Source organism: Haliotis rubra, unplaced genomic scaffold, assembly GCF_003918875.1.
Source record: "Haliotis rubra isolate DU_JTF1 unplaced genomic scaffold, ASM391887v1 Scf1901, whole genome shotgun sequence".
Taxonomy (NCBI): Eukaryota; Metazoa; Mollusca; class Gastropoda; order Lepetellida; family Haliotidae; genus Haliotis; species Haliotis rubra.
This window is the reverse complement of record NW_025765894.1, coordinates 16884-88972: the sequence shown is the minus strand read 5'-3', so window position 1 is coordinate 88972 and position 72089 is coordinate 16884. Positions and strand designations below refer to the sequence as shown.

The following is a 72089-nucleotide window of genomic DNA, read 5'->3' as shown; positions in this document are numbered from 1 at the left end:
CATATCTGACACCTCTACTGATAATTGACGCAGAAGCACATATCTGACACCTCTACTGGTGTAGACACCGAGGCACATATCTGACACCTCTGCTGGTGTAGACACCGGAGGGCACATATCTGACACCTCTGCTGGTTGTGAACACAGAACGCACATATCTGACGCCTGTGATGGTATAGACACCGGGGCACATATCCTACACCTCTGCTGGTGCAGACACAGAACATATCGGACACCTCTGATGGTATAGACACCCGAGGCACATATCTGACACCTCTGATGCCATAGATAGACACCTCTGATGGGTATAGATGCCAGGGGCACCTCTGATTGTGATAGTGAACACCGAGGGGAGGCATATCTGACACCTCTGATGGTACAGACACACAGGCACATATCTGACACCTCTGATGGTATAGACACCAGAGGCACATACCTGACACGTCTACTGGTATGAACACCGAGGCATATCTGACACCTCTACTGGTGTTGACACCGAGGCACATATCCGTGACACCTCTACTGGTGTAGACACCGAGGCACATATCTGACACCTCTGACTGGTGTAGACACCGAGGCACATATCGATATGAGATTGGCCAGACACCGAGGCACCGACACCTCTACTGGTGTAGACAAAGAGGCACATATCTGCGCACCTCTGATGGTGTAGACACCGGCCGATGCACATATCTGACACCTCTGATGGTGTAGACACCGATGCAGCACATATCTGACACCTCTACTGGTGTAGACACCGAGGGCACATATCTGACACCGTACTCTGCTGGTTGCCCAGACAAAGGGATATCATTATCTGACACCTCACCAGATGTAGACAAAGAGGCACATATCGACACCTCTGCTGCTGTTGTAGACACAAACACAGATGTCCGACACCTCTGATGGTGTAAGAGATGCCGAGGCACATATCTGACATTGTACTGCGGGAACTGGGCACGGGATGTACAGAGCACTGACTGCACTTGTAGACGCTGAGGCACATATCTGACGATTGTACTGTGTGGACACAGACACAGATATCTGACACCTCTGGCTGGTGTAGACACAGAGGCACATATCTGACATTGTACTGTGTAGACACAGACCACAGATGTCTGACACCTCTACTGCTGTAGACACCGAAGCATTACATATCTGACGTTGTGCTGTGGGGCAGGGGCAGATATCTGTACCTGGTGTAGACACAGACACTGACGATATCTGACACCTCTACTGGTGGAGACACCGAGGCGCACATATCTGACATTGTACTGTGTAGACACGGGCACAGATGTCTGACACCTCTACCGGTGTAGACACCGAGGCACATATCTGACATTGTACTGTGTAGACACAGACACAGATATCTGACACCCACTGGGCGGACACCGAGGGCACATATCTGACATTGTACTGTGTGCGTAGACACAGACACAGATCTGACACCTCTACTGGTGTAGACACTTAGAAGCACATATCTGGACACCTCTGATGGTGTAGACACCGAGTACACATATCGACTGGTGTGAGGCCGTACTGGTGTAGACACCGAGCACTGGATGATCTGACATATCACTGGTGGTGTGACGCAGGGTACATATCTGACACTCTGATACTGGTGCCGGGCACATATCTGACACCTCTGATGGTATGAACACGCAGGCGCGATCTGACACCTGGCGTGGTGATATGGTGTAGACATGTCGACACATCTGACTGCTGTGTGGACACCGAGGCACATATCTGACACCTCTGATGGTATAGACACCGAGGGCACATATCTGACACCTCTACTGGTGTGACACCGAGCACATATCTGACACCTTCTGATGGTGTAGACACCGAGGCACATATCGACACTGACACTGGTGTAGACACATGAGCACATATCCGACACCTCTACTGGTGTAGACGAATGCACATATCTGACACCTCTACTGGTATAGACACCGAGGCACATATCGGCGACACCTCTACTGGTGTAAACGCACAGGGGCAGACACCGGTGAGACGCACATATCTGACACCCTGCACTGGTATAGACACCGAGGCACATATCTGACACCTCTACTGGTGTAGACACCGAGGCACATATCCTGACACTACTGCTATTGTAGACACAGAGGCACATATCTGACACCTCTACTGGTGTAGACACCGAGGCACATATCTGCACCTCTAATGGTATAGACACAGAGGCACATATCCTTACACTCTCTATGGAATTGTAGACACCGGGCACATATCTGACACCTCGTACTGGTGTAGACACCGAGACGCGGCATCTGACACCTCTGACTGTGTAGACACCGAGTACATATCTGACACCTCTGTACACGGTGTAGATACAATGGTACACACCAGGCACACATCTGACACCTCTACTGGTGTAGACACCGAGGCACATATCTGACACCTCTACTGGTGTACGGGGCACACATCTGACTCCCTCTACTGGCACACATCCGACACACCTCACCTGTACTGGTGTAGACAACGAGAGTCACATCTCGACACCTCTGTACTGGTGTAGACACCGAGGCGCATATCCGACTCCTCTACTGTGAGACACCGACAAAGGGCACATATCTGACACCTCTACTGGCGGCCGAAGGACACAGAAACATCCGACACCTGCACTGGTGTAGACACCGAGGCACATATCTGACACCTCTACTGGTGTAGACACCGAGGCGCACATATCGGACCTCTACGTCTACTGTGACACCGAGGGCACATATTGACACCTCTGCTGGTGTAGACACAGAGGCACATATCTGACACCTCTACTGGTGGGCAGACAATCTCATATCTGAGGTTATTGCACACATCTGACACCTCTACTGGTGTGGTAGACACAGAAGCACATATCTGACAACTCTGACTGGTACAATCGGACGCTGATGTAGACACACATATCTGACATCTGTACTTTTGAGTAGACACACTCCCTGTGCTGGTGTAGACACAGATGTCTTCGGACTCACTGGTAGACTGGTGTAGACACCGAGGCACATATCTGACATGTGAACCGGATAAGTGTGACACACCAGATTGACACAGATATCTGACACCTCTACTGGTGTAGACACATGGGCACACCTATCTGACACCACACCTGTACTGTACTGTGTAGACACCGGGCACATGTCCGACTCCTCTACTGCTGTAGACACCGGGCACATATCCTGACATTGGGTACATGTGTAGACACAGACACCGGTCATCATATCGAACACCTCTACCGGTGTAGACACCGAGGCACATATCTGACACCTATACTGTGTAGACACAGACGCAGACATCTGACACCTCTACTGGTGGTAGACACAAGAGGTACATATCTGACATTGTACTGTGTGAACACCAGACACACATATCTGACACCTCTACTGGTGGAGACACAGGCACACATATCTGACATTGTGCTGTGTAGACACAGGGCACAGATCTGACACCTCTACTGCTGTAGACACCGAGGCACACATCTGACATTGTACTGTGTAGACTACAATCGTACATTGATGCACTGACACCTCTACTGCTGTAGACACCGAAGCACACATCTGACACCTCTGATGGTATAGACACCGAGTACACATATCTGACACCTGTGCTGTGTAAACACAGACACGGATATCTGACACCTCTACTGGTGTAGACACCATGTACATATCTGACACCTCCTGTATGGTATAGACACCGAGGTCACACACCTGACACCTGTAGTGGTATAGACACCGAGGGCACATATCTGACACCTCTACTGATATTGACACCGAGGCACACATCTGACACCTCTACTGGTGTAGACACCGAGGCACATATCTGACACCTCTGCTGACTGGTGTAGACACCGAGGCATATCTGACACCTGTACTGGTGTAGACACAGAGGCACATATCTGACACATCTACTGGGTATAGACACCGAGGGCACATATCCTACGGTGGGCCTCTACTGGTGTAGACAAAGGGCACACATCTGACACCAATCTGATGGTATAGACACCGGGCACACATCTGACACCTCTGATTGTATAGACACCGGGGCACATACCTGACACCTCTGATGGTACAGACACCGAGGCATGCACATATCTGACACCTCTGATGGTATAGACACGGAGGCACATATCTGACACCTCTACTGGTGTAGACACCGAGGCACACATCTGACACCTCTACTGATGTAGACACCCGGGCACATATCTGACACCCTCTGCTGGTGTTGACAAACGAAGTCACATATCTGACACCTGTACTGGTGTAGACACCGAGGCACATATCTGACACCTCTGATGGTGTAGACACAGAGGCACATATCTGACACCTCTGCTGGTGTAGACACCGAGGCACATATCCGACACCTCTACTGGTGTAGACAAAGAGGCACATATCTGACACCTCTGATGGTGTAGACACAGAAGCACATATCTGCCACCTCTGATGGTGTAGACACCGATGCACATATCTGACACCTCTACTCGTGTAGACACCGAGGCACATATCTGACACGTCTACTGGTGTAGACACCGAGGCACATATTTGACACCTCTACTGGTGTAGACAAAGAGGCACATATCCGACACCTCTACTGGTGTAGACAAAGAGGCACATATCTGACACCTCTACTGGTGTAGACACAGAAGCACATATCTGACAACTCTGATGGTGTAGACACCGAGGCACATATCTGACATTGTACTTTAGTACCTGACACAGACACAGATGTCCGACACCTCTACTGCTGTAGACAATTGAGGCACATACCTGACATTGTAAAGTGTAGACACAGACACAGATATCTGACACCTCTACTGGTGTAGACACTGAGGCACATATCTGACACCTCTGATGGTGTAGACACCGAATACTGTGTAGACACAGACACAGATATCTGACACCTCTACTGGTGGAGACACAGAGGTACATATCTGACATTGTACTGTGTACTGACACAGACACAGATATCTGACACCTCTACTGCTGTAGACACCGAGGCACATATCTGACATTGTAAAGTGTAGACACAGACAGGTAGATATCTGACACCTCTACTGGTGTAGACACTGAGGCACATATCTGACATTGTACTGTGTAGACACAGACACAATATCTGACACCTGAACTGGTGGTGGGCACACAGAGGTACATATCTGAGATTGTACTGTGACGCCGAATACACTGACAGACTGTGTACAGATGTCTGACACCTCTACTGCTGTGAGACACCGAAGCACATATCTGACACCTCTGATGGTATAGACACAAGAGGCACATATCTGACATTGTACTGTGACACCGAATAACATCTGACAGAGGTACAGATGTCTGACACCTCTACTGGTGTAGACACATGCACATGTGTGCATATCTGACACCTCTGATGGTATAGACACTGAGGCACATATCTGACACTGTCTGATGGTGGTAGACACCGAGGCACATATCTGCCACCTCTGATGGTATAGACACGGAGGCACACATCTGACACCTCTACCGGTGTAGACACCGAGGCACATATCCGACACCTCTGGCGGGGCGCAGGTGTACACACTGAGGGGCACATATCTGACACCTCCACTGGTGTTGACAAAAGAGGCACATATCTGACACCTCTACTGGTGTAGACACCGAGGCACATATCTGACACCTGTACTGGTGTAGGCACCACTGATTGGCCATGAGGGCACATATCTGGCACACTCTGATGGTTGTAGACACCGAGGCACATATCCGACACCTCTACTGGTGTAGACACAGAAGCACATATCTGACACCTCTACTGGTGTAGAAACCGATGCACATATCTGACACCTCTACTCGTGTAAACACAATGGGCACATATCTGACACCTGTACTAGGTGTAGACACCAAGGCACATATCTGACACCTGTGATGGTGATGGTATAGACACCGAGGCACATATCTGACATCTCTACTGGTGTAGACACCGAGGCGCATTTCTGCCACCTCCTCTACTGGTGTAGACACAGAGGCACATATCTGACACCTGTACTAGTGTAGACAAAGAGGCACATATCAGACACCTCTGATGGTATAGACACCGAGGCACATATCTGACACCTGTACTGGTGTAGACACCGGGTACACATCTGACTCCTGTACTGGTGTAGACACCGGGTACACATCTGACTCCTGTACTGGTGTAGACACCGGGTACACATCTGACTCCTGTACTGGTGTAGACACCGGGTACACATCTGACACCTGTACTGGTGTAGACACCGGGTACACATCTGACACCTGTACTGGTGTAGACACCGGGTACACATCTGACACCTGTACTGGTGTAGACACCGGGTACACATCTGACACCTGTACTGGTGTAGACACCGGGTACACATCTGACTCCTGTACGGATAGCGGAGCACCGAGTGTACTGGTGTAGACACCGAGTACACATCTGACTCCTGTACTGGTGTAGACACCGGGTACACATCTGACACCTGTACTGGTGTAGACACCGGGTACACATCTGACTCCTGTACTGGTGTAGACACCGGGTACACATCTGACACCTGTACTGGTGTAGACACCGGGTACACATCTGACACCTGTACTGGTGTAGACACCGGGTACACATCTGACACCTGTACTGGTGTAGACACCGGGTACACATCTGACACCTGTACTGGTGTAGACACCGGTACACATCTGACACCTGTACTGGTGTAGACACCGGGTACACATCTGACACCTGTACTGGTGTAGACACCGGGTACACATCTGACTCCTGTACTGGTGTAGACACCGGGTACACATCTGACACCTGTACTGGTGTAGACACCGGGTACACATCTGACTCCTGTACTGGTGTAGACACCCAGTACACATCTGACACCTGTACTGGTCTGACACCTGTACTGGTGTAGACCCGGGTACATCTGACTCCTGTTACTGGTGTAGACACCGAGCACACATCTGACACCTGTACTGGTGTAGACACCGGGTACACATCTGACTCCTGTACTGGTGTAGACACCGGGTACACATCTGACACCTGTACTGGTGTAGACACCGAGGTACACATCTGACTCCTGTACTGGTGTAGACACCGGGTACACATCTGACACCTGTACTGGTGTAGACACAGATTTTATCTGACACCTGGGGTACACATCTGACTCCTGTACTGGTGTAGACACCGGGTACACATCTGACTCCTGTACTGGTGTAGACACCACTGTACTGGTGTAGACACATCTGACACCTGTACTGGTGTAGACACCGGGTACACATCTGACTCCTGTACTGGTGTAGACACCGAGTACACATCTGACACCTGTACTGGTGTAGACACCGAGTACACATCTGACTCCTGTACTGGTGTAGACACCGGGTACACATCTGACTCCTGTACTGGTGTAGACACCGGGTACACATCTGACACCTGTACTGGTGTAGACACCGGGTACACATCTGACTCCTGTACTGGTGTAGACACCGGGTACACATCTGACACCTGTACTGGTGTAGACACCGGGTACACATCTGACACCTGTACTGGTGTAGACACCCAGTACATCTGACTCCTGTACTGGTTGTAGACACCGGGTACACATCTGACACCTGTACTGGTGTAGACACCGGGTACACATCTGACTCCTGTACTGGTGTAGACACCGAGGACACATCTGACACCTGTACTGGTGTAGACACCGGGTACACATCTGACTCCTGTACTGGTGTAGACACTGGTACACATCTGACACCTGTACTGGTGTAGACACCGGGTACACATCTGACACCTGTACTGGTGTAGACACCGGGTACACATCTGACACCTGTACTGGGTGTAGACACCATCTGACACCTGTACTGAATTGGTACACATCTGACACCTGTACTGGTGTAGACACCGGGTACACATCACATCTGTACTGCGTGAACACCAGGCCTGTACTCTGACACCTGTGTAGACACCGAGTACACATCTGACACCTGTACTGGTGTAGACACCGGGTACACATCTGACACCTGTACTGGTGTAGACACCGGGTACACATCTGACACCTGTACTGGTGACACCTGAGTACTGGTGTAGACCCGGGTACACATCTGACTCCTGTACTGGTGTAGACACCGGCACACATCTGACTCCTGTACTGGTGTAGACACCGGGTACACATCTGACACCTGTACTGGTGTAGACACCGGTGTACACATCTGACACCTGTACTGGTGTAGACACCGAGGTACATCTGGTGACACCTGTACCGGTGTAGACACCGGGTACACATCTGACACCTGTACTGGTGTAGACACCGGGCACACATCTGACACCTGTACTGGTGTAGACACCGGGTACACATCTGACACCTGTGCTGGTGTTGGCCAGACCCAGTACATCTGACACCTGTGCTGGTGTAGACACCGGTACACATCTGACACCTGTACTGGTGTAGACACCGGGTACACATCTGACACCTGTACTGGTGTAGACACCGGGTACACATCTGACACCTGTACTGGTGTAGACACCGAGTACACATCTGACTCCTGTACTGGTGTAGACACCGGGTACACATCTGACGCGCGCACCTGTACTGGTGTACTCGACACCGGGTACACATCTGACTCCTGTACTGGTGTAGACACCATCTGGTACTGTGTAGACACCGGATCACACTCCTGTACTGGTGTAGACACTGGCACACATCTTACCCTGTACTGGTGTACACCGGGTACACATCTGACTCCTGTACTGGTGTGTAGACACCGGGTACACATCACCTGTACTGACTCCTGTGTACTGGTGTAGACATCTGACACCTGTACCGGGTAGACACATCTGACTCCTGTACTGGTGTACCGACACATCGGGTACACATCTGACACCTGTACTGGTGTAGACACCAGGCACACATCTGACTAATACATCTGTACTGGTGTAGACACCTGGGTACACATCTGACACCTGTACTGGTGTAGACACCGGGTACACATCTGACACCTGTACTGGTGTAGACACCGGGTACACATCTGACACCTGTACTGGTGTAGACACCGGGTACACATCTGACTCCTGTACTGGTGTAGACACCGGGCACACTGACACCTCTGACTCCTGTACTGGTGTAGACACCGGGTACACATCTGACACCTGTACTGGTGTAGACACCGGGTACACATCTGACTCCTGTACTGGTGTAGACACCGGCAGTACTCTGACACCTGTGTAGACACCGGTACTGGTGTAGACACCCAGTACACATCTGACACTGTACACATCTGACACCTGTACTGGTGTACCGGAGCACACATCTGACACATCCTGTACTGGTGTAGACACCGGGTACACATCTGACACCTGTACTGGTGTAGACACCGGTACACATCTGACACATCTGTACTGGTGTAGACACCGGGTACACATCTGACTCCTGTACTGGTGTAGACACCGGTACACATCTGACACCTGTACTGGTGTAGACACCGGGTACACATCTGACTCCTGTACTGGTGTAGACACCGGGTACACATCTGACACCTGTACTGGTGTAGACACCGAGTACACATCTGACACCTGTACTGGTGTAGACACCGGGTACACATCTGACTCCTGTACTGGTGTAGACACCGGGTACACATCTGACACCTGTACTGGTGTAGACACCGGGTACACATCTGACTCCTGTACTGGTGTAGACACCGGGTACACATCTGACACCTGTACTGGTGTAGACACCGGGTACACATCTGACTCCTGTACTGGTGTAGACACCGGGTACACATCTGACACCTGTACTGGTGTAGACACCGGGTACACATCTGACTCCTGTACTGGTGTAGACACCGGCACACATCTGACTCCTGTACTGGTGTAGACACTGAAGGTACACATCTGACACCTGTACTGGTGTAGACACCCATCTACACATCTGGAGGAATGGAAAGGATGTATACAGGGAGAGTGTCAGGCCATGCAGACTCTTCATCTGCTGGGGAGGATGGAAGAGGTGTATACAGGGCGAGTGTCAGACCATGCAGGCTCTTCATCTGCTGAGGAGGATGGAAGGGATGTATACGGGTCGAATGTCAGACCATGCAGGCTCTTCATCTGCTGAGGAGGATGGAAGGGATGTATACGGGTCGAGTGTCAGACCATGCAGGCTCTTCATCTGCTGAGGAGGATGGAAGGGATGTATACGGGTCGAGTGTCAGACCATGCAGGCTCTTCATCTGCTGAGGAGGATGTATTCAGGGATGTATGCAGGGCGAGTGTCAGACCATGCAGGCTCTTCATCTGCTGAGGAGGATGGAAGGGATGTATTCAGGGCGAATGTCAGACCATGCAGGCTCTTCATCTGCTGGGGAGGATGGAAGGGATGTATACGGGTCGAATGTCAGACCATGCAGGCTCTTCATCTGCTGAGGAGGATGGAAGGATGTATGAGGGCGAATGTCCAGACCATGCAGGCTCTTCATCTGCTGGGAGGATGGGGAGGATGGGCGAATGTCAGATCATGCAAGGGGATGATGGAAAGGTGTATGCGGGGCAGTGTCAGACCACGCAGGCTCTTCATCTGCTGAGGAGGGATTGAAGAGGATGTATTCGGGGCGAATGTCCAGATCATGCAGGCTCTTCATCTGCTGAGGAGGATGGAAGGGATGTATACGGGGGCAGGTCCAGACCATGCAGGCTCTTCATCTGCTGAGGAGGATGGAAGAGGTGTATACAGGGGCGAGTGTCCGATCACGCAGGCTCTTCATCTGCTGAGGAGGATGGAAGGGATGTATACTGGGCGAATGTCAGACCACGCAGGCTCTTCATCTGCTGGGGAGGATGGAAGGGGTGTATACAGGGCGAATGTCAGACCATGCAGGCTCTTCATCTGCTGAGGAGGACAGAAGGATGTATACAGGGCGAGTGTCAGACCATGCAGGCTCTTCATCTGCTGGGAGGATGGAAGATGTATATACGGGGCGAGTACAGTCAGACCATGCAGGGCTCTTCATCTGCTGAGGAGGATGGAAGGGATGTATACGGGTCGAGTGTCAGACCATGCAGGCTCTTCATCCGCTGAGGAGGATGGAAGGATGTATTCAGGGGCGAGTGTCAGACCATGCAGGCTCTTCATCTGCTGAGGAGGATGGAATACAGGGATGTCATACGCAGGTCGAGGATGGAAGCGGGTGTATTTCAGGACAGATCATGCAGGCTCTTCATCCGCTTCTGGGGAGGATGGAAGGGATGTATACGGGGCGAGTGTCAGACAGACCATGCAGGCTCTTCATCTTCATCGCTGAGGAGGATGGAAGGGATGTATACGGGGCGAGTGTCAGACCATGCAGGCTCTTCATCTGCTGGGAGGAGGGAAGGGATGTATAGGGCGAATGTCAGACCATGCAGGCTCTTCATCTGCTGGGGAGGATGGAAGGGATGTATACAGACGAATGTCAGACCATGCAGGCTCTTCATCCGGCTGGGAGGGATGGAAGGGATGTATACGGGTCGAGTGTCAGACCACGCAGGCTCTTCATCTGCTGGGGAGGATGGAAGGGATGTATACGGGTCGAGTGTCAGACCATGCAGGCTCTTCATCTGCTGGGGAGGATGGAAGGGATGTATTCGGGGCGAATGTCAGACCATGCAGGCTCTTCATCTGCTGGGGAGGATGGAAGGGATGTATACGGGGCGAGTGTCAGACCATGCAGGCTCTTCATCTGCTGAGGAGGATTGAAGGGATGTATTCGGGGCGAATGTCAGATCATGCAGGCTCTTCATCTGCTGGGGAGGATGGAAGGGATGTATACGGGGCGAATGTCAGACCATGCAGGCTCTTCATCTGCTGGGGAGGATGGAAGAGGTGTATACGGGCGAGTGTCAGACCACGCAGGCTCTTCATCTGCTGAGGAGGATTGAAGGATGTATTCGGGGCGAATGTCAGATCATGCAGGCTCTTCATCTGCTGAGGAGGATGGAAGGATGTATACGGGCGAGGTCAGACCATGCAGGCTCTTCATCTGCTGAGGAGGATTGAAGGGTTGTATTCGGGGCGAATGTCAGATCATGCAGGCTCTTCATCTGCTGGGGAGGATGGAAGGGATGTATACGGGGCGAATGTCAGACCATGCAGGCTCTTCATCTGCTGGGGAGGATGGAAGAGGTGTATACGGGTCGAGTGTCAGACCACGCAGGCTCTTCATCTGCTGAGGAGGATTGAAGGGATGTATTCGGGGCGAATGTCAGATCATGCAGGCTCTTCATCTGCTGAGGAGGATGGAAGGGTTGTATACGGGGCGAGTGTCAGACCATGCAGGCTCTTCATCTGCTGAGGGAGGATGGAAGGGATGTATACAGGGCGAGTGTCAGACCATGCAGGCTCTTCATCTGCTGAGGAGGATGGAAGGGATGTATTCGGGGCGAATGTGAGACCACGCAGGCTCTTCATCTGCTGGGGAGGATGGAAGGGATGTATTCGGGCGAGTGTCAGACCACGCAGGCTCTTCATCTGCTGGGGAGGATGGAAGGGTTGTATACGGGGAGCGAATGTCAGACCATGCATGCTCTTCATCTGCTGGGGAGGATGGAAGGGATGTATACGGGGCGAATGTCAGACCACGGGCTCTTCATCTGCTGGGGAGGATGGAAGGGTTGTATACGGGGCGAGTGTCAGATCACGCAGGCTCTTCATCTGCTGGGGAGGATGGAAGGGATGTATACGGGCGAATGTCAGACCATGCAGGCTCTTCATCTGCTGGGGAGGAGGATGGAAGGGATGTATACAGGGCGAATGTCAGACCACGCAGGCTCTTCTGCTGGGGAGGATGGAAGGGATGTATACGGGCGAGTGTCAGACCATGCAGGCTCTTCATCTGCTGAGGAGGATGGAAGGGATGTATACGGGTCGAGAATGTCCAGACCACGCAGGCTCTTCATCTGCTGAGGAGGATGGAAGGGATTGTATACAGGGGCGAATGTCAGACCATGCAGGCTCTTCATCTGCTGGGGAGGATGGAAGGGATGTATACGGGTCGAGTGTCAGACCATGCAGGCTCTTCATCTGCTGAGGAGGATGGAAGGATGTATACAGGGCGAATGTCAGACCATGCAGGTTCTTCATCTGCTGAGGAGGAGGAAGGGTTGTATACGAAGGGTGACCATATGGTCTCAGGGCGAATGTCAGACCATGCAGGCTCTTCATCTGCTGAGGAGGATGGAAGGGTATGTATACGGGGCGAGTGTCCAGACCATGCAGGCTCTTCATCTGCTGGGGAGGATGGAAGGGATGTATACGGGGCGAATGTCAGACCATGCAGGCTCTTCATCTGCTGGGGAGGATGGAAGGGATGTATACAGGGGCGAATGTCAGACCATGCAGGCTCTTCATCTGCTGGGAGGATGGAAGGGATGTATACGGGGCGAGTGTCCAGACCATGCAGGCTCTTCATCTGCTGAGGGAGGATGGAAGGGATGTATACGGGTCGAGTGTCCAGACCATGCAGGCTCTTCATCTGCTGGGGAGGATGGAAGGGATGTATTCGGGGCGAATGTCAGACCATGCAGGCTCTTCATCTGCTGGGGAGGATGGAAGGGATGTATACGGGGCGAGTGTCAGACCATGCAGGCTCTTCATCTGCTGAGGAGGATGGAAGGGATGTATTCGGGGCGAATGTCAGATCATGCAGGCTCTTCATCTGCTGGGGAGGATGGAAGGGATGTATACGGGGCGAATGTCAGACCATGCAGGCTCTTCATCTGCTGGGGAGGATGGAAGAGGTGTATACGGGGCGAGTGTCAGACCACGCAGGCTCTTCATCTGCTGAGGAGGATGGAAGGGATGTATACGGGGCGAATGTCAGATCATGCAGGCTCTTCATCTGCTGGGGAGGATGGAAGGATGTATACAGGGCGAGTGTCAGACCATGCAGGCTCTTCATCTGCTGAGGAGGATTGAAGGGATGTATTCAGGGCGAATGTCAGATCATGCAGGCTCTTCATCTGCTGGGGAGGATGGAAGGGATGTATACGGGGCGAGTGTCAGACCATGCAGGCTCTTCATCTGCTGGGGAGGATGGAAGGGTGTATACGGGTCGAGTGTCAGACCACGCAGGCTCTTCATCTGCTGGAGGAGGATTGAAGGATGTATTCGGGGCGAATGTCAGATCATGCAGGCTCTTCATCTGCTGAGGAGGATGGAAGGGTTGTATACGGGGCGAGTGTCAGACCATGCAGGCTCTTCATCTGCTGAGGAGGATGGAAGGGTTGTATACGGAGCGAGTGTCAGACCATGCAGGCTCTTCATCTGCTGAGGAGGATGGAAGGGATGTATACGGGGCGAATGTGAGACCACGCAGGCTCTTCATCTGCTGGGGAGGATGGAAGGGATGTATTCGGGGCGAATGTCAGACCACGCAGGTTCTTCATCTGCTGGGGGGAGGATGGAAGGGTTGTATACAGGGCGAATGTCAGACCATGCATGCTCTTCATCTGCTGGGGAGGATGGAAGGGATGTATTCGGGGCGAATGTCAGACCACGCAGGTTCTTCATCTGCTGGGGAGGATGGAAGGGTTGTATACGGGGCGAGTGTCAGATCACGCAGGCTCTTCATCTGCTGGGGAGGATGGAAGTGATGTATACGGGGCGAATGTCAGACCATGCAGGCTCTTCATCTGCTGGGGAGGATGGAAGGGATGTATACGGGGCGAATGTCAGACCACGCAGGCTCTTCTGCTGGGGGAGGATGGAAGGGATGTATACGGGTGGAGTGTCAGACCACGCAGGCTCTTCATCTGCTGGGAGGATGGAAGGGATGTATACGGGTCGAGTGTCAGACCACGCAGGCTCTTCATCTGCTGGGGAGGATGGAAGGGTTGTATACGGGGCGAATGTCAGACCATGCATGCTCTTCATCTGCTGGGGAGGATGGAAGGGATGTATTCGGGGCGAATGTCAGACCATGCAGGTTCTTCATCTGCTGGGGAGGATGGAAGGGATGTATACGGGGCGAATGTCAGACCATGCAGGCTCTTCATCTGCTGGGAGGAGGATGGAAGGGTTGTATACAGGGCGAGATGTCAGACCATGCAGGCTCTTCATCTGCTGAGGAGGATGGAAGGGATGTATACGGGTCGAGTGTCAGACCATGCAGGCTCTTCATCTGCTGAGGAGGATGGAAGGGATGTATACTGGTCGAGTGTCAGACCATGCAGGCTCTTCATCTGCTGAGGAGGATGGAAGGGATGTATACGGGTCGAGTGTCAGACCATGCAGGCTCTTCATCTGCTGAGGAGGATGGAAGGGATGTATACGGGGCGAGTGTCAGACCATGCAGGCTCTTCATCTGCTGAGGAGGATGGAAGGGATGTATACGGGTCGAGTGTCAGACCATGCAGGCTCTTCATCTGCTGAGGAGGATGGAAGGGATGTATTCGGGGCGAGTGTCAGACCATGCAGGCTCTTCATCTGCTGAGGAGGATGGAAGGGAATACGGGGCGAGATGTCAGACCATGCAGGCTCTTCATCTGCTGGGGAGGATGGAAGGGATGTATACGGGGCGAGTGTCAGACCATGCAGGCTCTTCATCTGCTGAGGAGGATGGAAGGGATGTATTCGGGGCGAATGTCAGACCATGCAGGCTCTTCATCTGCTGGGGAGGATGGAAGGGATGTATACGGGGCGAATGTCAGACCATGCAGGCTCTTCATCTGCTGGGGAGGATGGAAGGGATGTATACGGGGCGAGTGTCAGACCACGCAGGCTCTTCATCTGCTGAGGAGGATGGAAGGGATGTATTCGGGGCGAATGTCAGACCATGCAGGCTCTTCATCTGCTGGGGAGGATGGAAGGGATGTATACGGGGCGAGTGTCAGACCATGCAGGCTCTTCATCTGCTGAGGAGGATTGAAGGGATGTATTCGGGGCGAATGTCAGATCATGCAGGCTCTTCATCTGCTGGGGAGGATGGAAGGGATGTATACGGGGCGAATGTCAGACCATGCAGGCTCTTCATCTGCTGGGGAGGATGGAAGAGGTGTATACGGGGCGAGTGTCAGACCACGCAGGCTCTTCATCTGCTGAGGAGGATTGAAGGGATGTATTCGGGGCGAATGTCAGACCATGCAGGCTCTTCATCTGCTGAGGAGGATGGAAGGGTTGTATACGGGGCGAGTGTCAGACCATGCAGGCTCTTCATCTGCTGAGGAGGATGGAAGGGTTGTATACGGGGCGAGTGTCAGACCATGCAGGCTCTTCATCTGCTGAGGAGGATGGAAGGGATGTATACGGGGCGAATGTCAGACCACGCAGGCTCTTCATCTGCTGGGGAGGATGGAAGGGATGTATTCGGGGCGAATGTCAGACCACGCAGGTTCTTCATCTGCTGGGGAGGATGGAAGGGTTGTATACGGGGCGAATGTCAGACCATGCATGCTCTTCATCTGCTGGGGAGGATGGAAGGGATGTATTCGGGGCGAATGTCAGACCACGCAGGTTCTTCATCTGCTGGGGAGGATGGAAGGGTTGTATACGGGGCGAGTGTCAGATCACGCAGGCTCTTCATCTGCTGGGGAGGATGGAAGTGATGTATACGGGGCGAATGTCAGACCATGCAGGCTCTTCATCTGCTGGGGAGGATGGAAGGGATGTATACGGGGCGAATGTCAGACCATGCAGGCTCTTCTGCTGCTGGGAGGATGGAAGGATGTATACGGGTGGAGTGTCAGACCATGCAGGCTCTTCATCTGCTGGGGAGGATGGAAGGGATGTATACGGGTCGAGTGTCAGACCACGCAGGCTCTTCATCTGCTGGGGAGGATGGAAGGGTTGTATACAGGGGCGAATGTCAGACCATGCAGGCTCTTCATCTGCTGGGAGGATGGAAGGGATGTATTCGGGGCGAATGTCAGACCATGCAGGTTCTTCATCTGCTGGGGAGGATGGAAGGGATGTATACGGGTCGAATGTCAGACCATGCAGGCTCTTCATCTGCTGAGGGAGGATGGAAGGGTTGTATACGGGGCGAATGTCAGACCATGCAGGCTCTTCATCTGCTGAGGAGGATGGAAGGGATGTATACGGGTCGAGTGTCAGACCATGCAGGCTCTTCATCTGCTGAGGAGGATGGAAGGGATGTATACTGGTCGAGTGTCAGACCATGCAGGCTCTTCATCTGCTGAGGAGGATGGAAGGGATGTATACGGGTCGAGTGTCAGACCATGCAGGCTCTTCATCTGCTGAGGAGGATGGAAGGGATGTATATACGGGTCGAGTGTCAGACCATGCAGGCTCTTCATCTGCTGGGGAGGATGGAAGGGATGTATACGGGTCGAGTGTCAGACCATGCAGGCTCTTCATCTGCATCTGCTGAGGAGGATGGAAGGAGGTGTATTCGGGGCGAGTGTCAGACCATGCAGGCTCTTCATCTGCTGAGGAGGATGGAAGGGATGTATACGGGCGAGTGTCAGACCATGCAGGCTCTTCATCTGCTGGGGAGGATGGAAGGGATGTATTCAGGGCGAATGTCAGACCATGCAGGCTCTTCATCTGCTGGGGAGGATGGAAGGGATGTATACAGGGCGAGTGTCAGAATCATGCAGGCTCTTCATCTGCTGAGGAGGATGGAAGGGATGTATACAGGGGCGAATGTCAGACCATGCAGGCTCTTCATCTGCTGGGGAGGATGGAAGGGATGTATACGGGCGAATGTCAGACCATGCAGGCTCTTCATCTGCTGGGGAGGATGGAAGAGGATGTATACGGGGCGAGTGTCAGACCATGCAGGCTCTTCATCTGCTGGGAAGGAGGATGGAAGGGATGTATTCGGGGCGAATGTCAGACCATGCAGGCTCTTCATCTGCTGAGGAGGATGGAAGGGTTGTATACGGGTCGAATGTCCAGACCATGCAGGCTCTTCATCTGCTGAGGAGGATGGAAGGGATGTATACGGGGCGAATGTCAGACCATGCAGGCTCTTCATCTGCTGAGGAGGATGGAAGGGATGTATACGGGGCGAGTGTCAGATCACGCAGGCTCTTCATCTGCTGGGGAGGATGGAAGGGGTGTATTCGGGGCGAGTGTCAGACCATGCAGGCTCTTCATCTGCTGAGGAGGATGGAAGGGTTGTATACGGGGCGAATGTCAGACCATGCAGGCTCTTCATCTGCTGAGGAGGATGGAAGGGATGTATACGGGGCGAATGTGAGACCATGCAGGCTCTTCATCTGCTGGGGAGGATGGAAAGGGGGATGTATTCAGGGCGAATGTCAGACCACGCAGGTTCTTCATCTGCTGGGGAGGATGGAAGGGTTGTATACGGGGCGAATGTCAGACCATGCATGCTCTTCATCTGCTGGGGAGGATGGAAGGGATGTATTCGGGGCGAATGTCAGACCACGCAGGTTCTTCATCTGCTGGGGAGGATGGAAGGGTTGTATACGGGGCGAGTGTCAGATCACGCAGGCTCTTCATCTGCTGGGGAGGATGGAAGTGATGTATACGGGGCGAATGTCAGACCATGCAGGCTCTTCATCTGCTGGGGAGGATGGAAGGGATGTATACGGGGCGAATGTCAGACCACGCAGGCTCTCATCTGCTGGGGAGGATGGAAGGGATGTATACGGGTGGAGTGTCAGACCACGCAGGCTCTTCATCTGCTGGGGAGGATGGAAGGGATGTATACGGGTCGAGTGTCAGACCACGCAGGCTCTTCATCTGCTGGGGAGGATGGAAGGGTTGTATACGGGGCGAATGTCAGACCATGCATGCTCTTCATCTGCTGGGGAGGATGGAAGGGATGTATTCGGGCGAATGTCAGACCATGCAGGTTCTTCATCTGCTGGGGAGGATGGAAGGGATGTATACGGGGCGAATGTCAGACCATGCAGGTTCTTCATCTGCTGGGGAGGATGGAAGGGTTGTATACGGGGCGAATGTCAGACCATGCAGGCTCTTCATCTGCTGAGGAGGATGGAAGGGATGTATACGGGTCGAGTGTCAGACCATGCAGGCTCTTCATCTGCTGAGGAGGATGGAAGGGATGTATACTGGTCGAGTGTCAGACCATGCAGGCTCTTCATCTGCTGAGGAGGATGGAAGGGATGTATACGGGTCGAGTGTCAGACCATGCAGGCTCTTCATCTGCTGAGGAGGATGGAAGGGATGTATACGGGTCGAGTGTCAGACCATGCAGGTTCTTCATCTGCTGAGGAGGATGGAAGGGATGTATACGGGTCGAGTGTCAGACCATGCAGGCTCTTCATCTGCTGAGGAGGATGGAAGAGGTGTATTCGGGGCGAGTGTCAGACCATGCAGGCTCTTCATCTGCTGAGGAGGATGGAAGGGATGTATACGGGTCGAGTGTCAGACCATGCAGGCTCTTCATCTGCTGGGGAGGATGGAAGGGATGTATTCGGGGCGAATGTCAGACCATGCAGGCTCTTCATCTGCTGGGGAGGATGGAAGGGATGTATACGGGGCGAGTGTCAGACCATGCAGGCTCTTCATCTGCTGAGGAGGATTGAAGGGATGTATTCGGGGCGAATGTCCAGATCATGCAGGCTCTTCATCTGCTGGGGAGGATGGAAGGGATGTATACGGGGCGAATGTCAGACCATGCAGGCTCTTCATCTGCTGGGGAGGATGGAAGAGGTGTATACGGGGCGAGTGTCAGACCACGCAGGCTCTTCATCTGCTGAGGAGGATTGAAGGGATGTATTCGGGGCGAATGTCAGACCATGCAGGCTCTTCATCTGCTGAGGAGGATGGAAGGGTTGTATACGGGTCGAGTGTCAGACCATGCAGGCTCTTCATCTGCTGGGGAGGATGGAAGGGTTGTATACGGGGCGAGTGTCAGACCATGCAGGCTCTTCATCTGCTGAGGAGGATGGAAGGGATGTATACGGGGCGAATGTCAGACCACGCAGGCTCTTCATCTGCTGAGGAGGATGGAAGAGGTGTATACGGGGCGAGTGTCAGAGACAGCAGGCTCTTCATCTGCTGGGAAGGATGGAAGGGGTGTATTCGGGGCGAGTGTCAGACCATGCAGGCTCTTCATCCGCTGAGGAGGATGGAAGGGTTGTATACGGGTCGAGTGTCAGACCATGCAGGCTCTCCATCTGCTGAGGAGGATGGAAGGGATGTATTCGGGGCGAATGTCAGACCATGCAGGCTCTTCATCTGCTGAGGAGGATGGAAGGGATGTATACTGGGCGAGTGTCAGATCACGCAGGCTCTTCATCTGCTGGGGAGGATGGAAGGGGTGTATTCGGGGCGAGTGTCAGACCATGCAGGCTCTTCATCCGCTGAGGAGGATGGAAGGGTTGTATACAGGGTCGAGTGTCAGACCATGCAGGCTCTCCATCTGCTGAGGAGGATGGAAGGGGTGTATTCGGGGCGAATGTCAGACCATGCAGGCTCTTCATCTGCTGGGGAGGATGGAAGGGATGTATACGGGGCGAATGTCAGACCACGCAGGCTCTTCATCTGCTGGGGAGGATGGAAGGGATGTATACGGCGCGAATGTCAGACCATGCAGGCTCTTCATCTGCTGGGGAGGATGGAAGGGATGTATACGGGGCGAATGTCAGACCATGCAGGCTCTTCATCTGCTGGGGAGGATGGAAGGGATGTATACGGGTCGAGTGTCAGACCATGCAGGCTCTTCATCTGCTGGGGAGGATGGAAGGGATGTATACGGGTCGAGTGTCAGACCATGCAGGCTCTTCATCTGCTGGGGAGGATGGAAGGGATGTATTCGGGGCGAATGTCAGACCATGCAGGCTCTTCATCTGCTGGGGAGGATGGAAGGGATGTATACGGGGCGAATGTCAGACCATGCAGGCTCTTCATCTGCTGGGAGGATGGAAGGGAATGTATATAGGGGCGAATGTCAGACCATGCAGGCTCTTCATCTGCTGGGAGGATGGAAGGGATGTATACGGGAGAGAGTGTCAGACCATGCAGGCTCTTCATCTGCTGGGGGAGGATGGAAGGGATGTATACAGGGCGAATGTCAGACCACGCAGGCTCTTCATCTGCTGGGGAGGATGGAAGGGATGTATTCGGGGCGAATGTCAGACCATGCAGGCTCTTCATCTGCTGGGGAGGATGGAAGGGTTGTATACGGGGCGAATGTCAGACCATGCATGCTCTTCATCTGCTGGGGAGGATGGAAGGGATGTATACGGGGCGAATGTGAGACCACGCAGGCTCTTCATCTGCTGGGGAGGATGGAAGGGATGTATTCGGGGCGAATGTCAGACCACGCAGGTTCTTCATCTGCTGGGGAGGATGGAAGGGTTGTATACGGGGCGAATGTCAGACCATGCATGCTCTTCATCTGCTGGGGAGGATGGAAGGGATGTATTCGGGGCGAATGTCAGACCATGCAGGTTCTTCATCTGCTGGGGAGGATGGAAGGGTTGTATACGGGGCGAGTGTCAGATCACGCAGGCTCTTCATCTGCTGGGGAGGATGGAAGTGATGTATACGGGGCGAATGTCAGACCATGCAGGCTCTTCATCTGCTGGGGAGGATGGAAGGGATGTATACGGGGCGAATGTCAGACCACGCAGGCTCTTCTGCTGGGGAGGATGGAAGGGATGTATACGGGTGGAGTGTCAGACCACGCAGGCTCTTCATCTGCTGGGGAGGATGGAAGGGATGTATACGGGTCGAGTGTCAGACCACGCAGGCTCTTCATCTGCTGGGGAGGATGGAAGGGTTGTATACGGGGCGAATGTCAGACCATGCATGCTCTTCATCTGCTGGGGAGGATGGAAGGGATGTATTCGGGGCGAATGTCAGACCATGCAGGTTCTTCATCTGCTGGGGAGGATGGAAGGGATGTATACGGGGCGAATGTCAGACCATGCAGGTTCTTCATCTGCTGGGGAGGATGGAAGGGTTGTATACGGGGCGAATGTCAGACCATGCAGGCTCTTCATCTGCTGAGGAGGATGGAAGGGATGTATACGGGTCGAGTGTCAGACCATGCAGGCTCTTCATCTGCTGAGGAGGATGGAAGGGATGTATACTGGTCGAGTGTCAGACCATGCAGGCTCTTCATCTGCTGAGGAGGATGGAAGGGATGTATACGGGTCGAGTGTCAGACCATGCAGGCTCTTCATCTGCTGAGGAGGATGGAAGGGATGTATACGGGTCGAGTGTCAGACCATGCAGGTTCTTCATCTGCTGAGGAGGATGGAAGGGATGTATGCGGGTCGAGTGTCAGACCATGCAGGCTCTTCATCTGCTGAGGAGGATGGAAGAGGTGTATTCGGGGCGAGTGTCAGACCATGCAGGCTCTTCATCTGCTGAGGAGGATGGAAGGGATGTATACGGGTCGAGTGTCAGACCATGCAGGCTCTTCATCTGCTGGGGAGGATGGAAGGGATGTATTCGGGGCGAATGTCAGACCATGCAGGCTCTTCATCTGCTGGGGAGGATGGAAGGGATGTATACGGGGCGAGTGTCAGACCATGCAGGCTCTTCATCTGCTGAGGAGGATTGAAGGGATGTATTCGGGGCGAATGTCAGATCATGCAGGCTCTTCATCTGCTGGGGAGGATGGAAGGGATGTATACGGGGCGAATGTCAGACCATGCAGGCTCTTCATCTGCTGGGGAGGATGGAAGAGGTGTATACGGGGCGAGTGTCAGACCACGCAGGCTCTTCATCTGCTGAGGAGGATGGAAGGGGTGTATTCGGGGCGAATGTCAGACCATGCAGGCTCTTCATCTGCTGGGGAGGATGGAAGGGATGTATACGGGGCGAGTGTCAGACCATGCAGGCTCTTCATCTGCTGAGGAGGATTGAAGGGATGTATTCGGGGCGAATGTCAGATCATGCAGGCTCTTCATCTGCTGGGGAGGATGGAAGGGATGTATACGGGGCGAATGTCAGACCATGCAGGCTCTTCATCTGCTGGGGAGGATGGAAGAGGTGTATACGGGGCGAGTGTCAGACCACGCAGGCTCTTCATCTGCTGAGGAGGATTGAAGGGATGTATTCGGGGCGAATGTCAGATCATGCAGGCTCTTCATCTGCTGAGGAGGATGGAAGGGTTGTATACGGGTCGAGTGTCAGACCATGCAGGCTCTTCATCTGCTGGGGAGGATGGAAGGGTTGTATACGGAGCGAGTGTCAGACCATGCAGGCTCTTCATCTGCTGAGGAGGATGGAAGGGATGTATACGGGGCGAATGTCAGACCACGCAGGCTCTTCATCTGCTGAGGAGGATGGAAGAGGTGTATACGGGGCGAGTGTCAGAGACAGCAGGCTCTTCATCTGCTGGGAAGGATGGAAGGGGTGTATTCGGGGCGAGTGTCAGACCATGCAGGCTCTTCATCCGCTGAGGAGGATGGAAGGGTTGTATACGGGTCGAGTGTCAGACCATGCAGGCTCTCCATCTGCTGAGGAGGATGGAAGGGGTGTATTCGGGGCGAATGTCAGACCATGCAGGCTCTTCATCTGCTGAGGAGGATGGAAGGGATGTATACTGGGCGAGTGTCAGATCACGCAGGCTCTTCATCTGCTGGGGAGGATGGAAGGGTGTATTCGGGGCGAGTGTCAGACCATGCAGGCTCTTCATCCGCTGAGGAGGATGGAAGGGTTGTATACGGGTCGAGTGTCAGACCATGCAGGCTCTCCATCTGCTGAGGAGGATGGAAGGGGTGTATTCGGGGCGAATGTCAGACCATGCAGGCTCTTCATCTGCTGAGGAGGATGAAAGGGATGTATACGGGGCGAGTGTCAGACCACGCAGGCTCTTCATCTGCTGGGGAGGATGGAAAGGAATGTATACGGGGCGAATGTCAGACCATGCAGGCTCTTCATCTGCTGGGGAGGATGGAAGGGATGTATACGGGGCGAGTGTCAGACCACGCAGGCTCTTCATCTGCTGGGGAGGATGGAAGGGATGTATACGGGTCGAGTGTCAGACCACGCAGGCTCTTCATCTGCTGGGGAGGATGGAAGGGATGTATACGGGGCGAATGTCCGACCATGCAGGCTCTTCATCTGCTGGGGAGGATGGAAGGGATGTATACGGGGCGAATGTCAGACCACGCAGGCTCTTCATCTGCTGGGGAGGATGGAAGGGATGTATACGGGGCGAATGTCAGACCATGCAGGCTCTTCATCTGCTGGGGAGGATGGAAGGGTTGTATACGGGGCGAATGTCAGACCATGCAGGCTCTTCATCTGCTGGGGAGGATGGAAGGGATGTATACGGGGCGAATGTCAGACCATGCAGGCTCTTCATCTGCTGGGGAGGATGGAAGGGTTGTATACGGGGCGAATGTCAGACCACGCAGGCTCTTCATCTGCTGGGGAGGATGGAAGGGATGTATACGGGGCGAATGTCAGACCATGCATGCTCTTCATCTGCTGGGGAGGATGGAAGGGTTGTATACGGGGCGAATGTCAGACCATGCAGGCTCTTCATCTGCTGGGGAGGATGGAAGGGATGTATACGGGGCGAATGTCAGACCACATGCAGGCTCTTCATCTGCTGGGGAGGATGGAAGGGATGTATACGGGGCGAATGTCAGACCATGCAGGCTCTTCATCTGCTGGGGAGGATGGAAGGGATGTATACGGGGCGAATGTCAGACCATGCAGGCTCTTCATCTGCTGGGGAGGATGGAAGGGATGTATACGGGGCGAATGTCGGATCATGCAGGCTCTTCATCTGCTGGGGAGGATGGAAGGGATGTATACGGGGCGAATGTCAGATCATGCAGGCTCTTCATCTGCTGGGGAGGATGGAAGGGATGTATACGGGGCGAGTGTCAGAGACAGCAGCACCCGTCAAACCCGGTAAACATTTCCTCCAGATTAAACTCAAAACAAAGCTATGTTTCTTTATACAGTACAACCAGAAATTATTGAAAATTTAAAGATTGTAATATTTTTTTTTTTCACTCATTACTCACGTATGAAATGTGAATATTAGCAGAACATAACTCCAGATTGAAAGACAGGTGAACAGTTAGTATTTTGTCAAGTCACCATGGGCAGCAATGCAGGCTTCAATGCGGCGAGGCATACTACTGATCAAAGAAGTTAGAAAAGCGTGGTCCATGCTGTCCCAATATCGGACCACCTCTTCTTTCATTTCAGCAATATTTGTCCGATTTTTCTTATTGACACTTTCCTTCATAAGTCCCCAAACATTTTCTATTGGATTTAGGTCAGGGCTATAGCTTGGCCAATCTAATAATGTCATATTTTGGGTCAGAAACCAGGCCTGTGAATACTTTGAACGATGTTTTGGGTCGTTGTCCTGCTGGAAGATCAAAACATTTCAATAGTACACGTGAACAGATGGAAGTAAATGTCCCTCAAGAATATCTGTGTACCGCTCACTGTTCATATTCCCTTCAATGCCCCTAACACAGATATGCCACCCCACACGTTAAATTTCGGACTGTACTTTGGGCGCTGATACAAAGGTTTTTCAGTTTGTTTGGTCCAGAATGTCAGTGTATTAGGGAACAGCCACACAGAGCTTTCATCTAAGAAAATCACATTGTCCCAGTTCAAATTTCTATGCTGTAAGCACCAGTTCAACCTTCGCTCCTTTTGTTCAGGCTTCATGATCGGTGATGGAATTCCACGACTTTTCTGCCAACCCATTGCATGCAGCTCAGTTCTAATTGTCTCCTTACAGATAGCCACAGTTCCTCTATCAATCATATCCAGCCTTAAGGTTTCTAAACTCCTTCGTTTGTTTATAGAAACAACAATACTAAGCCGCCTCCTGTCACCGACAGTCAAAATTGTCTGGGCCTACCTGCGCCTCCCTGGTGCTCAATGCCATATCCATTTGCAATATTTTTCAAAACACGATAAACAGTGGACAAAGGGATGCCTGTTCTTCTTGAAATCACTTAAGCTGATCTGATGTCCTTGTTATAATACTCTAAAATCAACTTCCTCTTCTCTAAATCATCCATACTGAGGATCACTGAAAATGTCGTCTGCTAGAAAGTAAACAAAGGGGGATAACTCTTCACAAACTAATGCAAAAGGATTAACGGAGTTGTCTCTCTTGAATGAAACCAAGCACTTGATAGCTGGTCAAGGTTGTTTATACTAGAAATCCAATTAAACATATTCCTAAAATTCTCAATAATTTCTGGTCATACTATAACATTACTAACATATTCCCCCGTCAATACATCGTAACAAGCATGGCAGGAATCGGCGGGGGTCATATGTAATGATTCTACGTATGCTTCACTAACCCTGTGTATTGCTAAACCCTATGCTGTGACCTTTCCTGTATATACCTAAGACCTATCCTGTGTATAGCCAAGACCTATCCTGTGTTTAGCTAAGACCTATCCTGTGTATAGCCAAGACCTATCCTGTGTATAGCTAAGACCTGTCCTGTGTATAGCAAAGACCTATCCTGTTTTTAGCAAAGACCTATCCTGTGTATAACTAAGACCTATTCTGTGTATAGCTATGACCTACCCTGTGTATAGCTAAGACCTACCCTGTGTTTAGCTAAGACCTATCCTGTATATAACAAAGACCTATCCTGTATACAGCTAAAACCTATCCTGTGTATAGCTAAGACGTATGCTGTGTATAGGTTAGCCCTTTACTGTGTATAGCTAAGACCTATCCTGTGTACAGCTAAGACCTATCCTGTGTATAGCTAAGACCTATCCTGTGTATAGCTAAGACCTATCCTGTGTATAGCTAAGACCTATCCTGTGTATAGCTAAGACCTATCCTGTGTACAGCTAAGACCTATCCTGTGTACAGCTAAGACCTATCCTGTGTATAGCTAAGACCTATCCTGTGCATAGCTAAGACCTATCCTGTGTACAACTAAGACCTATCCTGTGTATAGCTCAGACCTATCTTGTGCATAGCTAAGACCTATCCTGTGTACAACTAAGACCTATCCTGTGTATAGCTAAGACCTATCCTGTGCATAGCTAAGACCTATCCTGTGTACAACTAAGACCTATCCTGTGTATAGCTCAGACCCCAATCCAGGTGCGCACATGTTGAGTCTGGGTCGTCACTCAGTGTCTTTCAGTTCCGGGACTGTCAGATGTCTGGTTGACGGTTTCATTGGTCTTATGATAATCTGCCTTGAAATTGCTGTTGGAATCCCCATCCGCGCCATTCCACAGCTCGTTCTCGCTCCACTGCTGAACAATCTGATATGGCTGTGATCCACCCTACACACTTGTCATACATCTATCTGATAAAGCTGTGATCCACCCTACATAGTTGTCATACATCTATCTGATATGGCTGTGATCCACCCTACATAGTTGTCATACATCTATCTGATATGGCTGTGATCCACCCTACATAGTTCATACATCTATCTGATATGGCTGTGATCCACCCTACATAGTTGTCATACATCTATCTGATATGGCTGTGATCCACCCTACATAGTTGTCATACATCTATCTGACAAAGCTGTGATCCGGCCTACATAGTTGTCATACATCTATCTGATATGGCTGTGATCCACCCTACATAGTTCATACATCTATCTGAAAAAGCTGTGATCCGGCCTACATAGTTGTCATACATCTATCTGATATGGCTGTGATCCACCCTACATAGTTGTCATACATCTATCTGATAAAGCTGTGATCCACCCTACATAGTTCATACATCTATCTGATAAAGCTGTGATCCACCCTACATAGTTGTCATACATCTATCTGATATGGCTGTGATCCACCCTACATAGTTCATCCATCTATCTGAAAAAGCTGTGATCCACCCTACATAGTTGTCATACATCTATCTGATAAAGCTGTGATCCACCCTACATAGTTGTCATACATCTATCTGTGATCCAAGACCTCCTCTGTATTTGTTTTCCACATTCATGCATGTTTTTGTATACATAACGAAATGTACAGATTGACTCTTTATTGATTCACCAAAATACTGACATATCTATCTACATATATGTGAATTACACTTCATGAAACAAATGTCAATGAAAGCAAAAACAACTAGAGGTGTTGCAGGTACTTGCAGTAGCAAATACAGCATTGTTACTTATATGTCATCCAACCTTCTACATGAAGACCCATCCAGCATTGTTACTTATATGTCATCCAACCTTCTACATGAAGACCCCGACTCGTAACACATCCAGCAATCACTGAGTAACACTAGGTCAACAAGTGGAACAGTAACTGGCCGTGAACTACATGTGTCTCACACTCACCCTGACCTGTCAGCGTTGTGGCATCAACACTTCATGCTGTAGGCTTTGTAAGATACACGCACAGGTAACATTCATCTCAAACTTACCAAAAACTGAAAACTCACTTCAACCAAACAAGACCCGAATGTTTTCAACACTGGGCCTCACCTTACAGAAGGTGCAGACATAGTTTAATAATAAATCCATTCATAATTTAAGAGACAATTTGTAACCATAAACTTTCTTGTTAACCTCGTACGTCATTGATCTGTTGTCGACCTTAGAAACATCACTGGCTGCTGCGGTCATATTCCAGTTCCCTACAGCAGTTGTGTTCACAGAGCTGCTAATAATATTAAAGCTGGAGGTCAAGGTGACCCAGGTCAGTAGTCACATCATCCCTGAGCACTGTTTAGTTTTGACAAGTTGGTCAGTGAGGGATGACAGGTAGGGTCCACATCACCAACACAGTGCTTTAGCAATACATACCAACATGTATCAATGACATAGAGAAATAAAGTAGCAATAACATAGAGAAATAAAGTAGCAATAACTTAGAGAAATAAAAACAAGAGTTGGCTAAAATAGTTGTGGGGTACAATCCAGGGCTGTCAAGTTTTCAGATGCAACTGTTCAGGACTGACGCAATATCCCCATCGTCCATTCTACAGTAGACAACACACAACTTCTCCACTCATCAACCAACCAACCAACCAACCAACCAACCACAGGCATGTAACAAGAACTGTCACAACCAACTTGGTGGTTATATCACTCCTCCCTAAGAGACGACAGAAAACACTGAAATATATGACAATCACTATACACAACAAAGTTGGAAAAGTCCAACAGAATAACTCTAACTCTAGTTATAATTACTCTAACTGTAAACAATAGTCCAACAGAATAACTCTAACTCTAGTTATAATTACTCTAACTGTAAACAATAGTCCAACAGAATAACTCTAACTCTAGTTATTAAATTACTCTAACTGTAAACAATAGTCCAACAGAATAACTCTAACTCTAGTTATAATTACTCTAACTGTAAACAATAGTCCAAACATATTTGTAAGCAAAATCAATTCCTATATTCTTTTAAAAAATATATTTTGGGAAGGTTCTTCTGAAGAAAGCAATATTTTGTCATCTGCAGTCAGCTCAAAGGAAAAGTGAGAGCCATATTGTTAGATGAAAGTAGAGACAGTTGTAAATATTTCCCTCACAGGATATCAACAACACAATGAACAGTGGGCAGGGACAACACCTCATCATACCTACACAGTAACATTTAGTCGGGCTGTTCGTCTAGCCCACCACCACCAAAGTCATGAAGTCCAAAATCCTAAATGAAAATAACTGGGGTTATCACTGCAGTACCTTGTGTCAAGACTTGGACAGGAGGTACACTCCAAGTGACCAGATGTCATGCGGCAATAACAATTGCACAATTTGGCCCCCTTCAAAAACATTTCATTGCCAAATAAAGCTAAACATGTTTTAAGTTTCATTTGCAAACGGAAACAAAGAAATAACTAACCCACTCACAAATACATGAAGCTTGACCGAGTACGTCACAGGGACAACAAACATGTTACATGAACAGAAACAATGTCCATGTCTACAATACACCAATCTGTTCTCAGTCAGCAAAACCCTGTTTCTCTCTCACACATACACATGCATGGGACAGTTGATGGGATACACCCTGGATGAAGCGGACGTAGGCTTGGCATATGTTGAGTAAGGCACTTACATTCATCATCATAAAAATAAAAAATATGCTGAAATTATGTACATGACAACACCGTTTCACTTGTGACATTGCACAACAAGGCCTGAGGGAGACAGTCTTCCAAGGTTACATTTCCAAAAATACTCAAGAACGTCCTCTATGTTCCTGAATTAGTAATAGTGCGCTAATACAAAATGCATTTGCCCTGTATGACCTTGAGTATCAACACATTACACAAGACGCAGGGCTCCACACTTGAAGTCCCTGTTGCACGTAAAAAGACACATGATCAGATATTTATCATTACGATGAGGTCTGGGACTGGTGACCTGGATCGGGTAAATATTAAAAAAACTACCCGGACCCATTTCGTCACGTGACTGGTTACATGTAACTGAGAGTGTGATGCATTAATTAAATTCAGAGAATGATGATCAGTTAATATACATTCTTCAATCATAAAAATGAGCATGACAAAAGAGCTCCTTCTGTATCATAAGGCTTTGTGTTACATTGTCACTGATTGTTGTATACCAGGCAGTGTCTCTCTCAACCAAACTCTATCACAGTTTATCTAACCTCGCTGACAACAAGTATGCGAAACATCGGACTTGACATGGATATCATATATACACTTTTAACTTATCCATGAACACCACAGTAACCAAATTTGGCAGCAATGATTTTGTGACATCTTTTGTAGAGTAGAGTGAAGCAAAATTTGTACACATCCCAAACGTGATAAAAAAAAAAATGAACTTTTCCTGATTCCACTGTGTTCCGACCTACGGGTCCCGGCGTGGAGACTGACATGGATGCTTGGTCTGTCCCACAACCTACGGGTCCCGGCGTGGAGACGGACATGGATGCTTGGTCAGTCCCACAACCTACGGGTCCTGGCGTGGAGACAGACATGGATGCTTGGTCAGTCCCACAACCTACAGGTCCCGGCGTGGAGACTGACATGGATGCTTGGTCCCACTGGTCCCGGACAACCTACCCGGTCAGTCCCACGCCTCTGGAGACTGGACATGGATGCTTGGTCCCACAAACCCACAGACCTATGCTTGGTCCCCACAACCCCACGGTCCCGGGCGAGACTGACATGGATGCTTGGTCTGTCCCACAACCTACAGGTCCCGGCGCGGAGACTGACATGGATGCTTGGTCTGTCCCACAACCTACGGGTCCCGGCGTGGAGACTGACATGGATGCTTGGTCTGTCCCACAACCTACGGGTCCCGGCGTGGAGACTGACATGGATGCTTGGTCAGTCCCACAACCTACACGGGTCCCGGCGCGGAGACTGACATGGATGCTTGGTCAGTCCCACAACCCTCAAGGGTCCTGGCCTAGACTGACATGGATGCTTGGTCAGTCCCCCAACCCTACGGGTCCCGGTGGAGACTGAGACATGGATGCTTGGTCAGTCCCACAACCTACAGGTCCCGGCGTGGAGACTGACATGGATGCTTGGTCCGTCCCACAACCTACAGGTCCCGGCGTGGAGACTGACATGGATGCTTGGTCTGTCCCACAACCTACAGGTCCCGGCGTGGAGACTGACATGGATGCTTATCTGTCCCACAACCCAGTGGTCCATGGATGCTTGGTCTGACTACAGGTCCCATGGAGACGGACATGGATGCTTGGTCTGTCCCACAACCTGGTCCCGTTGGCTTGGTCTGTCCCACAACCTACAGGTCCCGGCGTGGAGACTGACATGGATGCTTGGTCTGTCCCACAACCTACAGGTCCCGGGCGCGGAGACTGACATGGATGCCCCGACATGGATGCTTGGTCTGTCCCACAACCTACAGGTCATGGACAACCTGCTGCTTGGTCTGTCCCACAACCTACAGGTCCCGGCGTGGAGACTGACATGGATGCTTGGTCTGTCCCACAACCTACAGGTCCCGGCGTGGAGACTGACATGGATGCTTGGTCTGTCCCACAACCTACAGGTCCCGGCGTGGAGACTGACATGGATGCTTGGTCTGTCCCACAACCTACAGGTCCCGGCGTGGAGACTGACATGGATGCTTGGTCAGTCCCACAACTGAAGTTTCAGGTACTTAATGTGACACACGAAATGACTCCTGCAATGTTTACATTACTTGGTAAGTCCCACAACTCAAGTTTCATGTATTTAATGTGACACACGAAATGACTCCTGCAATGTTTACATTACTTGGTCAGTCCCACAACTCAAGTTTCATGTATTTAATGTGACACACGAAATGACTCCTGCAATGTTTACATTACTTGGTCAGTCCCACAACTCAAGTTTCATGTATTTAATGTGACACACGAAATGACTCCTGCAATGTTTACATTACTTGGTCAGTCCCACAACTCAAGTTTCATGTATTTAATGTGACACACGAAATGACTCCTGCAATGTTTACATTACTTGGTCAGTCCCACAACTCAAGTTTCATGTATTTAATGTGACACACAAAATGACTCCTGCAATGTTTACATTACTTGGTCAGTCCCACAACTCAAGTTTCATGTATTTAATGTGACACATGAAATGACTCCTGCAATGTTTACATTACTTGGTCAGTCCCACAACTCAAGTTTCATGTATTTAATGTGACACACGAAATGACTCCTGCAATGTTTATATTACTTGGTCAGTCCCACAACTCAAGTTTCATGTATTTAATGTGACACACGAAATGACTCCTGCAATGTTTACATTACTTGATCAGTGGAATACACAAAGTGGATGTGAAATATCAGCACTTACAATTTTTCTTCATAAAACTTGTTTCTTGAACATGGTAAACAAGACACCAGAAAAATGTTATTAAAAAAATTATGATTGGCCATTAAACTGACCATTGTTGACCAGGTACAATTGGCTATCACACATCTCTGTCACATGACACTTCGTTCAAACAGTCAATCATAAAAGTACTTCTGAAATATATAACATATATAATAAAAAAATATGTGACATCTGCAAACAAAGCTACATGAACACAGTGCCATGTATGTCTTTGGGTGTACCTGGGATAATAGAGTGGACGTACAGTGAATCTACAGTGGAAGGGGACTGGGATAGTCTGGAGTGATCCTGGTTGAAGGGGTTGTCAGGGGTAGTCTGTAGTACTCCTGGTGGAAGGGGTTGTCAGGGATAGTCTGGAGTGCTCCTGGTTGAAGGGGTTGTCAGGGGTAGTCTGGAGTGATCCTGGTGGAAGGGGTTGTCAGGGATAGTCTGTAGTACTCCTGGTGGAAGGGGTTGTCAGGGATAGTCTGGAGTGATCCTGGTTGAAGGGGTTGTCAGGGATAGTTTGGAGTGCTCCTGGTGGAAGGGGTTGTCAGGGATAGTTTGGAGTGCTCCTGGTGGAAGGGGTTGTCAGGGATAGTCTGTAGTGCTCCTGGTGCAAGGGGTTGTCAGGGATAGTTTGGAGTGCTCCTGGTGGAAGGGGTTGTCAAGGATAGTCTGTAGTGCTCCTGGTGGAAGGGGTTGTCAGGGATAGTCTGGAGTGCTCCTCGTGGAAGGGGTTGTCAGGGATGGTCTGTAGTGATCCTGGTGGAAGGGGTTGTTAGGGATAGTCTGGAGTGCTCCTGGTGGAAGGGGTTGTCAGGGATAGTCTGTAGTGCTCCTGGTGGAAGGGGTTGTCAGGGATAGTTTGGAGTGCTCCTGGTGGAAGGGGTTAGTCTGGGTGCTCCTGTTTGGAGGGTGCTCCTGTCTGTGTCAGATAGTCTGTAGTGATCCTGGTGGAAGGGGTTGTTAGGGGATAGTCTGGAGTGCTCCTGGTGGAAGGGGTTGTCAGGGATAGTCTGTAGTGATCCTGGTGGAAGGGGTTGTCAGGGATAGTCTGGAGTGATCCTGGTGGAAGGGGTTGTCAGGGATAGTCTGTAGTGATCCTGGTGGAAGGGGTTGTCAGGGGTGGTCTGGAGTGATCCTGGTGGAAGGGGATCGGGATAGTTTGGAGTGATCCTGGTGGAAGGGGTTGTCAAGGATAGTCTGTAGTACTCCTGGTGGAAGGGGTTGTCAGGGATAGTCTGTAGTGCTCCTGGTGCAAGGGGTTGTCAGGGATAGTCTGGAGTGATCCTGGTGGAAGGGGATCGGGATAGTTTGGAGTGCTCCTGGTGGAAGGGGTTGTCAGGGATAGTCTGGAGTGCTCCTCGTGGAAGGGGTTGTCAGGGATAGTCTGTAGTGATCCTGGTGGAAGGGGTTGTTACGGATAGTCTGGAGTGCTCCTGGTGGAAGGGGTTGTCAGGGATAGTCTGTAGTGATCCTGGTGGAAGGGGTTGTCAGGGATAGTCTGTAGTGATCCTGGTGGAAGGGGTTGTCAGGGATAGTCTGTAGTGATCCTGGTTGAAGGGGTTGTCAGGGGTAGTCTGGAGTGATCCTGGTGGAAGGGGATCAGGATAGTCTTGAGTGCTCCTCGTGGAAGGGGTTGTCAGGGATAGTCTGTAGTGATCCTGGTGGAAGGGGTTGTTAGGGATAGTCTGGAGTGCTCCTGGTGGAAGGGGTTGTCAGGGATAGTCTGGAGTGCTCCTGGTGGAAGGGGAATAGGGATAGTCTGGAGTGCTCGTGGTCGAAGGGGTTGTCAGGGATAGTCTGGAGTGCTCCTGGTGGAAGGGGAATAGGGATAGTCTGGAGTGCTCCTGGTGGAAGGGGTTGTCAGGGATAGTCTGTAGTACTCCTGGTGGAAGGGGATCGGGATAGTCTGGAGTGCTCCTCGTGGAAGGGGTTGTCAGGGATAGTCTGCAGTGATCCTGGTGGAAGGGGTTGTCAGGGATAGTCTGTAGTGATCCTGGTGGAAGGGGTTGTCAGGGATAGTCTGGAGTGATCCTGGTGGAAGGGGTTGTCAGGGATAGTCTGTAGTACTCCTGGTGGAAGGGGATCAAGATAGTCTGGAGTGATCCTGGTGGAAGGGGTTGTCTGGGGTAGTTTGGAGTGCTCCTGGTGGAAGGGGTTGTCAGGGATAGTCTGTAGTACTCCTGGTGGAAGGGGATCAAGATAGTCTGGAGTGATCCTCGTGGAAGGGGTTGTCTGGGATAGTCTGCAGTGATCCTGGTGGAAGGGGTTGTCAGGGATAGTCTGTAGTGATCCTGGTGGAAGGGGTTGTCAGGGATAGTCTGGAGTGATCCTGGTGGAAGGGGTTGTCAGGGATAGTCTGTAGTACTCCTGGTGGAAGGGGATCAAGATAGTCTGGAGTGATCCTGGTGGAAGGGGTTGTCTGGGGTAGTTTGGAGTGCTCCTGGTGGAAGGGGATCGGGATACTCTTAGAATGGCAGGAAATATTTCAACAACAGCTTGAGCTGTTTCGTCTCACAGCATAGTTTTTTACAGTAATCTCTGTTTGTGTGCTCTTTGATAGTATGATCTTTGATGTACAATCCTTGCCTCTACTGTCACTTGCTCAAAGCTACCGATGAAAATCTTCTGACACTTCCATCCTTAACTAATTTTGATGCACAATTCATGTCTAAACATGCTAACCAAGTCTCCATGGTGGAGGCTGGTGGTTCCGCTACTTCAGGTAGCCGGAGCTAGCCCAGGGAAGGAAACAGGTGTGGAATATCTGAAGAAGTCATGTGTTGCTAGGAGCTTACAATCCTGGTCTCCGTACCTAGCCCTCTAGGCCATCTCCATGATCCTTGGTGCTGGTGATTTCATACACTGGAACACGAGATGAGGCTTTGGAGGAATTGTGTGAATTACCTATCATCTCAGCATGGTCATCACAACTGGCCTTGGTGTCCACTGGGTATTTCTTGTGGCATCTTTTCCGGATTTCAATATACAGAATGGCAATGACTAAGGGGATGGGTGTGAAGATGGCAGCAGCTATAGGAGCTACAATGCTGATGTCATTAGCTGGGGCAGGCAGAGAAAATCTCAGCAAAACAATGGCTATTCCTGTATTTTGAATTCCAGTTTCGATAGCAATGGTAATGACGTTTTTCTTAGATTGCCGAGCAAAGAAAGCCACAAGCCCCCCAAAGAAGAAGCCACAATATGGCAGCAGACAGCCAACAAACAGAACCAGTGGTTCCAGCAGACGGAAGATGTACCAGTTGGCATACAAACCCACAGTGAAAACAAACACAAGAAAGATCACAGTGAGTGGTCGAATAATCTTCACCAGTTTCTTGGCCCATTCTGGTCTCTTGTGCTTGATGATGAGGCCAATACCAATAGGGATGACCAGGCCCAACAGCGATACAAAGATGTTTGTGAAGGGAATTTTCAGGTTGGTTCCTTTGGCCAGGACATGCGTACCCAATGTAAACAGCCAGAGGGGAATCAGACCTGAAACACAGCCACCACATCAACATAGAGTCAACCACGACACAGCCATCACATCAACATGGAGTCAACCACAACACAGCCATCACATCAACATGGAGTCAACCACAACACAGCCATCACATCAACATAGAGTCAACCACGACACAGCCATCACATCAACATGGAGTCAACCACAACACAGCCATCACATCAACATAGAGTCAACCACAACACAGCCATCACAACAACATGGAGTCAACCACGACACAGCCATCACATCAACATGGAGTCAACCACAACACAGCCATCACATCAACATAGAGCCAACCACGACACAGCCATCATATCAACATGGAGTCAACCACGACACAGCCATCACATCAACATGGAGTCAACCACGACACAGCCATCACATCAACATGGAGTCAACCACGACACAGCCATCACATCAACATGGAGTCAACCACGACACAGCCATCACATCAACATGGAGTCAACCACAACACAGCCATCACATCAACATGGAGTCAACCACGACACAGCCATCACAACAACATGGAGTCAACCACGACACAGCCATCACAACAACATGGAGTCAACCACGACACAGCCATCACATCAACATGGAGTCAACCACGCGACACAGCCATCACATCAACATGGAGTCAACCACCTACACAGCCATCACATCAACATGGAGTCAACCACAACACAGCCATCACATCAACATGGAGTCAACCACAACACAGCCATCACATCAACATGGAGTCAACCAAGACACAGCCATCACATCAACATGGAGTCAACCACGACACAGCCATCACATCAACATGGAGTCAACCACAACACAGCCATCACATCAACATGGAGTCAACCACGACACAGCCATCACATCAACATGGAGTCAACCAAGACACAGCCATCACATCAACATGGAGTCAACCACGACACAGCCATCACATCAACATGGAGTCAACCACGACACAGCCATCACATCAACATGGAGTCAACCACGACACAGCCATCACATCAACATGGAGTCAACCACGACACAGCCATCACATCAACATGGAGTCAACCACGACACAGCCATCACATCAACATGGAGTCAACCAAGACACAGCCATCACATCAACATGGAGTCAACCACGACACAGCCATCACATCAACATGGAGTCAACCACGACACAGCCATCACATCAACATGGAGTCAACCACGACACAGCCATCACATCAACATGGAGTCAACCACAACACAGCCATCACATCAACATGGAGTCAACCACAACACAGCCATCACATCAACATGGAGTCAACCACGACACAGCCATCACATCAACATGGAGTCAACCACAACACAGCCATCACATCAACATGGAGTCAACCACGCGACACAGCCATCACATCAACATGGAGTCAACCACGACACAGCCATCACATCAACATGGAGTCAACCACAACACAGCCATCACAACAACATCAAGTCAACCACAACACAGCCATCACATCAACATGGAGTCAACTGACACAGCCATCACAACAACATCAAGTCAACTGACACAGCCATCACAACAACATGGAGTCAACCACGACACAGCCATCACATCAACATGGAGTCAACCACAACACAGCCATCACATCAACATCAAGTCAACCACAATACAGCCATCACATCAACATCAAGTCAACTGACATACAGCCATCACATCAACATGGAGTCAACTGACATACTGACTGACTGACTGAGTTTAGTTTTACGCCGCTTTTAGCAATATTCCAGCAATATCACGGCGGGGGACACCAGAAATGGGCTTAACACATTGTGCCCATGTGGGGAATCGAACCCGGGTCTTCGGCGTGACGAGCCAACGCTTTAACCACTAGGCTACCCCACCGCCCCTCAACTGACATACAATCAGAAGTGTATCAAAAGAGGGAAATCAATTCTAGTTACCTAAAGATGCCACGGTACTGATGAATGTCATGGTAACACTAAGAGAGACATCTCCTCCAGTGAGGTACGAGTATATGTTGCTGGCAGAGCCACCTGGTGAGCAACCAAGGGCAAAGAACCCCAGACGTAGTGATGGTTGAAAGTCAATGAAGTATGCAAACAGGAACGATATCTGAAACACAAAATACCATGGTTATGTCTTTGTGGAGCAGACTAATGTTTCACTGACAACAGGTCTAATATTAATATAGCGGAAGAAGATTTATATCTTACATTGTTTTTATTGCGCGCTGAATAAGAAATCATATATTAATGTAAAATTAGCTCTAAATAATTCAATTTCTTTTTCTTTCTTTTACCAATCTCCAATGGGTCTAGGCTAATTGCCCCCCAGACAACTGCCCCCTGGCTATCTGCCCCCCATCCATTGTGCCCCCCAGACAACTGCCCCCTGGGTTAATTGCCCCCCGGACAACTGCCCCCCATCATATCAAAAACACACAAAACTAAAAGTAATAGTTTTAAATGTTTAATCTATAGCACTATGTAATACAACACAACAAATCAATCTTCAGATTCACTTAGAGCTCATTTTTCAGAAAGTTCATAAATATCATTTCACTTAAAAGGACAGATTGTGGGAGATGGCTCTTAAAAATTCCAAAATGTCCATAGTTATATTTCTCAACCATACGTGAAAGTCTTTTGGCACTGTCACGGTAGGCTTTTCATTTGGGGGCGGTTCCTGGCCAGTCGCCATCTGCGTCATCTGGACTTCGTTCAGTACCTGTTCTTTTTGTAAGACTCCAATAAAAGTCCAGATGTTGGTATGGCTGGCCTGTATGCTGGACTGCAGGTAGCGATTGAACCCTTCAACAGCATTGTTTGTTCTTGGTAGGTCTGACTGAATTCGGTCGTGAACATTCCATAGGTCAATTTCATAGCGAGCTGGGTGCTGACCTCGGCGATGGGGGTGGCTGATGTATGCATCTTCGACGTAGTCGATTACTGGCTGGAGGACCTCTGGAAGGTTCTGCTCAAGGGTCACTTAACCATGTAGATGACGTTTCGAGGAGGTTTAGATTTCTGGCAGTGGAAAACAATAACAGACGATCTTGCTCAGCACCATTGTCATGGTGACCGGACAAAATCCACCTGGACAAAATCCACCCGGACAAGATCCACCCCAAAATTGCCACCCCGGACAAAATCCACCTCTTCCTAACAAAAAATGGACAAAGTCCACCCTTCTCAAATTGCTATTGTTAAAAGTTTTAGTGTGTCCTGATCTTTGATCAAGTTGTGTTGCTCAAGCATTGCAAGCATTGTTTTGATAGCATTTACGTTTTCCTAATTGGCTGTTGTTCCCAGATGTTTAGTCATAGATATGTCTGAATGTGTGAAAATATATGCTGTTGTCATATTTATATATGTATTGATGCATGAATGATTAATAAATGTGAAATGTGAAAATGTGCAATTGTCATATTTATATATGCAAAAATGAGCTTACATATGTATTTTGGGTTTTTTTGTTATTGATTATGAATGTCTGATATGAATAAAATTCATTTCTGTGACTAAACATGTCATTATTTTTTTTTTCTTAGGGTGGAATTTATTAAGGGTGGATTTTGTCCTAGGTTGCAATTTTGGAGTGGATTTTGTCCGTGTGGATTTTGTCAAGGTAGATTTTGTCCTGGATTCCATTGTCATACAGAAGGAAAGGTTCTCCCTGCCAAGTTTGTGTAAGTTCCTCTGGGACTATCAGGTCGGCACTGGTTCTAGGTATGGCATGTCGGCACTGGTTCTAGGTATGGCGTGTCGGCACTGGTTCTAGGTATGGCGTGTCGGCACTGGTTCTAGGTATGGCATGTCGGCACTAGTTCTAGGTATGGCGTGTCGGTACTTGTTCTAGGTATGGCGTGTCGGCACTGGTTCTAGGTATGGCGTGTCGGCACTGGTTCTAGGTATGGCGTGTCGGCACTTGTTCTAGGTATGGCGTGTTGGCACTTGTTCTAGGTATGGCGTGTCGGCACTTGTTCTAGGTATGGCGTGTCGGCACTTGTTCTAGGTATGGCGTGTCGGCACTTGTTCTAGGTATGGCGTGTCGGCACTGGTTCTAGGTATGGCGTGTCGGCACTGGTTCTAGGTATGGCGTGTCGGCACTGGTTCTAGGTATGGCGTGTCGGCACTTGTTCTAGGTATGGCGTGTCGGCACTTGTTCAAGGTATGGCGTGTCGGCACTTGTTCTAGGTATGGCGTGTCGGCACTGGTTCTAGGTATGGCGTGTCGGCACTGGTTCTAGGTATGGCTTATGGAACTTTTGCAGACTGTTTGTACCTCCTGATACAACTGTGAAGTGTCCTCAAAGGTGGAAATTGGGAGGAAGCTTCTTCTATGGTTGTTACGCTCTGCGTGAGAATCTGTAACCTTCTCCAAGATAAAATGAGATAGCCATTGTATAACCTTCTCCAAGATTAACTTTCTCCAAGATAAAATGAGTTTCTTACTAATGGCACTGTTTGTTGATATAATGTAATTAAATTGTTATCTTACTTATAGTCTGTTTGCAGGGAAAACGTACCGATGAATTTCACTCTAAACAAAAAGGTAAATCGAATAAAGTGAAATTAAGATTGCGAATCCTCATAATTTTACCTTGCCAATGAAACATTCAAATCTCAGAATTTTATTCAACTTAGGATAAAAGTTGTTTAACAAACGATCATAGTTTCAAATCGCTATTATTGGTTTGTATTACAAGGGTGTATGCACTTTAAATGAAACATCGAGAACAAGTAGTGCTGGTTTAAGTTAACGCTCATCACGTACCGCACATGCTTTTGTTTCACTGTTCCATCTACTGCGCTCACCCCCTTGTAATACAAACCAATAATAGCGATTTGAAACTATGATTGGGACATATATGTCCTTCCCCTTCAACCCTCAATTTCAAGTCCAATAAAAATCACTTCACAGTTTCAAATTCTGCGGGAAATTTCCTGTTTCTTGATACCATCCACTATTATTTTAGACAGCTCAAGTGCTGAAAATGAACTTTCAAAATAGGCTTCATTGAAAATGTCGCCATTTTTGACACAGTACGAAATCGCGATTCACAGCGTTATTTGCTGTATGTTTAGAAATGTGAAAATTGGATAATTACTGGGAGTATGGAATTTCAAAAATAACATATTCATGATCACTGATATCAGGTTTACATGAAATCGCTAATTATAATTCTGAAACGTTGCCGATGAATCTAGAATCGGTTGGGATGTTTTCGAAAATGCACTTACACGAACGCCGTAGAGCGCTTTCCGCCATATTGGATAGTGTTCACAATATCACGTTTCGCGAAGGCCGGTATTGAGACACATATTACATCACATATATTTCATATTCAGCTTCGAAAAATGCATCACTAAATTCCCAATACATTTTAGAATCAAATTGCAACTGGTCTGTGTCACCAATACCAACTGTTTAGATAAAATGAGACGAAACATATTGGGTGTGAAAACGAAAGCTGTGCTTGAAAGACTGCGCTTGTCTGAAATGTAAACAAAGCCAAATTCCAATTTTACACTGCGTAGCATTTTCTGAAATTTTTCAACATTCATCCGTCTATTCATTGCTTGCAATGGCTCAATACCATTGGAATATGCATGGAAAGAGTATCGTAGCAAGCAATAGGAAATTATAAATAGATACAACTCAATGATTCGATATCATAATTCATAAGAAATTGGCAAAGTTTCCGTGCAGCGTGACGCCACGACTGACGCAAAGTCATGCAGAACGACAACGGTAATTATCTGCATTTCTGGCTTTTTCTCTTACTTATCATGCTTATAGTGAAAACGATAAAAACATATAACAATACACAGATAGTCAGAATCATTCTGATTACTTACATCTCATATTTATGTACAAACGATCCCTGAATCAATGGAAGGATCCTCGCAAAATCCTGTGTACCCTTGTCAGCAAAGCCGCCATTTTGTAAGAAATCGGTCAGCGGTAGTGATGTCATACGTCAACATTGTTCTACATATTAGGCAATTTCTTTGAGGTGAAGGTCGGTTGAACAAGAGTAAACACAATCGCCCAATCCATCCGATTACACTGTCAGTATTATGGTGTATATTTTGCGTATAGTTCAGATACTTTTCATGAAACTGACTTCAGTATCTACATTTAGCCTTGTTCAATATCATATCATACGTGCATATAGGGTTTACGGTGTTTTATTCTTTGAAAGTTTTTGATTGTTTCATTCATATTTACATAAGAAATTGACATATTTAGTGCAATACACCATATTCTAAACCTTTACACAAGTGTTAAAAGATCAAACGTAGCCATAACTGCAACTACTTTAGTTCCTATGATGTACAATATTCAATGTATTTGGACTAATATTGCAATTTCAATATGGCTAGTATTTTGGTAATAACGATGCAAAATTAGTCAAATTACATCTACACAAACAGGAGAATATGGGAATCTAAGAACTAACTTATATATCGGATAGGGCCATCCAAATCGCTATTACGTGCTTTCACATGTAATACGTTGTCATATTTCTTGTAAATTGTGAAACTACCAAACTGCATCCGCTCACATCAGGAAATATAGCGTCCATGTCCACAACAAATTCTCTCCAAGTGATCTGAGTTACATTGACCTAGTGTTACGCATAACGGAGTTATGCCTCCTTATCATTATACGTGTATGACCTCTCTCTCGTCGTTTGACGTCATAGAAGAAAATCCATTTTTGACATTTATTGCGAGTCATTTTCAATGTTGAGCGTATAACGTTATGCACAAGCACATAAACCCAATTCATATACACTTATGTCGTTCAGATATCAGGCTGTATTTTCTTCGCTGACACTTTCTGTAAAGATGCCACATTAAAAAATTCGTAGCACAGTCCTTTTATCGGTGCACGATAAAAAGCAGATAAATTTACTGTTTTTTAACGCATAACCATGATAACAAACTTTGGACAACATTTAGCAGTGTTTATTTCTCAAACCGCCAAGGTAGTTGCACTTATATTTATACCAACGGATAGGAAATTTAATATTCTACATTTCTGTGTAATTTTATAGCCGTACGTAGATACGCAGATAGCCAGGGGCAGTTGTCCTGGGGCAGTTAGCCTGTTAGCTCTCAATACAATTTGTATGGAAGAGGTAAGTCAGTGATTGACACCCTCACAATATTAACTATAAAAAAAAATCTGTTGCAGGATAATTTTGCACTGCATTGTATGTTATTCTGGCACGTAGGGAGTTAACTTGCAAGTAAACTACATTAAGTTTGAAACAAACAAAAACATTTGACATTACCACTGGCATCAAGATGAACTGGGAGGCTAGTCCTGTGATTGGTGCAACAGGTCTCTTCATGGTATCCTTGACAACAGGAATTTCAACTTTACATCCCATGGCAATATTTGCCACAACAACAAGGCAAATGATGACGACATTAAACACAGTGTCAATAGGCCTCACTTTACGACTGACAATAATTTCATATTTTTCATCCACCTCACACCAAGTGTTAGACGAGTTACCTCCCTTACGTAGACACGAAGCATTGCCGGAGGCTAGGTCGGAACTGTTAGATGAAACTTTGACATATGTTTGCCCTAGAAATATCCCTCGTATCTGAATGGTAACATTTTCCGCCACGGGTAACACGTCATTCCCGGTCACTGCGGCTATCTTCGGGTCCTCGGTGACGAAATGCAAGAACGCCGAAGTAGGCCTCTTGTTGTCCACTGTTGTATTGAAAACTATACTCTTCGAGTCACTCTCGTCGATCAGTATTGGTATTTTAGTCAATGCATTAAAATTAAACGTGTCAGCAAATCCATGACGTATGTGCAAAAGAAATCCACACAACAATGTCAGAAACCATCGAAATGGACACAGACCCTTCATGTTCTCCGACCTCGGTCAGTTGGTGGACACACGATTTCACTGGAAACCAAAGCATGGATCAACTGCTGGTTGGTATGAGTGCATTTCGCCGCCTAAACTTGTCGACCGTTATTGCTCGGTACGACAACTTGCCTGATCTGTCATAAATATTTCTGAATTTCCGTGTTCTGATTCAGATTGCGTTTGCCGCACTGTGCTCGGCAACTGTTGACAAATCAAAGTCCACGGCAAGTTATAAATTGTGGCTCACGCTCCTAAAACGAACGAGAATGGCAGCCCACCCTGGCTTGTGAGCTATTCCTAGCCGTGGGCTGTGACTTCCCGATAAACTGTTTAAATTACCTTCACACATCACTATATTAAGTGAATAAATCAATAAACAGTTGGATGATTTCAATGTTAGATGGTATAGGCCAGCTTTATTCACGATCCCGATGCTCTTGATAGTGGTTGGTATACACACGTTTGTAAATAGTAAAGTGTGTTTTGTTATTGCTTCAAAAAAATTGTTTTATATTCGCATGTATAGGTTACTTATTTTTAATTTGCTTTTTATTTTGAAACAATTAACATTAATCACGCGTCATGGCACACTGGCCAAATCAATCTGTACAAATGCAAAGAGACCCAGGCTCATGCATCTGTCTCCGCGAGTCTCTTAAAGGGTGAGCTGACATTCGTTATAACGAGGAAGTAACGTTCTTCATACTTATGGGTGTAGAAGTAATTGGCTGTGTTTGGACGTGTCAGCCAGGACATGTATGCCGTCATGTGATGGAAGATACAGCCTGTGGTGGAACTGTAATCCTGATGTCAGCGGCTGCAGCCAGGAGCCTTGTTTAGTGCTGTAACGACTGTATAATCCACTAAGCCGTGATAAGCCCTGTATACATCCACCTGGTTGGGAGGAGATTGTACACGTGACACACACCAGCTGTTGCAGCCGCCCGCCGTGACGAAGCAAGCCGTGCATCACCTGACATGCGCTCGTACCATCACACACAGTTTCATTAATATTGCTTTCTGATTTGTAAACCAGTTATTATTAATAACAATTAATGTTTTGAATAATTGATACTTCTCTTTTGAGATATTTTTGTATTCCTAATTAACTTGGCTTACATGTTATTACCATTGTTTAGTGTCTCAACAGGTGGGATATCTCTACATACATGCATGGTCATACCGAGGTCATGAGGTCTACATAGATGCATGGTCATACCGAGATCATGAGGTCTACATACATGCATGGTCATACCGAGAACATGAGGTCTACAAACATGCATGGTCATACCGAGATCATGAGGTCTACATAGATGCATGGTCATACCCAGGTCATGAAGTCTACATAGATGCATGGTCATACTGAGGTCATGAGGTCTACATACATGCATGGTCATACTGAGGTCATGAGGTCTACATACATGCATGGTCATACCCAGGTCATGAGGTCTACATATATGCATGGTCATACCCAGGTCATGAGGTCTACATACAAGCATGGTCATACCGAGGTCATGAGGTCTACATAGATGCATGGTCATACCAAGATCATGAGGTCTACATAGATGCATGGTCATACCCAGGTCGTGAGGTCTACATACATGCATGGTCATACCGAGAACATGAGGTCTACATAGATGCATGGTCACACTGAAGTCATGAGGTCTACATAGATGCATGGTCATACCGAGATCATGAGGTCTACATAGTTGCATGGTCATACCAAGATCATGAGGTCTACATAGATGCATGGTCATACCCAGGTCGTGAGGTCTACATACATGCATGGTCATACCGAGAACATGAGGTCTACATAGATGCATGGTCACACTGAAGTCATGAGGTCTACATAGATGCATGGTCATACCGAGATCATGAGGTCTACATAGTTGCATGGTCATACTGAGGTCATGAGGTCTACATACATGCATGGTCATACTGAGGTCATGAGGTCTACATAGATGCATGGTCATACTGATGTCATGAGGTCTACATACAAGCATGGTCATACCGAGGTCACGAGGTCTACATACATGCATGGTCATACCAAGATCATGAGGTCTACATATATGCATGGTCATACCGAGGTCAAGAGGTCTACATACATGCATGGTCATACTGAGGTCTACATACATGCATGGTCATACTGAGGTCATGAGGTCTACATAGATGCATGGTCATACCGAGTTCATGAGGTCTACATATATGCATGGTCATACTGAGGTCATGAGGTCTACATAGATGCATGGTCATACCGATGTCAAGAGGTCTACATACATGCATGGTCATACCGAGAACATGAGGTCTACATAGATGCATGTTTATACCGAGGTCATGAGGTCTACATAGATGCATGGTCATACCGAGATCATGAGGTCTACATAGATGCTTGGTCATACTGAGGTCATGAGGTCTACATAGATGCATGGTCATACCGAGAACATGAGGTCTACATACATGCATGGTCATACCGATGTCATGAGGTCTTCATAGGCAGGGGCATGGCACCTCATCATACCGTGTCATGAGGTCTTCGTAAGCAGGGGCGTGGCACCTCATCATACCGATGTCATGTGATCCACATAGGCAGGGGCGTGGTACCTCATCATACCGATGTCATGTGATCCACATAGGCAGTGGCGTGGCACCTCATCATACCGATGTCATGAGGTCTTCGTAGGCAGGGGCGTGGCACCTCATCATACCGATGTCATGAGGTCTTCATAGGCAGGGGCGTGGCACCTCATCATACCGATGTCACAAGGTCTTCATAGGCAGGGGCGTGGCACCTCATCATACAGATGCCACGAGGTCTTCGTAGGCAGTGGCGGGCACCTCATCATACCGATGTCATGAGGTCTTCGTGAGGCAGGGCGTGGCACCTCATCATACAGATGTCACGAGGTCTTCGTAGTCAGGGCCGTGGGTACCTCATCATACCGATGTCATGTGATCCACATAGGCAGGGGCGTGGCACCTCATCATACAGATGTCATGAGATCCACATAGGCGTGGCGTGGCACCTCATCATACCGATGTCATGAGGTCTTCGTAGGCAGGGGCGTGGCACCTCATCATACCGATGTCATGAGGTCTTCGTAGGCAGGGGCGTGCCACATCATCATACCGATGTCATGAGGTCTTCATAGGCAGGGGCGTGGTACCTCATCATACCGATGTCATGAGATCCACATAGGCAAGGGCGTGGCACCTCATCATACAGATGTCATGAGGTCTTCGTAGGCAGGGGCGTGGTACCTCATCATACCGATGTCATGTGATCCACATAGGCAGGGCGTGGCACCTCATCATACTGATGTCATGTGATCCACATAGGGAGGGGCGTGGCACTTCATCATACCGATGTCATGAGGTCTTCGTAGGGCAGGGCGTGCCACATCATCATACCGATGTCATGAGGTCTTCATAGGCAGGGCGTGGTACCTCATCATACCGATGTCATGAGATCCACATAGGCAGGGCGTGGCACCTCATCATACCGATGTCATGAGATCCACATAGGCAGGGGCGTGGCACCTCATCATACCGATGTCATGAGGTCTTCGTAGGCAGGGGCGTGGCACATCATCATACAGATGTCATGAGATCCACATAGGCAGTGGCGTGGCACCTCATCATACCGATGTCATGAGGTCTTCGTAGGCAGGGGCGTGGCACCTCATCATACAGATGTCATGAGGTCTTCATAGGCAGGGGCTTGGCACCTCATCATACCGATGTCATGTGATCCACATAGGCAGGGGCGTGGCACCTCATCATACCGATGTCATGAGGCCTTCGTAGGCAGGGGCGTGGCACCTCATCATACCGATGTCATGAGGTCTTCGTAGGCAGGGGCGTGGCACCTCATCATACAGATGTCACAAGGTCTTCGTAGGCAGGGGCGTGGCACCTCATCATACCGATGTCATGAGATCCACATAGGCAGGGGCGTGGCACCTCATCATACCGATGTCATGAGGTCTTCGTAGGCAGGGGCGTGGTACCTCATCATACAGATGTCATGAGATCCACATAGGCAGTGGCGTGGCACCTCATCATACCGATGTCATGAGGTCTTCGTAGGCAGGGGCGTGGCACCTCATCATACCGATGTCATGACGTCTTCGTAGGCAGGGGCGTGGCACCTCATCATACAGATGTCACAAGGTCTTCGTAGGCAGGGGCGTGGCACCTCATCATACAGATGTCACAAGGTCTTCGTAGGCAGGGGCGTGGTACCTCATCATACAGATGTCACGAGGTCTTCGTAGGCAGGGGCGTGGTACCTCATCATACCGATGTCATGAGGTCTTCGTAGGCAGGGGCGTGGTACCTCATCATACAGATGTCACGAGGTCTTCGTAGGCAGGGGCGTGGTACCTCATCATACCGATGTCATGAGGTCTTCGTAGGCAGGGGCGTGGCACCTCATCATACAGATGTCACGAGGTCTTCATAGGCAGGGGCGTGGCACCTCATCATACCGATGTCATGAGATCCACATAGGCAGGGGCGTGGCACCTCATCATACCGATGTCATGAGATCCACATAGGCAGGGGCGTGGCACCTCATCATACCGATGTCATGAGGTCTTCGTAGGCAGGGGCGTGGCACCTCATCATACAGATGTCATGAGATCCACATAGGCAGTGGCGTGGCACCTCATCATACCGATGTCATGAGGTCTTCGTAGGCAGGGGTGTGGCACCTCATCATACCGATGTCATGAGGTCTTCGTAGGCAGGGGCGTGGCACCTCATCATACCGATGTCACAAGGTCTTCATAGGCAGGGGCGTGGCACCTCATCATACAGATGCCACGAGGTCTTCGTAGGCAGTGGCGTGGCACCTCATCATACCGATGTCATGAGGTCTTCGTAGGCAGGGGCGTGGCACCTCATCATACAGATGTCACGAGGTCTTCGTAGTCAGGGGCGTGGTACCTCATCATACCGATGTCATGTGATCCACATAGGCAGGGGCGTGGCACCTCATCATACCGATGTCATGTGATCCACATAGGCAGGGGCGTGGCACCTCATCATACAGATGTCATGAGATCCACATAGGCAGTGGCGTGGCACCTCATCATACCGATGTCATGAGGTCTTCGTAGGCAGGGGCGTGGCACCTCATCATACCGATGTCATGAGGTCTTCGTAGGCAGGGGCGTGCCACATCATCATACCGATGTCATGAGGTCTTCATAGGCAGGGGCGTGGTACCTCATCATACCGATGTCATGAGATCCACATAGGCAGGGGCGTGGCACCTCATCATACAGATGTCATGAGGTCTTCGTAGGCAGGGGCGTGGTACCTCATCATACCGATGTCATGTGATCCACATAGGCAGGGGCGTGGCACCTCATCATACCGATGTCATGTGATCCACATAGGGAGGGGCGTGGCACCTCATCATACCGATGTCATGAGGTCTTCGTAGGCAGGGGCGTGCCACATCATCATACCGATGTCATGAGGTCTTCATAGGCAGGGGCGTGGTACCTCATCATACCGATGTCATGTGATCCACATAGGCAGGGGCGTGGCACCTCATCATACCGATGTCATGAGGTCTTCATAGGCAGGGGCGTGCCACATCATCATACAGATGTCATGAGGTCTTCATAGGCAGGGGCGTGGCACCTCATCATACCGATGTCATGAGATCCACATAGGCAGGGGCGTGGCACCTCATCATACCGATGTCATGAGGTCTTCGTAGGCAGGGGCGTGCCACATCATCATACCGATGTCATGAGGTCTTCATAGGCAGGGGCGTGGTACCTCATCATACCGATGTCATGTGATCCACATAGGCAGGGGCGTGGCACCTCATCATACCGATGTCATGAGGTCTTCGTAGGCAGGGGCGTGGTACCTCATCATACCGATGTCATGTGATCCACATAGGCAGGGGCGTGGTACCTCATCATATCGTGTCATGAGGTCTTCGTAGGCAGGGGCGTGCCACATCATCATACAGATGTCACGAGGTCTTCATAGGCAGGGGCGTGGTACCTCATCATATCGTGTCATGAGGTCTTCGTAGGCAGGGGCGTGCCACATCATCATACCTATGTCATGAGGTCTTCAAAGGCAGTTTTTCTATTTAGTTCTATTAAGTTATTACCGGTGTCGTGTTTACCTAATTAATTTCCTCACTTACAATAAGAAAGTGACAGAATGTTTTAATAAATTATTCATTTCAGATCAAGTAAAATAATTTCTAGAGATATCAGCGCACAAGCAGCGTATTTCATTACTAAGAAATACTCAATCTTTACATATTAGATATAAATCTCCCGGTACCAGTTTGACGTGTCTGGTCATGAGTTGATTAACATAGTGATTTTATTTTCCCTATCATTACATGTGTCATTAAAGCGTTATTTATGCCATTATAATAATGATAATAATATTCTCTGATGCGTTTCACCGTACAGCAATTATTTCATTCCATGTTTCGAAGCTCCTGTGATAATAGGAAAAATGTTACTGTTCCAGTTCATTATGAAGTGTGAAATCATTTTCGTTCTTTAAAGTGTTTCAACCAATAATATAGTAACTATGTGTACAAACGGCTACGTTTTATGGTCTCTGTTAAAAGTCAGGCGGTTTGTACTCACAGTGACTACAATCTATTATATGGTCTCTGTTAAAAGTCAGGCGGTTTGTACTCATAGTGACTACAATCTATTACATGGTCTCTGTTAAAAGTCAGGCGGTTTGTACTCATAGTGACTACAATCTATTACATGGTCTCTGTTAAATGTCAGGCGGTTTGTACTCACAGTGACTACAATCTATTACACGGTCTCTGTTAAAAGTCAGGCGGTTTGTACTCATAGTGACTACAATCTATTACATGGTCTCTGTTAAAAGTCAGGCGGTTTGTACTCATAGTGACTACAATCTATTACATGGTCTCTGTTAAATGTCAGGCGGTTTGTACTCACAGTGACTACAATCTATTACACGGTCTCTGTTAAAAGTCAGGCGGTTTGTACTCATAGTGACTACAATCTATTACATGGTCTCTGTTAAAAGTCAGGCGGTTTGTACTCATAGTGACTACAATCTATTACACGGTCTCTGTTAAAAGTCAGGCGGTTTGTACTCATAGTGACTACAATCTATTACATGGTCTCTGTTAAAAGTCAGGCGGTTTGTACTCATAGTGACTACAATCTATTACATGGTCTCTGTTAAAAGTCAGGCGGTTTGTACTCATAGTGACTACAATCTATTACATGGTCTCTGTTAAAAGTCAGGCGGTTTGTACTCATAGTGACTACAATCTATTACATGGTCTCTGTTAAATGTCAGGCGGTTTGTACTCACAGTGACTACAATCTATTATATGGTCTCTGTTAAAAGTCAGGCGGTTTGTACTCATAGTGACTACAATCTATTACATGGTCTCTGTTAAAAGTCAGGCGGTTTGTACTCACAGTGACTACAATCTATTATATGGTCTCTGTTAAAAGTCAGGCGGTTTGTACTCACAGTGACTACAATCTATTATACGGTCTCTGTTAAAAGTCAGGCGGTTTGTACTCATAGTGACTACAATCTATTACATGGTCTCTGTTAAAAGTCAGGCGGTTTGTACTCACAGTGACTACAATCTATTATATGGTCTCTGTTAAAAGTCAGGCGGTTTGTACTCACAGTGACTACAATCTATTATATGGTCTCTGTTAAAAGTCAGGCGGTTTGTACTCATAGTGACTACAATCTATTACATGGTCTCTGTTAAAAGTCAGGCGGTTTGTACTCATAGTGACTACAATCTATTATATGGTCTCTGTTAAAAGTCAGACGGTTTGTACTCATAGTGACTACCATCTATTATATGGTCTCTGTTAAAAGTCAGGCGGTTTGTACTCACACTGACTACCATCTATTATATGGTCTCTGTTAAAAGTCAGGCGGTTTGTACTCATAGTTTGTACTCATAGTGACTACAATCTATTATATGGTCTCTGCTTTTAACAACTATCAGTTTAGATGTGATACACGAGTGTATGCACACACACACGCACACAAAACATGCATAATTTGTGAACAGAAATATCGAACCAGAAATATCAAATTTAATTAGAAGTTGAGGTGAAAAAAAATAGGGTTTAACGTCGTACTTAAGAATATTTCGCTCCTGTGCAATCCACTCCGTTGATGAATCTCTAAGGTGCATGTCGAGCCTATCAACCCGTCTGCTCATCCACTATATAGGCAGCGTAGTACTAATTATAGCTCATGGGCGAATTTAAGTAATGTGACACGCCACAGTTGTTTCACGATCAGGATCTATATTGACACACTAATTCACTAAAGCAGGATGGAGAAACTGCATTTCGCCCATACATAACAATCATTTGGCATTACACGCCAGTTATCTCCCTTTGTGAATATTTACACAAAATTTAAATGTTTGTAAATTTTATCTTACAAAATTGTAAATGTCTTGTAAATCTCATCTTTAAAGACATTTACAAGCTCGTAAATGTAGACTTTGCAGTGTAAACATTTAAACAGTTTAGGAAATAATTAACGGAGCCATAACTGGCTCAACGGATTCCTCCCAATAGTCAAGCAGGTTAAAACAACAAACCATCAGCTAATCTCCTGCCTGTTAACTCTTAATGAAATTGGAATAGCCCAACAGATCAGGACTTTATTACACTCAGGCCGATATCATCTTGCTGATGCATATATATATATTTGGCAATGGCGTAGGGGTAAGTTTTCCATTTAGTTGGGTTGTTTGGGGATGGTAAAGAGAAACTCAAACAATGTTCATAATTACTATTAATTTCATCGTTTATTACCTTAGATTTGATGTTTTCTTCACTTGCACATACTTACTAGACTAAAGCTTCGACTGTATATTTATGTGACATGCTGCCGAGAGGGCGAGCGTGTGTGCCACTTCTTCAACGGCATGGCTTGATTATGAAATTAACAGTTAAACTCCGCTTTATACACTCCGTTGATTGTCTCATAATCAAATCATTGAATTGGATAGTTGCTACTCGTTGATTGGTTCAATTGGTGTCGTATGATTTTGATTTGATGATGTCACATGTACACAGGAATCCCTCGCGTCATGTGTGCAACAATCACACTATACGCCGATTGGTCCGAGACGATCGCGTGATATCAGGATGGAAACATGGCAGAGTACTATGTGGTTTCCCACGGTAACACAGTCCAGGTTATTTCCCTACCGAGGCCCCAGTACCCAATACCTAGAGGTCTCCCAGTGGGGGGTTACCGAAAGACGAGGCCCCAGTGACCCAAACCTAGAGGTCTCCCAGTGACGATCCCCGACAGACGAGGTCCCAGTACTCAACAGCTATAGGTCTCCCAGTCGGGATCCCCCGACAGACGAGGCCAGTGCCCAATAGCTAGAGGTTTCCCAGTGACCATCCCCGATAGACAAGGTCCCAGTACCCAATACATAGAGGTCTCCCAGTGACGATCCCCGACAGACGAGGTCCCAGTACTCAACAGCTATAGGTCTCCCAGTCGGGATCCCCCGACAGACAAGGCCAGTGTCCAGTAGCTAGATGTCTCCCAGTCATGATCACCGACAGACGAGGCCCCAGTACCCAATACATGGGGGTCTCCCAGTGACGATCCCCTACAGACGAGGTCCCATTACTATTAATTTCATCGTTTATTACCTTAGATTTGATGTTTTCTTCACTTGCACATACTTACTAGACTAAAGCTTCGACTGTATATTTATGTGACATGCTGCCGAGAGGGCGAGCGTGTGTGCCACTTCTTCAACGGCATGGCTTGATTATGAAATTAACAGTTAAACTCCGCTTTATACACTCCGTTGATTGTCTCATAATCAAATCATTGAATTGGATAGTTGCTACTCGTTGATTGGTTCAATTGGTGTCGTATGATTTTGATTTGATGATGTCACATGTACACAGGAATCCCTCGCGTCATGTGTGCAACAATCACACTATACGCCGATTGGTCCGAGACGATCGCGTGATATCAGGATGGAAACATGGCAGAGTACTATGTGGTTTCCCACGGTAACACAGTCCAGGTTATTTCCCTACCGAGGCCCCAGTACCCAATACCTAGAGGTCTCCCAGTGGGGGGTTACCGAAAGACGAGGCCCCAGTGACCCAAACCTAGAGGTCTCCCAGTGACGATCCCCGACAGACGAGGTCCCAGTACCCAATAGCTAGAGGTTTCCAAGTGACGACCCCCTACAGACGAGGTCCCAGTGCCCAATACATAGAGGTCTCCCAGTGACGATTCCCGACAGACGAGGTCCCAGTACCCAATAACTAGAGGTTTTCCAGTGACGAACCCCTACAGACGTGGGGTCTGCATGCATGTCCCTTGTATAGATTCCCTCATATCTCATGCATGTCCCTTGTAGAGATTCCCTCATATCTCATGCATGCCCCTTTGAGAAGATTCCCTCATATCTCATGCATGTCCCTTGTAGAGATTCCCTCAAAACTCATGCATGTCCCTTTGAGAAGATTCCCTCATATCTCATGCATGTCCCTTGTATAGATTCCATCGTATCACATGCATGTCCCTTGTGGAGATTCCCTCATATCTCATGCATGTCCCTTGTATAGATTACCTCATATCTCATGCATGCCCCTTGAGAAGATTCCCTCATATCTCATGCATGTCCCTTGTGGAGATTCCTTCATATCTCATGCATGTCCCTTGTGGAGATTCCCTCATATCTCATGCATGTCCCTTGTAGGGATTCCCTCGTATCACATGCATGTCCCTTTTGGAGATTCCCTCATATCTCATGCATGTCCCTTGTATAGATTCCCTCATATCTCATGCATGTCCCTTGTAGAGATTCCCTCAAAACTCATGCATGTCCCTTTGAGAAGATTCCCTCATATCTCATGCATGTCCCTTGTATAGAGTCCCTCGTATCACATGCATGTCCCTTGTGGAGATTCCCTAATATCTCATGCATGTCCCTTGTATAGATTACCTCATATCTCATGCATGCCCCTTGAGAAGATTCCCTCATATCTCATGCATGTCCCTTGTGGAGATTCCCTGATATCTCATGCATGTCCCTTGTGGAGATTCCCTCATATCTCATGCATGTCCCTTGTAGGGATTCCCTCGTATCACATGTATGTCCCTTGTGGAGATTCCCTCATATCTCATGCATGTCCCTTGTATAGATTCCCTCGTATCTCATGCATGTCCACAGTCGACATTCCCTCATATCTCATGCATGTCCCTTGTGGAGATTCCCTCATATCTCATGCATGTCCCTTGTAGAGATTCCCTCGTATCACATGCATGTCCCTTGTATAGATTCCCTCATATCTCATGCATGTCCACAGTGGATATTCCCTCATATCTCATGCATGTCCCTTGTGGAGATTCCCTCGCATCACATGCATGTCCCTTGTGGAGATTCCCTCGTATCACATGCATGCCCCTTGAGAATATTCCCTCGTAACTCATGCATGTCCTTTGTGGAGATTCCCTCGTATCACATGCATGTCCCTTGAGAAGATTCCCTCGTATCTCATGCATGTCCCTTGTGGAGATTCCCTCGTATCACATGCATGCCCCTTGAGAAGATTCCCTTGTATCTCATGTATGTCCCTTGTGGAGATTCCCTCATATCTCATGCATGCCCCTTGAGAATATTCCCTTGTATCTCATGCATGTCCCTTGAGAAGATTCCCTCGTATCTCATGCATGTCCCTTGTGGAGATTCCCTCGTATCACATGCATGTCCCTTGTGGAGATTCCCTCGTATCACATGCATGCCCCTTTAGAAGATTCCCTCGTATCTCATGCATGTCCCTTGTGGAGATTCCCTCGTATCACATGCATGTCCCTTGTGAAGATTCCCTCGTATCTCATGCATGTCCCTTGAGAATATTCCCTCGTATCTCATGCATGTCCCTTGTGAAGATTCCCTCGTCTCTCATGCATGTCCACAGTGGAGATTCCCTCATATCTCATGCATGTCCCTTGTGGAGATTCCATCGTATCTCATGCATGCCCCTTGAGAAGATTCCCTCGTATCTCATGCATGTCCCTTGTGGAGATTCCCTCGTATCACATGCATGCCCCTTGAGAAGATTCCCTCATATCTCATGCATGTCCCTTGTGGAGATTCCCTCGTATCTCATGCATGTCCCTTGTGGAGATTCCCTCGTATCTCATGCATGTCCCTTGTGGAGATTCCCTCGTATCACATGCATGTCCCTTGTGGAGATTCCCTCGTATCTCATGCATGTGTCCTGTGAAGATTCCATCGTATCTCATGCATGCCCCTTGAGAAGATTCCCTTGTATCTCATGCATGTCCCTTGTGGAGATTCCCTCATATCTCATGCATGCCCCTTGTGGAGATTCCCTCGTATCTCATGCATGCCCCTTGAGAAGATTCCCTCGTATCACATGCATGTCCCTTGTGGAGATTCCCTCATATCTCATGCATGTCCCTTGTGGACATTCCCTCATATCTCATGCATGTCCCTTGTGGAGATTCCCTCGTATCTCATGCATGCCCCTTGTGGAGATTCCCTCATATCTCATGCATGCCCCTTGTGGAGATTCCCTCGTATCACATGCATGTCCCTTGTGGAGATTCCCTCGTATCTCATGCATGTCCCTTGTGGAGATTCCCTCGTATCTCATGCATGTCCCTTGTGGAGATTCCCTCGTATCACATGCATGCCCCTTGAGAATATTCCCTCATATCTCATGCATGTCCCTTGTGGAGATTCCCTTGTATCTCATGCATGTCCCTTTGTGGAGATTCCCTCGTATCTCATGCATGCCCCTTGTGGAGATTCCCTCGTATCTCATGCATGTCCCTTGTGGAGATTCCCTCGTATCTCATGCATGTCCCTTGTGGAGATTCCCTCGTATCTCATGCATGTCCACAGTCGACATTCCCTCGTATCTCATGCATGTCCCTTGTATAGATTCCCTCATATCTCATGCATGTCGCTTGTGAAGATTCCCTCGTATCTCATGCATGTCCCTTGTGGAGATTCCCTCGTATCTCATGCATGTCCCTTGTGAAGATTCCCTCATATCTCATGCATGTCCCTTTGTGGAGATTCCCTCATATCTCATGCATGCCCCTTGAGAATATTCCCCTCGTATCACATGCATGTCCCTTGAGAAGATTCCCTTGTATCTCATGCATGTCCCTTGTGGAGATTCCCTCATATCTCATGCATGCCCCTTGAGAATATTCCCTCGTATCACATGCATGCCCCTTTAGAAGATTCCCTCATATCTCATGCATGTCCCTTGTGGAGATTCCCTCGTATCACATGCATGTCCCTTGTGAAGATTCCCTCGTATCTCATGCATGTCCCTGGAGAATATTCCCTCGTATCTCATGCATGTCCCTTGTGAAGATTCCCTTGTATCTCATGCATGTCCCTTGAGAATATTCCCTCGTATCTCATGCATGTCCCTTGTGGAGATTCCGTCGTATCTCATGCATGTCCCTGGTGAAGATTCCCTCGTATCTCATGCATGTCCCTTATGGAGATTCCCTCGTATCTCATGCATGTCCCTTGTGGAGATTCCCTTGTATCTCATGCATGTCCTTTGTGGAGATTCCCTCGTATCTCATGCATGCCCCTTGTGAAGATTCCCTCATATCTCATGCATGTCCCTTGTGGAGATTCCCTCGTATCTCATGCATGTCCCTTGTGGAGATTCCCTCATATCTCATGCATGCCCCTTGAGAATATTCCCTCGTATCTCATGCATGTCCCTTGTGGAGATTCCCTCGTATCTCATGCATGTCCCTTGTGAAGATTCCCTTGTATCTCATGCATGTCCCTGGAGAATATTCCCTCGTATCTCATGCATGTCCCTTGTGGAGATTCCCTCGTATCTCATGCATGTCCCTTGTGAAGATTCCCTCGTATCTCATGCATGTCCCTTGTGGAGATTCCCTCGTATCTCATGCATGTCCCTTGTGGAGATTCCCTCGTATCACATGAATGGCTCTGAGTTAACCAGTATTCGTGCTGTGGGACAGTACTCCAGGATTTAGTTTATTCTATAAAACACACGGAATATACACTAAAGGAAAAACCAAAGATTTTAATATCTTTATTTCCCTTGTCAAATGTTAGGTTGGATATAGTTATCAGCACGTAGAACATGCACGATTAATATGTGTCTGTGTATTTGCATCGGTCTGATGTCACTGCAGAGCAATGTGGAGCCAAATATCTACAATTCTATAACAATTGTACTTCATGATATCATATATTATGTATCGTATTTCCATCAACTGTTACATGGCACAACTGACAGTCTAGGCAACTTCTTGTTACCATTGTTAAACAAGATCATCCAGCAAGGAACACAAACTGGGTGTTTCTTTTAGATGTACATGACACACCAATAGATTTATGTTAAAATGCTCTTACACTGCATGATACAATAAAGATGTTAACGTGTTAAGTGCATTTTGGCTTTCTATATTCAGACGGGATTTAAACTGATTAAAACACAGATGATGAACATGCACGGATGCTTGCAGACAGATACGGTACTATAGTTTGTTTGCAGTGAAAACGTACCGATGAATTTCACTTTAAACAAAAAAGTAAATCGAATAAAGTGAAATTAAGATTGCGAATCCTCATAATTTGACCTTGCCAACTGAACATTTAAATCTCAGAAGTTTATTCAACTTAGGATAAAAGTTGTTTAACAAACGATCATAGTTGCAAATCGCTCTGATTGGTTTGTATTACAAGGGGGTATGCACATTAAATGAAACACCGAGAACATGTAGGTTTGGTCTAAGTTAACGCTCATCACGAACCGCATGTGTATTTGTTTTACTATTCCAACTACTGCGCTTACCCCCTTGTAATACAAACCAATAATGGCGACTTGAAACTATGATCGTTTGTTAAACAACTTTTATCCTAAGTTATATATACTTCTGAGATTTAAATGTTCATTGGCATGGTCAAATTATGAGGATTCGCAATCTTAATTTCACTTTATTTGATTTACGTTTTGCTTACCTGCAACACAAACTTCACAGAGTGGATTCATGTGTCAGCAAAACTTTGGAAAAGTCACTGAAGTGGATGGAAAATCGTCAATGTATTTGTCAACAACAGCTTGTATATAATAATGAAATACATGTTTTTCAGTGTTAGAAGAATGTGACCTAACACCAGCATCTTAGTGAAAAATAATATCATGACTCTCACACCATGGCTGAACTACCACCAAGTATCCCTGTGTAACTCGTAGTGGAGCTACCACCAAGTATCCCTGTGTTACTGGTAGTGGAGCTACCACCAAGTATCCCTGTGTAACTCGTAGTGGAGCTACCACCAAGTATCCCTGTGTAACTCGTAGTGGAGCTACCACCAAGTATCCCTGTGTAACTCGTAGTGGAGCTACCACCAAGGATCCCTGTGTAACTCGTAGTGGAGCTACCACCAAGGATCCCTGTGTAACTCATAGTGGAACTACCACCACGAACTCCTGTGTAACTCGTGGTGGAGCTACCACCAAGGATCCCTGTGTAACTCGTAGTGGAGCTACCACCAAGGATCCCAGTGTAACTCGTAGTGGAACTACCACCAAGAATCCCTGTGTTACTCATAGTGGAACTACCACCAAGGATCCTTGTGTGAGATTTGTATTACATGTTAGCAGGTTTACAGGGACGATTGGTGATCTACTTATGCGTAGTTGGTACTGTGGGTAAAGTTCTGTACATATTTCACCCTGAAAAGAGACGGTTACATAAAGTAGGGTTTACAAAGTAAACTGTCTTGAGGCCCAGTGAACGATACCAGTTTTGTTCATGCCACCCACATGGTAATAGTAAATAATTCTGATTGTCGTCCAATATCTATCCAAATGTTTCCACACATTTTCAGTACATAATTATATACATGTCACATATGGGCATAGTTTGTGTCCAACACAAGAAGGTGTCTTGTGTCCTGTGACATGGTTCTCAACACTTGCCAAAACAATGCACCTGAACCAGCTCTACCTTCTTCACACAGTGCTCAGTTTGTCAACAACCTGGCTATTCCCTGTCGTCAGTCTGTCGGCCTTCACCCCATTCTCCTCGCCTTTCTCGGTCAGTTTCTTTCCGTCTGTCCCAGTGTTCCCGTTAGCGTCGACCTCCGTGTCGCCTCCTTGCACCTTGGCGTAACTCTGGTTGGTACATTTCAGATAAATGGTGTAGCCAATCGAGAGCACGAAAAGCGGAAGTGGCGTCATACAACCGGAAGCTGCTGGTCCAACAGCGGCAAGATCGCCATCTGGTGGCGGAAGGGCCATCAGTACCATGAGGTAGGCGACCATGACATTCTGTACGCCAGTCTCTATGGCTATTGTTTTGACTCTGTACCACGGTTGGCGGAAGATTAAGGCGACGATGCCGCCAATGACGTAGCCTACATAGGGCAACATACAGCCGGCTAGGAGTGTGACAGGTCTAAACAGTCTGAAGATGTAGATATTGGCGTAAATACCGACCCCCAGCAGCAGGGCCACCGTGACGAGGGTCACTGGTTTGATGACCTTCAGGATCATGGCGGCAACCTTGTGGAATTTGTACTTGATGAAGATCCCGACCAGCAGAGGGAGGATGACAGAGGCCAGAGTCTGCAGGATGTTCAGGTAGGGGATGTTGATCTGCATCTTGTCGTCGTGGAACTGCTTGCCCAGGGTGAACATCCACAGAGGCACCATCCCTGAAACATATCACTGACATCTTTGTCTGTTCATACCTGGAAACTTGGAACAAAATACTGACATCATTGTCTGCTCACACCTGGAATCTTGAAAGAAATCTCTAGCATCATTGTCTGTTCACACCTGGAAACTTGAAACATAGCACTGACAGCATTGTCTGTTCACACCTGGAAACCTAAAACAAAACACTGACATAATAATAATAATAATACTACGGGTTCTCCACCGGGAGAACAGCCCTTCTGACACTCTGGGTAATGCAGAAGGCTGCAGTGTTGGGGAGCCTTCATATTCTCCGGAAAGTTCTTGGTGGGTTATACTAGGCAGTGTTTCCTGGGAGAAGTACCATTCGCTGTCTGGGCTGCGTGTAGAGGGGGCGAGGGCCCTGAGCTGATGATGAGCCTTACCAGCCTGACTGTGCCAAGATGGTTATCTCCCAATTGGCAGACACCCAATTGACAGACACTGAACAGACATTTGTCTTTATTTGATTTATATGATACAACAGTGTCGCAATTTCTAATAGCTAAGCTAATGTTTTCAATATGATGATGCCGACTCCCGTTAGACTAGAAGGTTAAACCGAAATGTTTTATGAAAATATACTGTTTTTATATTGCAGCAAAAAATTTCAAATTACTGTCTTTTCGTCCATCTTTCAAAATAAATAATATAGCTTCAGTTTCTTCCTGTGTTTTATTTGGACTATTCCATTATAATGTGTAGGTAACAGGTAGCAGATAATCTGTTCACTGAACCGTAAATGTTGTTGTTTTAAGGTGTCTGCGAACTGGCTGTCTGCGTAATGGGAGGACACCGCCAGGATCACCCGAACCCTCTCTGCTGCATACTATCTTTAACCTGTAAAACATAATAACAAGAAGAAGAAGAAGTGCATTTATATTGCGCTATTTTCCATCCGTTGCGGTTGCTCAAAGCGCAGGTATCAAGGATAGTACTTGGAGAAGAGAAGGGTTTTAAGTTTGGACTTGAAGACGGGAGGGAGGTTTTGATATCAAAAAGGAAGAACAGACATCATTGTCTGTTCACACATATAGACATCATGATGAAACTGAAATGACCACCTCTTGGTGACAGGCTATTTATAGAAGGTAAACGCATCTACCCTCCTACGTCACGGCCCGTTGATGAACGGTACGAACTCCAATTATCCAATCAAAAAACGCTCATCGTCACACCCAAACCAATGAGAAGCACTTCCCTCAGATCTCAGCCTATCAGCGTCGAACGAAATCCCCATGGCCTGCGCATGCAAGCCATGGACATTCACAAGCTCACTACGAGTCCACTGCACACAGGAAACAGCCAGCTACACCAACAAACAACATGTCTCCGATGGACTAGGGGTGTGATAAATATCCTAAGCCTACAATGCATCCATCGCCTGTAGAATTAAAAAACAAAAAGAAAACAAAGAGAGATTTCTCCTTCTTATCATTAAATGTAATGTGGTCTTAGAACGAAACTCTTCTGCCCGGACTTTATTAATTATGTCTCACAATATGACTTTATTGGACTACAGGAAACCAAGCTGGATGATTACGATAAGATAGATATCCCTGAATATAATGTGTTTATGAATAATAGAAGAGTGCAGAAGAACCTAAGTAAATCCGGAGGTTTAGCACTTTATGTTAAAGAAACGCTATCCCCACACGTTGAAATTCTGGACAGTCATATCTGTACAAACTCACTTGACATGCTTTGCACCAACCACTGAGAAAGAGATCAGTATTATAATTGCAAAAAGTGCAACTAAAACGTGTTCTCTCGATCCTTGTCCAATATGGCTTATTAAAGACAGCCCACAGGCCGCCATACCAACCATTACATTCATAGTGAACCAGTCACTAAGTCAGTGCCAGGTATCATCGTCACTGAAGGAAGCACTAATAACACCTCTTTTAAAGAAGCCAACATTGGAACCAGATTTCTTTAAGAACTATCGTCAAGTTTCAAATCCATTCAAATGCCATTCATTTCCAAATTGATAGAGCGTGTTGTAGCAAACCAACTGAATGACCTTCTGCATGCTGTTGATTCCAAGGGAGCGGCAACTCTTGTCCACTTGGATCTATCAGCAGCATTTGACACAACAGACCAGTCCACTCTCTTGGAAACTCTACAGTTACGTCTTGGAGTCACTGGCGATGCGTTATCATGGTTTCAATCGTATCTCACAGGACGCAAGCAATCAGTTATCATCGATGGGGTAAGGTCTGAGAGCAGAGAATTAAGGTTTGGAGTGCCACAAGGCTCAGTCCTAGGCCCAATCCTGTTCACTGTATATACCATACCCGTTGGTGATATAGCCCCAGCCGCAATATCAGCTATCATCTCTATGCTAATGACACTCAGCTATATCTAGGATTCAAGCCACAAACTGCATCTTCTGTACAGAATACCCTGCAGGCAATAACAAATTGCATAGCTGAGATCAAATGTTGGATGAACAGTAATTTTCTGAAATTGAACGATGACAAAACTGAGATTCTCATCATCAGCTCCAAACAGACAAAAACAAAGTTCAAGGTCCCTGGAGTTCAAATTGGAGACACGTTTGTTCCACCAGAAAGCCATGCTCGAAATCAAGGTGTCATCTTTGACTCAACATTAAGAATGGAAAATCACGTCAGTAACATCTGCAAATCTGCACATTACCACCTAAGGAACATCAGACAGATAAGCAGGTACATGGACACACCATCCGTAAAATGCCTAACCCATGCATTCGTGACATCAGGCCTAGAATACTGCAACAGTCTACTCTGTGGAATACAGCAGAAGTACATGGACAAGTTACAGCGTGTTCAAAACACAGCTGCCAGGCTCATAACACGCATACATATGTATGTGCACATAACACCAGTCCTGAAGGACTTACACTGGCTCCATGTAAAAGAGTTGTATTCAAACTTCTTGTGTTTGTTTATAAGTGAATTAATGGGCTTGCTCCGTTCTATCTCCAGGAACTAGTCAACCTTCACAAGCCTGGAAGGTCACTCAGATCAGCTAGTCAGCAAAGCTTAGATGTTCCATCTGTCCGAACCACAACATACGGGGACAGAACATTTAGCAGAGCGGGTGATGTACTCTGGAATGGATTACCTGAAAATGTCAGAAAATCCGATCTTGTCTCAAAACCATCCTCTTCAAACGAGCATTCGACCAAGCGCACATGAGCAGGACTCTGGATATGTAGCGCTATACAAATGTCTAATTTAATTTGATTATGGAGACTTTAATGCTCGTACTAAGACAATGCCTGACTACATGACATATGATACACGCGATGGAACTGAAATATACGAAGAACTGGACCTTTATATGAATCAAGCGCTTACACTACAACAGAACAGTATCCCACTTACCAGGGTTTACAGTGACAGAATCTCTAACAATTTTGGACACAGACTTATCAAACTGTGCACAGCTAATAATTTATTCATTGTAAACGGACGACTCGACAGTGACTCTGAGAAAGGCAATTTTACCTCGAAAGACTGTGCTGTTGTGGACTATTTTATATGCAGTTCTGAACTACTAAAACTTTGCAACCAATTTTCAAGTAGAGGACTTTATCCCCTATTTTCGGATGCACACTGCCCCCTGTCGATGCGGTTCACCTCTAACCGCCTCCCACCTCCCGAGGTACCCAGTCAGCCAGACCGACCCAGACGGTGACAGCCTGACAGTGAGCAATCATTCCTCGCTAACCTTGACAGGGAGGTTATTGCAGCCCTCAACCAGGAAGCAGCCTGTCTTTCTCATGAGGCATGTACCACTTCTCATATTAATAGCTTAACCGACAAATTGTATACATTATTATGTGACTCGGCTGTTAAATCATTTGGTAAGTAAAACAAGAGTTACATTAAAAATCTGTCTGGTTTGGATATAAATGCAAGCTGGCTAGAAAGAAATATCATTTAGCAAGGAAAATTCCTAACCAGCAGAGAAATCTTGCCAATAGAACCAGCAGAGAAATCTTGCCAATAGAACCAGCAGAGAAATCTTGCCAATAGAACCAGCAGAGAAATCTTGCCAATAGAACCAGCAGAGAAATCCTGCCAATAGAACCAGCAGAGAAATCCTGCCAATAGAACCAGCAGAGAAATCCTGCCAGCAGAACCAGCAGAGAAAATCTTGCTGAACCAGCAGAGAAATCCTGCCAATAGAACCAGCAGAGAAATCTTGCCAATAGAACCAGCAGAGAAATCCTGCCAATAGAACCAGCAGAGAAATCTTGCCAATAGAACCAGCAGAGAAATCCTGCCAATAGAACCAGCAGAGAAATCTTGCCAATAGAACCAGCAGAGAAATCTTGCCAATAGAACCAGCAGAGAAATCCTGCCAATAGAACCAGCAGAGAAATCCTGCCAATAGAACCAGCAGAGAAATCTTGCCAATAGAACCAGCAGAGAAATCCTGCCAGTGAGACCAGCAGAACCAATAGAGACCAGCAGAAATCCTGCCAATAGAACCAGCAGAGAAATCTGGCCAATAGAACCAGCAGAGAAATCTTGCCAATAGAACCAGCAGAGAAATCTTGCCAGTAGAACCAGCAGAGAAATCTTGCCAGTAGAACCAGCAGAGAAATCCTGCCAATAGAACCAGCAGAGAAATCTTGCCAATAGAACCAGCAGAGAAATCCTGCCAGTAGAACCAGCAGAGAAATCCTGCCAATAGAACCAGCAGAGAAATCCTGCCAATAGAACCAACATGTTACAAGCGGCCAAAGATTACGGAAAAACGTTGAAACCTCAAATGAACATTTTCGTACACAAATAAATAAAATGAAGTCAAAACGGCCAAAGGATTTTGGAAAGTCATAAACTCTTTATCGCAAAAAACTAAATATGAACAAATTACTCTCGACAAGCTTTTTGCTTACTTCAAAGAGATTAACGACGGCCCTGACGAAGCTGTAGATGGGGAAGTTGTCGACGTCATCAACGAAGAAATCAACACACTCATCACACAAGAAGAGATATTAAAAGCAATAGACAATCTTAAAAATGACAAAGCCTGTGGCTCTGATAATGTGTATAATGAATATATTGAGTCTTCAAAATCTATACTTGTCCCCACGTATGAAAAACTTTTTAATCTTGTCCTACAGTCGGGTGTGTTTCCTGATAAGTGGCTAGTGGGCATTTCAAAATAAAGGTGACCAAGATGATCCATCAAATTACCGTCCAACAACGCTCTTAAGCTCTATCAGTAAGCTGTTTACGTCAATTATCAACAATAGACTAACCACTTTTGTAGAAAACACGAAGGTACTGCTGGATAATCAAGCTGGTTTCAGGAAGGATGTTTCGAATATTGATCATATATATACACTTCATTCTCTTTCGGATATACTGCACAAGCAAGCAAGCGTAAACTATTTTGCGCCTTCATAGATTTTAGTAAGGCATTCGATAATGTAAGCAGACCAATTCCCTGGAAGAAAATCCTTAACTACAGTATCAATGGTAATATATTTAATGTAATTAAATCGATGTACCAAGGTGTTAAATCCTGTGTAGAACACAATGGCCAACACTCTCAGTATGTTTTTTTAAAAATGGTGCTCGACAAGAAGATAATTTATCCCCAATACTATTTACACTGTACATAATGATTTAGAAATTCAGTTCTTAGAAATAATGTTGACGGTTTTACAACTATTGTTTAGAAATAATGTTGACGGTTTTACAACAATTGTTTAGAAATAATGTTGACGGTTTTACAACTATTGTTTAGAAATAGTGTTGACGGTTTTACAACTATTGTTTAGAAATAATGTTGACGGTTTTACAACAATTGTTTAGAAATAATGTTGACGGTTTTACAACTATTGTTTAGAAATAATGTTGACGGTTTTACAACTATTGTTTAGAAATAATGTTGACGGTTTTACAACTATTGTTTAGAAATAATGTTGACGGTTTTACAACTATTGTTTAGAAAACAAACTGTCCATAAATACACAAAACACCAAAATCGTAATCTTTGGTAAGAAGAACCAGACAGGAAACTATAATTTTATGATCGGACAAGATAGCATCGAGCTTGTAAACCAATATAAATACCTTGGCGTTGTTTTCAGTAACAATCGTTTGTATGCAAATACCAGAAAATCTAACATTACCCAAGCCAATAAGCAATGCACCTGTTGTACAAGCGATTAAGAAATATTAACATGTCTATAGAATGTAAACTCTATTTATTTGATTGTACTATTTGCCCAATTTTGCTATATGGGAGCGAAATATGGGGATTTGAAAATGTTAAAGCAATTGAAAGGATTCATACTGATTATATTAGATATATTTTAAACCTAAGACGCAGTACCCCAACATATATGTTGTATAGTGAAGCATTGAGATCACCTCTTGTTGATAAAATCAAACTGCGCATGTTGTGTTTCTGGTCCAAAATAGTATCAAATATCATTAACAAACTCAATGTAATACAACCGCAACTATAAATGGCTCACTTACATTAAAGCCATATTAGATAATATTGGTATGTCCAATATATGGCACTCTCAAGATATAGTTTCCTTTTCTCGGTTCAAAAATGCTGTCCAACTTAGAATCTCAGACCAATCGCTTAACAACCCCATAACATCTTCATCTAAAGCTGTTATCTACGAATGTATGATATCTTATTATGATATATCTTTGCTGGGACGTAAATTAGGAACAAAGCACTGTAATATTCTAATCAATATTAAAACCGCCAATCATAAATTACCTATTGAAACAGGTCGCTGGGAAAATATTCCCTCAAATAAACGATTCTGTCCGGCATGTCCCTCCCAACTCGGAGATGTGTTTCATTATTTATTTCAATGTAATAAATCTACTGCTTCCAGAAATATGTATGTAAAGAATTATTTTGTAAACAACCCTAACTATTGTAAAATGTCAGCCCTATTTGAAACTCATAATGTGAAGCAATTAAGAAATCTATGTACATTTCTTTCCATTATAATGTCTGTCACATGACATGATAAGTTTACCTGTACATAATTGCTGGATTTGTTTCAACCATAGCCTAAAAGTGATATATTTTTTTAACAATACCCCCCATGTATTTGTAAACTTATGGTAAAAAAAGGATGATTGATTGCGAATGTGTACTGTACACGGGTAGGCTTTCACAACTTACCAAGTGCTGCGATTGTGCTGATTGTTGTCATGGTTACTGATAGCGACAGATCACCACCCAGGAGAAAGTGTAGATGTTGCTAGGTCCACCTCCAGGGCAAATTCCACAGGCGAATATTCCCAACCCAACGGCAGGGTTCTCGAACTTCACAATCTTCGTCACAGCAAACGCAATCTGTAAGGAGGACAACACGGTTGGTGTGGTGACTTGCAATAGATACAGACTGCTAGACGTACTACTGATTAACAATAACATTGGACAGTTTCACTGAGCACAAACCCCAGTTGTCTAAATTGTCTCCCTTACCAGCGTCAGGGTCCGCTGCTAACGTTTAATACCCCGTTACTTTGGATTGGATTTAAAATTCACGAATACAGTTCTTGGGTAATTCAAAACAAAAGATGTACGGACATGATCCTGACACACCTAATCAAGCTGACCTCTCGACGTACCGCCGGACAGCGATGTTCGCGTAGAGACCACAGACTGTAGCGCCACCAGGTCACACGGCAGGGCTAGCCCCAGTACCTGACTATATGGTATTGATAATGGATCATGGGATACTATAAGCAGTTCAACACTCGAGGGGGCAGACGGGCGCAACTTCAGACGAACAGTAAAAGTGTCTCACCAGTGGCATACACAGGTACTGGCACACGAAGCCGATCGTGGGAGCGAAGGGTCTCCTGAGAACCTCCTTGACGACAGCCAAATCGGTGCTGCATCCCATGCCGATGGTGCTTGTTACGATGAAGACGTAGGCCACTATCTGCACCACAGTGTCCAGGAAACGTAACTCCCTTATCACAGTGATCATCTGTTTAAACCGGAAGTGCCCAATGGCATCATCTCCGTCGGTACTGTTACTTACGGAAGTGACGTTGACGGACGTGCTGTCGATGTAGAGCCAAGTCCGGCCTATAAGATCTGATTGTAAGGAAATGTTAAATGTACCTGAGACGACGGTGGCATTCCTGTGTGGGTGGGGGTAACCTTCCTTCATGTCCTCACACGTCAGGTTGAAGGTTCCCGGCTGCGACAGGACCGCCACCTTCGGTATCTCCGTGAACACATGCAGGTCGTAGTAACTGTCATAAGAGTCGCACACGATGGAGTAACTGAAGTTTACCACTTTACTATGGTACATGAACATGTAAAACGGTACCGGATCAGGGAATATCATCAAGTCAGCATCATCAGTGAAGTTAACTTCTACCCCATCCCCCATGGTCTGAGGCGGGGAACTGTACTGACTACAGGACACAGCAACCAGCTGGACTATCACCAAGACTGACACTGCCGGCACGGCCATGTTGACTACTGTTCACTGTGGCGCTCGTCTGAGCATCAGCTGGTAGATGCAGCGGGTGTCTACCAACCCGTACAGTGTCAAGTCTAATATACCTGACTGAACAACCTACAATTCAGTCCCTGACCTCGCTACCCCAACTATAAATAGCGTTGCTTATTACGTTTCTGCTGAAGTCCTGTGACTTGGTACCCCCAGATTGATGCCGCCCCATCTCAGATTTACGCAACACTCGTGATCAGTTTCACCACACAACTAAATTTTTCAATTGCATAAAAAGCTAGGCCAAACTGGATATCACCGTACCGTGTCTCGCAACGATGACCCCCTAGAAAGAACTGTCCACCTGACCTCGTTCTAATGCAAAAAGAACACATCCCACCCCCTGATGATCCCACACCGCAGTGCCCCGTCCACACATGACCACATAAGATCAAAGATAATGTCAGTAGATGGTTGTAAACCCTGACGGGATAGCTTTACTGTTTTAGCATTCAGCAAGTATGCGACAAAAAACACACATTCCCGATGTGTTTCGTGACGACCGCTGCCCTACGATGTAGAACAAGTATTTGTACAAGTAATGGTGTACAATAACCCGCCGTGTTCGGTTCTGGAGGTGTGTTTAGTCAGTGGCTTTATGGAGTTTTATCTGGATATGATGAAATGAGGTTGAACCGTCACGTTAAAGATTACTGCTCTTCAGTCGGGGTGATGGGGATTCAACACACACAAGACAGACAAGGGCCCAGTACCCAATAGCTAGAGGTTCCGCAGTGGAGATCCCCCGACAGACGAGGTCCAAGTACCCAATAGCTAGAGGTTCCGCAGTGGAGATCCCCCGACAGACGAGGTCCAAGTACCCAATAGCTAGAGGTCTCGCAGTGGAGATCCCCCGACAGACGAGGTCCAAGTACCCAATAGCTAGCGGTCTCGCAGTAGAGATGACCCGACAGACGAGGTACAAGTACCCAATAGCTAGAGGTTCCGCAGTGGAGATCCCCTAAAAAACGAGGTCCAAGTACCCAATGGCTAGAGGTTCCGCAGTGGAGATCCCCCAACAGACGTGGTCCAACAACCCAATAGCTAGAGGTCTCGCAGTGAAGATCCCCCAACAGACGAGGTCCAAGTACCCAGTAGTTAAAGGTCCAGTTGAGTTAGACGAGGTCTCCCAAAGTTGAGATCCCCCAACAGACGAGGTCCAAGTACCCAGTAGTTAGAGGTCTCAAAGTGGAGATCCCCCAACAGAAGAGGTCCAAGTACCCAGTAGTTAGAGGTCTCGCAGTGAAGATCCCCCAACAGACGAGGTCCAAGTACCCAGTAGCTAGAGGTCTCAAAGTTCAGATCCCCCAACAGACGAGGTCCAAGTACCCAGTAGTTAGAGGTCTCAAAGTTGAGATCCCCCAACAGACGAGGTCCAAGTACCCAATAGCTAGAGGTCTCGCAGTGAAGATCCCCCAACAGACGAGGTCCAAGTACCCTATAGCTACATCCTATATATGTCCCCATTTGGAGATTCCCCAGTACCCTTGCACTTTCCCCATTTACGATGTCCTCGTATCTCATGCATGTCCCAAGTGGAGACTCCCAAGTATCTCATGCATGTCCCCAGTGGAGACTCCCAAGTATCTCATGCATGTCCCCAGTAGAGACTCCCAAGTATCTCATGCATGTCCCAAGTGGAGACTTCCAAGTATCTCATGCATGTCCCCAGTGGAGACTCCCAAGTATCTCATGCTTGTCCCAAGTGTAGACTCCCAAGTATCTCATGCATGTCCCCAGTGGAGACTCCCAAGTACCTCATGCATGTCCCTTGTGGAGACTCCCTCATATCTCATGCATGTCCCTTGTGGAGATTCCCTCGTATCACATGAATGGGTCTGAGTTAACCAGTATTCGTGCTGTGGGACAGTACTCCAGGATTTAGTTTATTCTATAAAACACACGGAATATACACTAAAGGAAAAACCAAAGATTTTACTATCTTTATTTCCCTTGTCAAATGTTAGGTTTGATATAGTTATCATCACGTAGAACATGCACGACTAATATGTGTCTGTGTATTTGCATCGGTCTGATGTCATTGCAGAGCAATGTGGAGCCAAATATCTACAATTCTTACAATTCTTATATCCAAATATTACAATTGTACTTCATGATATCATATATTATGTATTATCATTGTTAAACAAGATCATCCAGCAAGGGAGACAGACTGGGGGTTTCTTTTAGATGTACATGACACACCAATAGACAGACATTTCTGATACAACAAAGATATTATTGTGTTAAGTGCATATTTGCGTTCTATATTCAGACGGGATTTAAACTGATTAAAACACAGATGATGGACATGCACGGATCCTTGCAGACAGATATGTTATTACCAGCAACACAATTTCACAGAGTGGGTTCATGTGTCAGTTTTTCCCTTTGGAAAAGTCACTGAAATGGAGTGGAAATCTGCAATATATTTGTCAATTTGTACCATACAATAATGAAATAAATGTTTTTCGGTGGTGAAATAAAGAGACGCAAACCAGCTTCTTGGTCAAAAATAATATCATGACTCTCACACCAAGAGAGAAGTACCACCAAGGATCCCTGTGTAACTCGTAGTGGAACTACCACCAAGGATCCTTGTGTAACTCGTAGTGGAACTACCGTCAAGGATCCCTGTGTAACTCGTAGTGGAGCTACCACCAAGGATCCCTGTGTAACTCGTAGTGGAGCTACCG

The 72089-nt window shown here is 47.3% G+C and overlaps 2 protein-coding genes and 3 long non-coding RNA genes across 5 annotated transcripts; all 5 read right to left on the bottom strand.

Moving 5' to 3' along the window:
* Positions 1-27881: 27881 nt before the first annotated feature.
* Positions 27882-28466, bottom strand: LOC124274416. The gene is made up of 2 exons (XR_006897936.1): positions 28089-28466; positions 27882-28040 (listed from the first exon to the last, which is right to left on the bottom strand). It is a non-coding gene; the product is annotated as an uncharacterized LOC124274416 (long non-coding RNA).
* Positions 28467-29991: 1525 nt separating this feature from the next.
* On the bottom strand, positions 29992-33574 carry LOC124274417. The gene is made up of 3 exons (XR_006897937.1): positions 32563-33574; positions 31092-31193; positions 29992-30848 (listed from the first exon to the last, which is right to left on the bottom strand). It is a non-coding gene; the product is annotated as an uncharacterized LOC124274417 (long non-coding RNA).
* Positions 31332-32030, bottom strand: LOC124274418. The gene is made up of 3 exons (XR_006897938.1): positions 31767-32030; positions 31608-31658; positions 31332-31451 (listed from the first exon to the last, which is right to left on the bottom strand). It is a non-coding gene; the product is annotated as an uncharacterized LOC124274418 (long non-coding RNA).
* Positions 33575-35416: 1842 nt separating the features above from the next.
* On the bottom strand, positions 35417-44900 carry LOC124274415 (ileal sodium/bile acid cotransporter-like). Its single transcript, XM_046709789.1, has 3 exons — positions 43489-44900; positions 38124-38295; positions 35417-36190 (listed from the first exon to the last, which is right to left on the bottom strand). Exons 1-3 carry the CDS (start codon positions 44083-44085, stop codon positions 35508-35510), a joined length of 1452 nt encoding a protein of 483 aa, XP_046565745.1. The 5' UTR covers positions 44086-44900; the 3' UTR covers positions 35417-35507.
* Positions 44901-59637: 14737 nt separating this feature from the next.
* On the bottom strand, positions 59638-69354 carry LOC124274414 (ileal sodium/bile acid cotransporter-like). Its single transcript, XM_046709788.1, is given in 4 exon segments — positions 59638-60856; positions 68043-68108; positions 68111-68216; positions 68674-69354. Coding segments are annotated over 4 exon segments (1557 nt in total). The 3' UTR covers positions 59638-60152.
* Between the last annotated feature and the right edge of the window lie 2735 nt (positions 69355-72089).

Excerpts from the sequence above, each read along its gene's own strand:
- LOC124274415 (XM_046709789.1), bottom strand. The coding sequence starts at position 44,085 with ATGAAGGGTCTGTGTCCATTTCGATGGTTTCTGACATTGTTGTGTGGA. Across the intron at positions 38,296-43,488 it reads AGTTCATCTTGATGCCAGTG|ATATCGTTCCTGTTTGCATA; the intron begins GTAATGTCAAAT and ends TTTGTGTTTCAG. Across the intron at positions 36,191-38,123 it reads CAGTACCGTGGCATCTTTAG|GTCTGATTCCCCTCTGGCTG; the intron begins GTAACTAGAATT and ends GCTGTGTTTCAG.